The sequence below is a fragment of the Papaver somniferum genome, chromosome 2 (assembly GCF_003573695.1).
Source record: "Papaver somniferum cultivar HN1 chromosome 2, ASM357369v1, whole genome shotgun sequence".
Classification (NCBI taxonomy): Eukaryota; Viridiplantae; Streptophyta; class Magnoliopsida; order Ranunculales; family Papaveraceae; genus Papaver; species Papaver somniferum.
In genome coordinates, this window is record NC_039359.1 from 124710843 (window position 1) to 124782931 (window position 72089).

Consider the following 72089-nt stretch of genomic DNA (forward strand, 5'->3'; position numbering starts at 1 on the left):
AATTATTCAAGAACTATTCTCCCTCAAACCATAACAACAGCGGTATATCTCTCAATATCATAGAGTGGTTTCTCTCCTCTCTAAACTCCACCCCAAGAGGTGGAATGAAATTCCTCAAAACCTTAAAGAACTACATTGTGTATTCTTAACTCTCTATAGAAAACCACTGAATTCCATATTTTTCTATCACCATATAAGTCTCCTTATATAATTGTCACAAAACTTGGGTCCCAATTAAACTTACCCACTAAGTAAACTTAACCTTTCAGTAAATTATATCCCAAGTAAACTTAGCTTCTAAGTATTTAGATATACATGGGAAACCCTAAACTTAGCCAATAAGAAAAGTATCTTAAATCTGGAATATTCCGGAACTTTCCGGGACCCATGATAAATACACCGACAATATTATAATAGAAATACAGTTGTATGATTGACGTATTACAACATGGTTTTATTGTTTGTTTTATCAAGTTGCAAAATGATTCAACTTGTAATCATTTATAGCTAGTTTAGGGTTTATTATAACAAAAGTGATACCCCTTGAACACAAGTAGCATAATTGTGGTTATTGATTGTAGTGATATATCCTAGTAATCACAAGTGAAACGTGACTTTTGTTAACTATAAACGCAATGTATTTTAATTGCATTGATTATGCTAATTTCATGAATCTTAGTGCGTTTGGGGGAATTAAACATGATTAGAGCGCTTCACACATTAGGTTATGTTCTCCAGAATCGAGTTCGTATTTGCGTCGTTTTATGCAAGTTTGATGATTTGAGAAAATTTGTGGGATATTCTTGTGATCAAGGTGTTCTAGGGCTTCTGATAGAAAACGACTAAAATATCAATTTATAATTAGTAATACAAAAACATGTTTGTGAATGAAAATAAAATCCTTGACCAATATTTCTTATTTCTGATTTTTAACTTGTTTAATTTGCTTGTTTATTTTCTTTTTAGCTTTTAGTTTAGTTTTAGTTTCATAAAATCACAAAACCCCATTGGTTCATATAGGAAATCGAAAAATATAACAATCTCAGGCCTCTCTGTGGGAACAATATTTTCTTACCCTTGCTTCATAATATAACTTGAGTAGTGAGAAAGTAATATTAAAAATTTTGACGTGTAGACGACCACATTAATTATAGAACATGTATTTCTATTCAGAAGGGTGTAGGAGCTCATCTTGTCGCGAGACACCTGACCATCTTCTATTTATTCAATAAATAATCTCCCTTCCATAAAATAAACTAATAATAATAAGGTGTCGGAGCCCAACTTGTTTCTAGGCTATCAACCAATTTCCTGCAAACTCTTTTATCATTAACAATATTCAGTTATTATTAATTAAGAAAAAATAACAATAAAAATATTATTAATAATACAATCAAATCATTTGGAAAAAAAAGAAAAACTTAATATATAATTATACAATGAACACTAGGTATATATATTTCTCTAAAGAAACCACTTATTGTAATAAAGCACATATAAATACCTTGATTTAAACATGATGAACAAGAAGCATGCGTCATGTTAGATAACACCATATCAACAACAGTAGAGAAATCTTGATCATCTAGTGTTTAGATATATGAAGTATCGACTTACATTGCGTGGGTATAACTTTTAATGGGCTAGCCCTCCGTGATGTAACCTTAATCTTTTCATCCATATCTTGAGTCTCTGGAATAATAGCTTTCCCAAGTGACCAATCAAAAGATTGAACAAGTGACCCTAAGACAAGGTGAAGCATAATAGGACCTAGAGGGAGCCCTGGACAAATTCGCCGACCAGCTCCAAATGGTAAATACTCAAAATTTTGTCCATGATACTCAATGTTAGAGTTTAGGAACCTCTCTGGATTGAAGGATAAAGGATCCTCCCAAGTAGTAGGATCCCTTCCAATACCCCAAATATTAACCCATACCTGGGTTCCCTTAGGTATCAAATAACCCGTTACCTCAATATCTTTTATCACGTTGCGTGGTATTGATAAGGGAGCGGGAGGGTGTAACCTTAGTGTCTCTTGGATTACGGCATGTAGATATGGCAAGTTTTCCATATCACTTTCTTCCATCCTTCTTTCATGGCCTACAACTTGAGCAATCTCAGCTTTCAAATTATTCATGATTTCTATGTTACGAACAAGCTCTGACATCGCCCACTCCGTTGTCATGTTTGTTGCATCCGGAACCGTTATAAATAACTCCTGCATCAATAGTTCAATATAAATATTTAAATAAAATTCATTTTTCGAAAGACAGTGGGTAGGGCCATGAGGAGATTTTGAAGGGCTATTGGTAATATGTGATATATTTTACCGTGATTTCATATAGAGAATATTATAGACACTCGCACGATAAACATTACAAAGAAAGCGGCTTCAAATGCTAAGATAGTATAAACCATTGAAAATGTAGAATTAGACTCTAGAAACGTAAATCCAACCTTCTTGAAATGTTAAATTGACTTTAGAGTATCTCGAATGGTGTTCGAATATGCATCTTACTTGGTGACAAAATATCAACATATTTTATTGGTATGACCCACAAAAACTTTTGTATGAATTAGATCCTCTTCAATGGTGTTTGTATATGTATCTTAGGAGAAAATAAATATAAATTAGATTTTACTGTTGTGATCCATAAATAATATTTTTACAAAATTGTTAAAAATGTAAAAACCTCAAACTCATGATGTGGGTTTGGATGCGAGTAATCAAAAATAGATACCCTCATCTATATTTTCATTATTAACTATTCTTAATTTTCTTTTATCAAACTACCATTATAAAGAATTGTTTTGGTTAAGTATCCATAGGCCTGGAAAAGGTGTATCAGGCCTAACGGCTTCCAAGTTGTGGTAATCCACACTTATTCGAAGTCATGTTTCAAGGTTTCTTGGATAAAAAACTTGTAAAAAAAGTGAAACAGACAATCTGATTAGCACTCAACCCAAATTGAAATATCGCTAAAATTTTCAGGAAACTCAGTTTTGAATTGTACAGAGCGGAAATCCAATTGGTGTTTTGAGAAAACGTAAATAAATTTTTTCCGAAAATCAATCTTAAATTAAGTTACTGTATCATGTTATCGTTTTTAAAAATATATGGAGAACGTAAAAAACGAACAGTAATATAAGATAATTATTCATACTAAATAAGTTTAGTTAAAGATTCATCGAAAGATAAAAATGTGGGTCGACAAGAATTTTCGCACAAATGGGCTATGTAAAATATAAATTCGATTAAATATCAGGTCAAGTACGAGAAAATGGGATAAATGCATAAATACTTTTTAATGTTTAATGTGTTTTGCATATACTAATCGATCATCCAAAATACTGCATAAATATGTAATTTTAAATTCCATTTTAATTAATAACTCATATATTAAATATGATTTTGACAACAACTGATTTCATCAATAACATTCTCGATCATTGTTGATTTATTCACATCGTCACTTAGTTATTATGGTAGATTTTGATTGTAACAGAGTACAAAATGACGATTGTTATTTTTTACTTGATTATAGTTTTCTAAATTTAACTCACGAATTTGTTCGGAATTCCGAAAAATAGCGAATAAGTCATGTAGTCTAGAAAAAAACGCATTTCTAGGTCGAGATTGCAATGAACGATGATATTACCCAAAAAATACACGATTCACAAATAATCGTGGCTAATTCTATAAAAAACTTCGAACTTGCTAATAATCAGTTGCTAATTTTATAAAAAAAACAACCTTAATACAGACAAGCTACAATATAATGAACCTAGTTGGGATTTCAGCAGTTAGGTCTATACTAAATTGTAGCCCAAAAAAATTAAACGGTTTTGACATATATTGTACAAGATCCAACAACTATATTAGCGTGGGCTTTATTACGGGTATTCATAACAAAACAACATATAGAAGTCGGAAGAAGTATAACGGAATCGAAACAAAAAAACAACACACTGAGACCGCACTCTTAGGTAAACTTTAATGTCATTTTAATTGGTGCTGAACGTTGTTCATATTGTCTATTTTGGATGGCCTATCCATTAAACTTGAACTTACATGGTTTATTTTAAATGTTGAGATGTTATGAAATTCCTCCACCATAAAACTTACTCTAACATTGTTATAAACGTTTTCTACTGGCTTTTCTTCAATAAGAAATTTTACCGTGCGTCTTTTAGAATCCTTTTTACATTATAACGCCGATTAGTTGTAATGAATTATAGTTAGTGTTAGGTAATTAGGTCGTGTATTTTTGATCATCATGACATGAAAAAGTTTGATTTTTATAAAAAATTTCTAATCGATCGAAAACATCAATTTATTGATTTTTATGAAAAAAGCCTTAAATGATTTGTACATCAAGTTTTTAAAGCATTCAATTCCATGTTTATTTGATGTTTTCATGATCCATATTTAGATCCATTTTTTAAGTCTAACCGGAATCGGTGGATATGTCATCAACCGATTTTTGTTGAAGGTCGTCATTTCGATGAACATTGAAAGTAATCGGTGGATATCACAAGGAAATCAACTGATGCACTCGATATTCTTCATTTGTATGGTCGATTGACCACAATCGGTTAATACAATCCTCCTCAAGTGCCGATTGTATAAAAAAAAAACTCGAAAATGATGATTTTTTACATAAAAATACGTCCACAATCGATGGATATAGTTTCCCATGTGCCGATTGTAAAAAAATAATTGTAAACTTTTCTTATAGAACTGGTTTACGTATATGTCTTAATCCAGCGATTGTAAATCTGGGCATTTTTTTTTGACTTTTTCGTTTGTAAATTCTTCGTCCGATGTCGGAAGGACCTCATTCTTTTTGCCTTGAACTCATATTTTCATTCTCTATGATATATAGATAAAAACTTATAGGTTTGGAAAAGTTCTAATTGGTCTTGGATCTATGGATTCCATCTTTGCATACAATACTCTTAAGTCAAGAAAAATTGAGCATTTCCTTTAACCATAATCGTACTATATGAATGTCCACATCGACCGATTTTGGGTTTGATGATTTTCAACCACGAAGAACATCAGGAACAATCGGTCGACGTGGTCAAGCACATCGACCGGTTATTACATAAATCGATCGGTGTATACATGATCATTGACCGATTATAGTTAAACACGGAAACCAAGATTCTTTGTGATTTTTAATTTTGAACGGATAAACCAGCCACAAGTATAATTAGGAGTAATGGGTTTCAATTGGCGATGTTTAGTTTGGATTTTTTTTAAAAAAAATATGGATGGTCAAACTTCCTTTAGATCGATAAATAAGTTAGAATCGACAGATGAAGCTAGGTTTTAATGTTACTTTAAAGCAGGTTTTTTATATGTTTTTTTTTCTTTTTAATGGAAAGAGTGATAAATTAACTAAGCAATATAGTACAGAAGATCTACAATTTCATTTTGAGGTAGGATCCATGGACACTCTTAGATGGACAAGGTCAGACAAGATTTGTGTCATTTTCTCCGTAAAACTCAAACAACAATGAATTTAAGTTTAATATTTTGATGATATGTTCTTCTTATAAGACTCTACATTCCTACAAAAAAAATGGACGCAATTCGAGATAGCAAACCTCACCATCTACCGATCTTAATTTCAACCGTTAACTTTGAACGGATAATATTCAAAGGGGTAGATGGTCGTTTTATACATCTCGAATTGGGTTTTGCAGAGTCTTAATATTCATTTTGTGCAGTTCAGTTGGTGTTGCTGCTGCTGTAGTTGGGAGAGAAAATGGTGACAGTAAGTTGAGAAGAAGAGCCAGAGAATGAATTTAGATCCTGTGAATGTTGGGTTTGAGTCTGTGGATGATTTTATGGGAATTGGCTAGAGTTTGATGTGGATGCTAAATGGTGTGTGGATTGAGCTTGTATGAATGTGTGAATGTATGCTTTACAGGGATTGCCTCTGAAATGAAGTTGAGAACAAAGAAATGAAGATGATGTTGTTGTTTGTAATGGTGGGTGGAGGATGCAGTTATATTGTGCATATGAATTAGTTGTCTGCAGTCATAAGCTTTAGGTGTTGACGCTGCCGCAGAATAGGAAATAGTGCAGTTATGCCGTGAAGCTGAAATTGTTGGCATGAGATGGATCATGGTTTGCTCGAGAATCACAATTGCAGCAGAAGAAAAGGAGATGGATTTGGCAGAATGGAGCAAGGAGGAAGCATAGATTATGCTGAAATTATGGAGTTAAGGTTTACAAGTGATGCTACCATTGAGTTGACGATGGAGACCAAGATGGAATGCAAGCAGTGGTGGTTGTTATATGAGGATAGATTCTGCAGCCGCAGGTTAAGCCGTTGTTGTTGCTATTGATATAGGGAATGGAGATTGTTGCTGGTTCAGGTGGAATGATTTAGCTCAAAAAACTACAGGGTATTAGTGAGCTGCGGCTGGAGTTGAAGCGAGTTTGGTTGTGCAGCTGCAATGAGAACAAGATGGAAGAAGTGTTGTGAAGGGAATGGATGAATGCAGATGTTGCTGGTAGCGAAGATGTAGAGTTCATTGCATGTTCAGATGTGGGTTGTGACTGAATGCTAGGATGGAGAAACAGGAAAAAAGCTGGTGGTGCTTGTGAGGTTCGAGCCGTAATGTTTATAGTATGTGGCGGAGCAGTTGTGGTTGGCATGAAGACTGTTGCTACCAGGGAATGTGTAAGCTGGTGATGCCGGCTTAACTGTATTGTTAATGGCCTAACTGAACAGCTGGGAATGATGAATTGGTGATGAGTGCAAGGGTTTTTATGCAGTTGAAACTACAGGCGAGCGTAAGGTTCGAAATGTGAGAAGCTACAACTTTGAGGTTCACATTGTGTTGTTGCAAAAGCTGGTTATGGAGATTGTGGAGTTGTTGGTTTGCAATCAGAGTGCATTGAGCTGCAGGTTTGAGTATGCTGTAATGATGCAGAATGAATGACTTTGAATAGATGAATTAAGAAGGCTGTATGAATGATTAAATGTTGTGTGTATTGATTGGTTGCAAGAACTGTGCAGGGAAGAAGAATATGGCCTGAATTTGGCCTGGAGATTGTTCTAAAAACAGAGGAAACTCTGCTGGATTTTCTACCTCAGCGAGTCAACTCGGTGATCCGATTCGATTCATGACTTAGGTGGACTTGGACCTGAGCTGTGGCTGCTAATGGGATGTGGAAGTGGTAAGGCCTTGGCCGATATTTAGAAGTCTGGTGCCGATTCACACACCAACAGGAGCTATATAAGCCTGTGCACATCTCTGGAAAAAAAACCATATCTTTTATCTACTTCTATTTTGGTTCTAGGGTTACAACATGATAGGTTTTATCTTCCTCCTTGTTATGAACTCCATGAATATGAGTACCTAGTTTTTATCATTGGTTAAGGAATAAGTTGGATTTCCAAACATGGGTTGTGTTCAATAAAGTAGTTTTGTCTCCATACTTTGTCATTTATGATTCATCGTTAATATTGTTATATGATTTGAATGCTTGTTTGGTCGAGTCTAGAATCGATTGAGTTGGTTTTCATCTGTATTGCTAGATTAGAGTTTATTATACGCTAAAGTGATAAATTTCTGATTGCAAGTAGAATATTGTGAATATTGCTTGTAGTGATGCTTCCTAGTAGTCACATGTGAATCATAACCTTTGTTAAATTGGATAAGTGCTTTTACACGTTCGATTGCTTTGATTGGCCTGATTTCATAGAACTTAATGCATTTAGGGAATTAAACTTAATTAGTGCTTTTACACGTTAGGTTGTTCTTTTAGATAGAACTCATACTCGCATCTTTTAATGTGTTTGTTGATGACAAGAGTAAATTAGCGGGATATTATTGCTATCAAGGTATCCTAGGGCCTTTGATAAAAGTTGAGATTAAATATCAATTCTAATTATTGTTTCAAATACATGTTTGTGAATGAAACCCAATCCTTGACCAATATCATAATCTTATTGATTTTGCTTTATTTATTTGTTTTTCTTTTATTTTATTTAGTATATAAAAATCAGAAAACCCCCCATTGTTATTTATAGGAAAACCGAAACAACTTGACAACCTAAGACCTCTCTGTGGGAACGATCCTTTCTTACCCTTGTTATATTATATATTTTGAGTTGTGAGAAAGTGTAATTTATTTTTGACGCATACGACAGCGATCAAGCCTCAAGAAGATAATGATGTCCGCGCGTCATGTCGAGAAATATCCGGGCGAATTACTCTATCACACGATGGTGCATGTCTATCGTGCTAAGTTGGAGAATCTGCGGTTTTGGTCATCCTCTGGACTACGTGAAGCTGTTGAACGCTCATCTACAACAACATCTACCCTGCTAGAAAGAACCAAGTTTGCCAGTAAATAAGAGCCTCATGATGTTCGTTACTCAACATATATCTTGCCAACATGCAATACAACCTTCATCCTTCCGCAAGCAGTTTCGCTGAAGCAGTAAGAGGAAAGCCACCGAGATACAACATCATGCGCGTCCAAAATTGCCAACTTCAACTCTAGTACCACATGCACGACTGCCACAATGATGAAACAACGTCCAAGATATTCCATATGTGGATCGACGGTAACTACATCAATGAGAGACGCTTTCAGAATTTGTCTCCTGTGGAAGAAGTAGTTGTGTTACCAAAGGAGATTGCACCTGGGACTTAAGATGGTGCCAAGTTTGTGCAAGTTGCCACCACGCCTCTCCCTGCCAGTCTTTTCTGATAACAGCTGCTGCCAAGAACCCTCGTCGATTGATACCATCCAGAGCTTCACCATATCAACAACCAATACGTACAAAAGACCCATCGGGCATACAAGATGGAGCCACGTAGACCACGCTTTGGGACTGAGGCTCAGCATGAAATTCCTTCGCCGTCAGTCAAGAACTTCTTCAACACAAGAGAGATGGTCAATCAAGAAGCATGTAATTCGCAAGGGGAAACCAAACTGAAGAAGAGGTCGCTTCAACACTCTCTCCAACAGAAGCCACTTCAATACTCTCCGGGACCTGCTCGCTCCAGAAGCTGCTTCAACGCTCTCCAGGTTCTGCTCGCTCCAGAAGCTGCTTCAACGCTCTCCGGGACCTGCTCGCTCCAGAAGCTTCTTCAACACTCTTTGTAGGACCCACATTCACATTTGAGCACACAAGGTTCATTTTTGAGCAAAGCAAGCACGCGGTGGGTCCCACGTTCGAGCGAAGCAGGCAGCAAGGTCGGTGTTTGGTCAAGGCATAAAGGCCGATGTTTGGTCAAGATAACAGGGTCGGTGTTTGGTCAAAGTAGCAAGGATGACACTCGAGCAAGCACATCAACCGTGCGGGAAAAGCAGGCACATGATAGGACCGACGTTTGAAACATGTACACGGTGGACCCGTGTTTGATCGAAGCATGCACAACTTCCCATGTTCGAAGCAAACATGCTCACATCGGGTCCCACGTTCGACCGAAGCAGGCACGCAGTGGACCCACGTTAAACCGAAGCAGGCACAACAAGCCCACGTTCGATCAAGCAGGCGCATGATGAGTCCCACGGTTGAGCGAAGTAGGCGGTCCCACATGCCTATCAAACAGGTGCAACATGGTGACGTTTGGTCGAAGCATATACATAGTGGGGTCCACATTCGTCCAGGGTTACATGCACGGCTTTCTATGGGAAGAGGATCATACAAGTTCTATTCCCTTCTTGGCTCAAATACCCGAAGGAGGAAACCGGTCTCACCAAGGTCGTGGTCACACCTGGCGTACTCACACGGACAATTTCCAACATGGCCGGCCAGAGTCCCTCCAGGTAAACTTCCTTTGTCTTTTCTTTTTACGTTGTATACGTCACCATCTCATGCCTACCCCACAATAATGCCACCATTATGTGCTAGGAAGGGGACTTAATGTTGATGATGGATTTTAGTTCAGGGCTAAAATTGTAAAAGAAAATTTAATACGCTGACATCTTGCAGAAGATAAAGCTATTTGATAAGTGATGAATACTTCTTCGCTTTATTGATTCACCTAGAATGGAGCATGTGGCAACAATCCCAATATTCTGTGAATTAAATACATAAATTCACCTAGAACGGAGCATGTGGCAATAATCCCAATATTCTGTGAATTTATAGTATTATTAATTAATGCATGATTAGCCTTGTATTTCCTGTGTTGTTCCCGCAGGACTCTCATTATTGGTGCGGCATGACGACTGAGTGTTGCTCTCAGCAGAGTAACACGAATCTCCAAGTGTCAATAATGAGGCATGCATGAAATACCCGTACACGATACATCTCTCGGTGTGTTATATTATCCCGATTGAGCATATTTAATTCCCTAAGGGAAATCTGGACTGTCCATGTCAGTCTCAGAAACGATCACGACCACGCAGGTTAGCCACATGATTTAACCAGCCTAGACGATCCCCAGCAGGAGCAGGCTACCACCTTGATGACCACCAGCGGACCAATTTATGCCCTGACCGATCGAATACATGGCATGCCCTCCAAATAACCACCAAACGCCAGCCCGTAGTTGGACGTCCAGACTGGTATGGAGCGGCTCGGAAGAAGCTCGCACGAGCAAGGGCCGCCAATGTCGGTCTCAAAATAGTCACGGCCGTCCAACTTCACCGGCACGATTGGACGGCGTAGATTATCCCATGACCGGTCGGACAAGCGTTGTCATGCACACCGGCGGGCCCCCTTTATACCTACCTGATCGGCCATCTCCTAGCCTAGCCATAGAGTAGCGTGTGTTTGCCCAAAGTATGGTCGGCGTGATGCTTAAGGGTCGTAGGAAATTCCACTAAAGTGTCTTAAATTGATCACAACCATCCAACTTCACCAGCATGTTTGGATGGCTTAGATCAAGCCTATGACCGTGGGACAGGTACCATCATGCTCACCGCCGGCCCAACGTGGACCTTGTATGATCGGTTTCCCCAAAGGAGAAACATGACTTGCTAAACCGATTGGCCAAAGTCATGTGCGCGCGACCCATATAAAACCCTAATTAGGGTTTACGGCATGTTACATGTATCGTTAATCAATCACGAGCGTCCATCTTCGCAAGATTGGGTGGAGGGTGTAGATATAGACTTAAAAGGTTTCAAGCATGTCAACATGATCATTGTGGGCCCATCTACACGTATGACTGATCGGCTTAGACCACCATGGTCGAACATCCCGAAACGCGCGCCCAAAGTAGGCATGTCGCGCGGTTTCTAATTCCTTTGAGGCAACGGATTTCTGTCGAAAACCGATATCAACCACTCACCTTTTCTGGTCAAACTGAGTTGCCTAGATCGCATGGACATGTACACCGGCAGGCCGTCTACACGCATGCCTGGTCGGCCCCGCCAAAACTTGTGCCCAAGCTCGGATTCGGTCAAGCATAGGAGTGATGCTTGCACACCTCCTCAAACCCTAGAAATCCTTCGAACGGTCGCAGATGAGGGTCTTATGCCATCTCGTCCGTCCAACTTTGCTAGCTTGTTCGGATAGCCTAGGTTCAGAGCTAGACGACCAATGAAGCATCCCTGTGATCACCGTCCTCCACTCTTCCACATGGAGTGATCGGCCATGAGATGGCTCGCCTATGCGGCCTCCAAACGATCACTCGAAGATGGCTGTACGTGATGATGTTTTAAGACGCTTAAATCCGCGACTTATTCGGTTAAGCCTTAAAACAGCGATGCTTCATACGTATTGATTATATTCGATGCATTACATGCATAGAATACACACGATATTTTATAAATATCGATTTCCTAAATAACTTAGTTATTTAACCTAGCACCGTATGCTACTTCCTATGGATCCCACGATCCACACATTCAAGACATCAAGCATGTCACAAACTGGGGGATACTTATTGGGGTATTGGTTTGGCGGTTTACAGCGTGCAGCGTGCAACGCGCCAACACAAGAACGTGTCAGGAGGCATGGACGGTTAGCGATGATGGGAGAAGTGGGCAGAGACTGATCGTATGACACTAAAACGACCCCACCATTCCATCACTCCACTACCTCCACTTCCCACGAGAGACGAGGGTTGCGCTCAATGACTTGTATAAATAGGTTCTCCTCCCTATTTCCAAGACAGACAGAAATCAAGTGTTGATACAACGTATTCAAACACCCAGAGCCGATTGCTTACATTATTGCAAGCCAGCTCGATATTCTGATACAAGTCATAAACAGCCAACACCTTCACAATCTCAACACCTTCTTCGCTTCCTTCCCTAAGATCAACCCCATCTCCTTCACTTGGTGACCGAAGCAAGTCTGGAACGGCCATTTCTTGGTTTAGGACATAATTGCATAGATTGATCTCTCGAATCAGAAAGCACTCCCGTGCAGTGCATTTGTTTAGGGTTTAGATTTGTTTCTCATCCACACACACCCAAATTTACCAAAAACCACAGAAACAGTTTTCACCCATAAACACTACTCCACTACATGTACGAGTACATGTAATATGGCTTCAGACTTATAATAGTTTTTCCGGTTTGTAAGACTGATAACAATGTCTTATATTTGAATCTACAGTAGTTATATATTTCTCTAAATCAATTCGAAACATTCCCGAATAACATCAATGATACATATCACAGTTCCAGGTTATTTTCGAATGATAAACTTGAATCATGATTTGGCTCCAAACAATAAATTATTCTCCACCGAAATTCGATCAGGTATGAACAAACGTTCATTAAGCTTAGTCATTAATTATATTTTGAGAAATTCGTAAACTAAATAATTTGTTCTCGACTCGGAATTATTGTCCATGCAAGCTAGTCTAATTAGTTACGCGAAAATTATCTCAAAGATAGGAAGGTGAATATAATAACTTGAGAAATAGGTGGTTTAGTCTGCACTTACCTTTTGTTTGACGAAGTTCTCCAAAATCTTCGGTTGATCTTCGCCTTCAAACGGTAAAACGCAATGATGACTGCCATGATTTCCTCTCTCAACTACACTTCTATATCCGAGACTTAACTAAATGTAGACTAGAAATCCAGATATAGGTTCGACAACTAAATTTGATAACAAGCTTGAGATAGCAACACTTGTGAGTTCGACCGAGCAATGCTCTAAGAATCTCCCCCTTTGTCAATTTTAGTGACAAAAATATCAATACATATGGATAAAAAAAAAATCTTTGAAAACTCCTTGAATCTATCATGGTTGATTTCTTCGGTTTTTTCAACTCCTTGAATTCTTCGCGACTTGAAGTTGCAATGATTACGAACGTGTTCAATTTTGCGTCGGCATTGTTGAAGATATGTTGTGATAACAGCTTTGAAAACAAATATTCTTAATTGTCGTTATACAAAAACATAGTATTATTATCTTCTCCAAATCTCAATTGTATCCCAACTTTGAAGTATTTATACGGTGATATGTTTCTCACCCCTTAATTAATAATTACATCTTTTGCATAATAGATGAAACCTATAAATTATTGATTCACTCCCCCTTACATAATGATCCGTAAACCATACGTATGTAGTGAGAAACTACTAAATAATTCTCCCCCTTTTTGTCAATAAAATTGGCAAAGGTACGAAAATCGTGGGATCATAATGAATACAATCAAAAGATACTTCAGGAGCAATGTGTTTACATATCAACTTTATTTTGATGATTTCACAAGGTAAGACATTACTTAGCGCTCATCTAGGACATTTAAGATACAATCCATTAAATTCCACAGTCATACTCCCCACAAATATATATATATATATAGCAATTAAGCGCAAGTTCATTTAAGAACTCTTCCCCATTTGATGTCATTCCCAAGAAAATAACATGAGTGACCTTACTTTATGAAAAAGAAGGATTTTGTCGTACATTAACCGTCACATGGATTTGTATCCTGAATATCAACTTAAATTGATCTCAACGCCAGTTACGAAAAAAGAGACAACTTTAGTCGGTGTAACTCAACATAAGAAAACCTTACAGAGTGTGTCAAGCAGTAATAACATAAAAGTGTGATCACAAGTATATCGATACTGCGAGAAAAATTCTCAAAGAGTTTGATCTATTTTCAGTTTATAAAAAACATAATAGATTTAACTTCTGAGCATTATATGAAATATCAGCTCGATTCACGAAAAATGTAAAGGCACATATAATTCATAAGACTTTTGCAATAATTAAACCAATAATGATTGCATACTGCAAGTTAATCTTCCAAAAAACTCTAGAATTTAAATCAATAAATCTAAAAACATGTAAGAAGAAAAAACGTTGGAAGTAGCTTGTGTAAACACAATTTTTGTATACCAAACCCTAGTTATCCTTATCAAAAGAAAGAATAAATTCTCACAAGAAGTTTCCTAGAAAATAAGAGAAACAAAAGAAAAGTAACAAAAGGTTTATTCATATTCTTCATTATCGGAATAACCCATAGAAACTTGAATCTTATCTATTTCGTCCTTGATGACGGGAAAATTTGTAGCAATCTCACATAATTGTTTTTGCATACCTTTTACGTTGGAGTTGATATTGCCAATATCCTTGTGCATTCGTTGAAGAAGACTCAAGGTTGTTGGATCACAAGAAACGTCAAGAGTTGAAATAGATGCCCTTTTCTTTTGTTCTCATTCGGTCTCATATGTTTGAATGTACTTTCACGAACTAAAATAGGAGTTCCAGTAGAGTTATCAATCGAATCAATATAGAATTTTCCACAAATGCATTCAGCAAGACAAGGAAACCCTAATTTCTTGTTGGATAAGGTCATTTTTACCATTTGATGAATAATCCATCCACATATGTCAAGACCTTGAGTACCCATTTCAAGAAAATAAATCAACTCAGCAAAGTCATGACTACAACGAGCATCTTCTACCATGGAGGGACAAATGTTTGGAATTCCAAACTTTCTAAAGGCCTTAAAATCCATGCTAATCTCTTTGGTAGGTGTTGATGGTGGATTTTAGTTCAGCGCTAAAGTTGTAAAACCAGTATTTTATGTGCTGACATCCTGCAAAGGGTAAAGCCATTTGATAAGCGATGAACGCAGAAAACCTCTCGCTTTATTTATTTGAAGCAATTCGATAAACACACAAAATTCACCTAGAATGGTGCATGTAGCAACAATCCCAAATATTATCTGAATTTATAGCATCATTAATTAATGCACGATTTGCCTAGTATTTCCTATGTTGTTCCTTTCCGAACTCTCATTACTAGCATGACATGACGACTGAGTGTTCACTCTCAGCAGAGTAGCATGAATCTTCGTGCCAATATTGAGACATGCATGAAATACCCAATAGGCTACACCACTCTCTGACAGAGAGAGTCTCGCAACAACGCGCTTTAGTTAGCCCGATCGAGCATGCTTAATTTCCTTATGGGAAATCTAGACTGTCCAAATCAGTCTCAGAAACGAGTGGTCACGCAATTTAACAAGCCTAGCCAAATCCTAGCAAGAATAGGCGATTGTCGTGATGACTACCGGCGTGCCCACTTATGCCCTAGCCGGTCAGACATCACACGAACATCTCCTAGCAACGTCAAACGCCAACCCTAAGTAGGGTGGCCGTGCTGCTTTGTAGAGATTCAATCAAGCTTAGACTGTTCAAGGCAATCTTAAAGTCATCACGACCATCCAACTTCACCAGCCTGGTTGGACGGCTTAGATCGTCCCGCGGATGATCAGTGAAGCGCTAATGCACACATTGGCGGGCCCACTCTGTCCCTAACTGATCGGCTTGCTCATGACATGGCCATAGAGCCATGAACGTTTGACCAAAACACGATGGGCGTGAGGCTCTTCAAGGGTCACGGAAATCCCACTAGCGTCTTAAATTGATCTCAACCATCCAACTTAGCCAACATATTTGGATGGCTTAGATCGCGCCTAGGGTCATCAGAGAGGTGCACATATGTTCGTCATCAGCCCAACGTGGGCCCCACACGATCGACGTCTCCAAAGGAGAAGCATAGCTTGCAAAACCGATTGGCCAAAGTCATGCGTGCGTGACCGTTTTAAAACCCTAATTAGGTTTGCGGCGCTGCATAATTGTCGCAGTTCGATCGCGTCCATCCATCTTCGCCATCCTAAACGGAGGGTGTAGATATAGACTTAAGAGGTACCAAGAGTATCAACGTGGTCTCTATGGGCCCACTTATGCGTGTGACTGATCGGCCTAGGCCAACCATGATCGAGCGCCTCGAAACGCACGCCCAAAGAAGGCATGTCACGCGGTTCCCAAATCCTTTACGGAAAAGGGTTTCTATCGCAAATCGATCACGGCCACTCATCTTTGCCAGTCGACTTGAGTGGCCTAGATCAAGCCTTCATGGGGCAGAGAGGTATAGACGTGCACAACAACAGACTGCCTTCATGCATGACCGATCGGTCCCACCAAAACCGGCGCCCAAGCTTGAATTCGGTCAAGCCAAAGAGGGATGCTTGCGAACCTCCTAAAACCCTAAAATTCCATCAACTGTCGCAAATAAGTGCCGTAAACCATCTCGTCCGTCCAACTTTGCTATCTTGGTCGGACAGCCTAGGTTAAAGGCTAGATGTCCAATGAAGCATCTCGATGATCACCGTCCGCCACTCTTCCACAGGGAGTGATCGACCAGGGGATGGCTCGCCCATGCAGCCTCCAAACGATCACTCGAAGATGGTTGGACGTGATGCTATTTTAAGACGCTTGATCCGCGACTTATTCAGTTAAGCTTTAAAACAGCGATGCTTTATACGTAAATGCATTACATGCATCGAGCATACACGATATTTCATGAATACCAATTTCTTAAATAACTTAGTTATTTAACTTAGCACCGTATGCTACTTCCTGCGGCGGGTCCCACGATCCACTCATTCGAGACATCAATCATGTCACAAACTGGGGGATGCTTACTGGAGTATTGGTCTGGCGGTTTACAGCGTGCGGCGTGCAATGCGCCCATTTACAAGAACGTGTCAGGAGGCATGGACGGTTAAAGTGATGAAGGAAGTGGGACAAGACGTGATCGTGTAACCACCTACACGATCCCACTACTCCATCACTCAACTTCCTCCACTTCCTACGAGATGAGGGTTTGCGCTCAATGACTTGTATAAATAGGTCCTTCTCCTATTTTCAAACGACACAGACGGAGAAAAATCAAGTATTGTCATAGTATTCAGAAAACACCCAGAACTGATAGCTTACATTGTGCAAGCCAGTTCATCATTCTGATACGAGTCGTAAACAACCAACACCTTCACAATCTCAACACCTTCTTCGCTTCCCTCCCTAAGATTAACCCCATCTCCTTCACTTTGTGACCGAAGCAAGTCTGGAATGACCATTTCTTGGTTTAGGCCAGAATTGTATAGATTGATATCTCGAATCAAAAGCACTCCCGTGCAATGCATTTGTTTAGGGTTTAGAATCGTTTCTCATCCACACACACCCAAATTTACCAAAACCAGCAGAAACAGTTTTCACCCATAAACAGTATGAAACTTCCCATCTTTCCAACCAAGAATTTTTCCGCAAAGTTTGAGAGAGATAGTTTCACAAGATGGTTTTTCTCCCTTTGAGTTATGAATACGAAGATTACCCATAGGAAGTGAAAACACTGGGGTTCCAAAATACACCACCAACTTTTTCGTAGGCAATCTGTATGGACAAACTCAACACAACTCCGAGAGTTAAAACTCAATCAAGGAAAGTGTCTAGAGTTCTACCTCTCTCTCTCTTTTTGTTAGAAAGTTACAATAACTGAATCCGTGAACCTAACTACAAAGAGAGTTCTTTGATTGTACCAAAGACCAATATCCAAGGATCAATCAAGTCTTATCCAACAAACAAGGTTGGACTTAGATATTGTGATTCATCAACGCACGACCTGTGATATTTCAATTATAAAGATAAACAATATAATGCGGAAAAAGAAATAATACAGGCACCGGAAATTTTGTTAACGAAGAAACCGTAAATGCAGAAAAATCCAGGGACCTAGTCCAGATTGAACACCAAACTATATTAAGCCGCTACAAACACTAGCCTACTACCAATTAACTTCGGTCTGGAATGTAGTTGAGCCCGAACTCAGTCTTCCAATAATTCAGGTACAATCACGCTTACGCCTATTGAATCCCAGCAGGACTCCGCGCAATTGATTCCCTTAGACGGTCTCACACCAACTAAGAAACTTTATTAGCTCACTTAATCTATCCGTACAAACACATAAGGAGTTATATAAAGTACTAAAAGCAGACGATTTGGTACCGGAATCAGTAAAAAGAGACGAAAAACAATCAACTATGTGAGCATTCATACCATCATCGTCATGAAACCAATTTCCATTAGAATCTTTAAGCATGCTAATTTTTTTTATATTCCTTCGAACCAAGGTAGTAGTATGAAAGAATCTTTTATGAATATTACCTTATTTAAGGCATTGGTTTCTAGATTTTTGTTTTGATAAAAGCTCTTCTAAATGCAAAATTTAAGATATTCACATAAATGATAGAAAATTCTACCTTTATTATGCAAAGAATGGTCTAGATAAAAAACATTTGAAGCTCGGGCCAGGTCATATTTCACATTGGTGATTTGAGTCTGTAAATGACCAAAGGTTTACTTACTCTATTTTTTAGAAGCTTTTTCAGTTTGATGTAAATTACGATGAAAAGAATGATCAACAAGCATAAAAGGTTTATAATGGAAATTATCCTTGATAGCAAATTCAAATATTTTATCATCAGTCCAAATAACTTCCATGCGATAAGGCCTAGGTTTAAATCTAGTCTTAGGAGAAAGATCAAGCAAAATAGTAAAATGGTCAGAATTAAAGTAAGATACATTGTGTACCTGATCCTTGGGAAATTGATGAGCATTAGATAGCATACGTCTAATATTTCTTTGATTACAGTGCCAACGTGCCTATTTTTCAAGGTATGCTTGGGACCATCATCTCCAAGATCCATAAGACCACAATAATTCATTAGATTAGTCAACTCAGCAAGTTTATCTTCAAAAGGAGTGCAACCACTTTTCCTTTCATGAACATGAGAGATATAATTCAAGTCCCCCAGAACAATCCAATAAACATGACCGAGATCAACTTTAGTCTTTTAAAAATGCGTGGAGTCTAACAACCACACCCAGCAATTCGTTTGGAAATATGAGAGGACTTACTCCAATATATAGTTTCTAGAGAATCAACTAGACTGTCAAACTCTATCTAGAGAAAAGTATATCAAATAGTTTATATCTCTAACTCTTAATTCAATATGCAATCAGCAAATAGAAATCTGCGAGCCCAATTGAATATAAGAGGAGTAATTTGAACGGTACCAAAGACCAATGTTCAAGTGTCAATCAATTTAAATCAACAACCAAAGGTTGTATTATCTAATTGATTGATCTTAACGCACAACCCGTGATATTTCAATTATATAAAAAAATATAATGCGGAAAAGAAATAACACAGACACCAGAATTTTGTTAACAAGGAAAACAACAAATGCAGAAAAACCCCGGGACCTAGTCCAGTTTGAACACCACACTGTATTAAGCCGCTACAGACACTAGCCTATTACCAATGAACTTTGGACTGGACTGTAGTTGAACCCTAATCAATATCACACTGATTCAAGGTACAGTTGCATTCCTTACGTCTCTGATACCAGCAGGATACTACACACTTGATTCCCTTAGATGATCTCACCACAACCAAGAGTTTCTACGACCCAAAGTCGAAGACTTGATAAACAAATCTATCTCACACAGAAAAGTCTATATATTGAATAAATATGTCTCCCACAGAAATACCCAAGAGTTTTTGTTCCGTCTTTTGATAAATCAAGGTGAACAGGAACCAGTTGATAACCCGAACTTATATTCCCGAAGAACAACCTAGTATTTTTAATCACCTAACAATAATCTAAATCGTATGATGGCGAAACTAGATATTGTGGAATCACAAACGATGAGACGAAGGTGTTTGTGATTACTTTTTATCTTGCCTATCGGAGATTAAATCTCGAGCAAATATTAGAGAAGATAGTACTTAAACGATAGAATTGGGAAAGGTCAGAACACGCAACTACAAAGAAAATAGTTGGGTCTGGCTTCACAATACAAATGAAGTCTTTGAAGTTGTTAACCTACAGGGTCTCGAAGAAACCTAGGGTTAAAGGAGAACCGAATCTAGTTTATGCAACTAGTAACACACATGAGGTGTGGGGATTAGGTTTCCCAGTTGCTAGAGTTATCCTTTATATAGTTTTCAAATCAGGGTTTGGAATCCAAGTTACCTTGGTAACAAAGCATTCAATATTCACCATTAGATGAAAAACCTAATTCAACCAAGCTAATATCTTTCAACCGTTAGATCGAACTTAGCTTGTTACACACAAATGAAATGTACCCTCATTTAGGTTTATGTAACCGTACCCAAATGTGTACACCATGTTGGCTCGACAATAGCTAACCGAAGTTAGCCATATGATTACTCTCATATCAACCTTATTCATCTTAACCACAACTAGTTTAGATGACTCAAACGAAACTAGTTAAAGAGTCGTTCAATTGCTTTATTCTCATAGATGTATACAAGAAAACAACTAAAGCAAAATCGGTTTGATTCACTCAAATCAAAACATGAACATTCTAGACACGGTTTGCAAAGATTGCATTCCTTATTTTATAAATGTTTAAGTTCATGTACACAACCGATTTTAGAAAGTAACCAACTCAACTCAAATATGTATATAGAAAACTATATCGTAATACGACTTATGTCTCCATATAGGAGCTAGAGTAGAAATAGACTTTCCAAGTGATAGATAAGTTTCAGTCTCCACATACCTTTTGTCGATGAAGTTCCACAAGCTTCTCTTAGTAGTTCTTCTTCTTTAAATGATGAACGTCGTGAAGTCTAAGCTCAACTACACAATCTATGTCCTAGTCCAAGACAACTATAAATAGGCTAGAAATCAAGACTTATAGTTTTTTTCATTAATATTGAAAAACATGCTTGAGATAGCAACGCATGCGAGTTCGACCGAGCAGTGCTCTAACAATCTCCCCATTTATCAATTATAGTGACAAAACTATCAATACATATGGATTACAAAATGAATAAAACTTTGTAGCTTCTCATCCAAATGCTTGATCTCCTTGGCATCTTCAACATGACTTGAAATATTCGTCACTTCCAAGTACTCCATGATTCTAAATGTGTTCAACTCAGCATCATAGTTGTTGAAGATCCGTAGCGATAACAATGAGAAAACAAATGCTCTCGATCATTGTTATACAATGTCGTAATATTATCACACAACATCAAAGTTCAATTGTATCACAACTTTGACAACAATACTATGGTGATATGTATCACTCCCCCTTAGTCAATACTTCATCTCGACATGAAAACCACCCCCCTTACATAATGATCTGTAAACCATATTTATTTGTAGTATGAAACTACACATTAATTCTCCCCCTTTTTGTCAATATAAATTGGCAAAGGTACGAAAACTAGTGGGATCCTCATGAAATTTTCATAGAGATACTTCATGACCAAAAGATAATAACATACCAACTTATTTAGATGTAATCATAAATCCGAAGCTAAATGCATTCATCAAGGAGTTTATAAAGATACAAGATAACCCCTATAATATTCCATAGACGCACTACCCACAAAGATTTGGCAATAAAGCACAAGTTAAAAAAGAACTCTCCCCCATAAAATGTCATTCCCGAAAGAACAACAAAGGCGACCTTGCTTTTAAAATAAAATAAGGATTTCTTTGGACATAACCAAATCACATGAAAACATGGATTTGAATCCAAAAATCTCAATTGAATCAACCATAAAAATGATCAATTCAATTGGCCATGATCGACATAAGAGAACTTACGGAGCAACACAGTATATGCACAAAAATGTCGATCGGAGATCGACCAAATAATGCGGAATACACAAGGATTCATTCTATTTTTCATCACTATTTGCACAATGACATATAATAGACTTAATCCTTGTAAACAAAAGTGCATCCTTTCTTCCACCAAAATTTGCATAATGACATAAAGGGCTTTAACTTTTGTTTGTCAAAAGTTCATTCTATCTTTTATCAATACATTCATACGGACATAATAGAGATAACTTTTGAACAAGTATGGGAAAGTCACAGGTTCACGGACTTAAACAACATATCCCATAACAATTTGGAATATATAAAATCATAAAGACTAAAATTACAAAAATCATCTTCAAAAAAAAACTTAGAATTTAGATAAACAAATCTAAAAACATTGAAGATGAACACTTGGAAATAGCTATGTGTACTCACAATAATGGCTATTCCAAACCCTAATAATAGATAAGTTTATATAGCTATACGACTTACTCTCATTAGAAGATATCATAGAATAGACTTCTGAGTAATAGATAAGTTTTAGTCTCCACATACTTTTTGTTGATGAAGTTCCTCCAAACTCCTCAGTAGATCTTCTTCTTCTTCAATTGGTGAACGTCGTGAAGTTTAAATCTCAACTACACATTCTATCCTAATCTGAGACATAGCTATAAGTAGACTAGAAATCAAGTATATAGTTTTGATCAACTAAACTTGACAAACAAGCTTGGGATAGCAACGCATGCGAGTTTAACCAAGCAGTTCTCTAACACCTTTAGCTCCTCCAAAACACGCTCGCAACAGGTGGATTGGGGACTTCCATAAACTACTTAGAGTGTCCAAGGATCTTGGATTCGAGATGTGACAAATTCATGTAAAGCACAACGAGATTCAGAAGTTGTTTGGATATTTACTTCAGATGAATTCCAAAGCAAACACAATCAACCTGAAAAACCTTCTAGTGAAACACTAATAGAATCAATATAGTTGAGTTGGCTAAGCACTTTCTAAGCTTGAAAATCCAAAAGACAAGGTTTCAAAATAACAAAAATATCAGGTTTATGAGTCTCGATAAGATTTCTTCTAACATTAACAAAAAAGTCCTAGATGCTCCTCGATTCCAAACTATAATTTTCATTCCTGTCATGAGAAAAGAGGGTTTAGAAGCAACAAACGTTTCCCTAAGTGACTCACTGAGAGTGGTTAGGGTGGTATGAATTGACCCATGTTCACCAAAGGGGTAAATGTCGTTCTGAAAATACGTTGATTTATCACATCCAAATCCCATTTCGCCAATAAGTCTACCCAAACCTCCAGGTACCGCTTGGGTCTTTTACTAGGGCATGCGTCTCCACCATTGGTGGAAGGTTAACTTCGAGAACCTTCTCTTCTGACATGTCCTTTAACCGGTCAAGTCTTAGTCCGCAAAATATAGCAGATAAACTATGACATCTTGAATATGCATAATCATGATGAAGCTAACAAATATTATAATGGAAAACGATCCTCCAACTTCCTACTCCAAGCATTCTCCCTTCTAATTTGTCATCTACTATCACTGACGGTGAACACAGAACCACTTCTAAATGTCTTTACATGCAGATGGAACGGATACTCAAAACAAATTTGGATGATGAAAGACCTTATGGAACGCAGAGCTCAAGAAAAACTTTTAACCAAATAGTGGACAACTTAACAATGTTGATAGTTCAGAAAAGAGATCATGGAAACCAATGGCACCAACTCATGGAAGAGATAGAAGAACTTCACCAAAAATATCTACGTTTAATTCTCGATCTCATTCACAACCACAAGCCACCACCAGGTTTCGAGATTCTGATGCAAAAACATCGACAAAATTTTGACCCCAAAAGGCATCTACCTTTCAACTTGCTCTTAACTCCACAGATTCGTTCACGGAGTGCTGGAAGACTTTTGAAGCTGATCTAAAACCTTTTTATTTAAAATAAAAGAGGCTAACACTAAAATAAGGGGTAATCAGACTCAGTGTAGTTAAAATCATTCATCAAAGCCGATTACTCATCATATGATCGATAAGATTTATGATTCCAATCCCTTTACGATTATTAACGATTAAGGCGGTTGATTTTGCCGAGTTAGACCGATTTTTAAGCAAAATGAGTTGGCGATTTTTCCGAGTTGACCTTGCATAAACCAAAATCAGAAGAAAAAAATAATTAAAAAAATTAAACCCCTCAGGTAGGACTTATCAACTGTAAAAACCACTAAATTCATGATTGTTTGTGGGTGAAAACAGAAACAGTCTCGAGAGCTTAGTCCTAACCACAACACCAATTCCGAAAAGAAGAGAAAGAGAAAATAGAAAAATAAAGAAAAGTGTCTCCTTCTATTGTATTTCCTTTCCTTATTTATAGATATTCCCAAAACTTTTCTTTTTCATGACATCATGTCACATGTCTCCGAAACCTCTTTATTTACCCTAATTGTCATTCCCCCTATTATGATATCTAATCTTCCCTTTAATTCCTTCCTTATCTTATTCAATCTATGGACTCCTCCATAGGGCTTGAGATTCAGTCCACAAGTCCCCATTTTACTTATTGGGGTTGACCTATTTTAGGGACCTCTTGGCCCTACTAAAGGGTAGTTATTTTCATTTTTTTTTTTTTTTTTTGAAAAGGAAAAGGGAAAAAATATTTACAGAATACACAAGGGATCATGAGAATCCCAAAAACCCAATGGAAACAAATCTTAATGGACCTATTACATAGAAACTATAATGTCCCATTGAAACAGAATTTGGTTTACTGTAAAATCCTTGAAGATATTTTTCGAAGAGCTCTACAGGAAAATATTCTGAATTATTAACATCTTGATATAATCAAAAGATTTAGCTCTTACTCCATGAATTCTTGAGTTTTTCTCTTTCTAGATCTCCCAAAAAATGGCATATGAGGTAATCTTCCATACAATTGCTTTCCTCTTACTGACTTTAAAAAGTTTCCAGCTATCTTGCAAAGCTTTGAAGACCTCCGGCATAATCCACCAGTAATGTAGAAAGTAATAAATCCCATATTGTTTTTCCCATCTGCAGTGAATGAAAAGATGGTTTAGGTCTTCATCCTCTTCATTACAAAGAACACACGTAGTTGATTGAATATATACTCCTCTTCTGCTTAGCATAAACCTTGTGGGTAAAGACTTATGCAGAGAAGCCCATGTCATGAAAACTACTTTAGGTGGGATAAGCTTGTTCTCCAGAAGACCTGTAAAATTGTAAGAATCTGTATTATCTATAATCTTCTCATACATTGCCCTGGTTGTGAAATCACCTCCCAAATTATCTTTGACACCTTATGTTAAAATGGTATTCCTCAAACCATGTATTAATTCCAGGAAATCAATCCTCTCAACTGGATCGAGAGCTCTAGAGTAATGCATAATCATATTATCACCTAGGATATCAGTAACCATCACATTCTTCTGAGTGCTTAACTTAAACAGCCTTGGATATTTATCTTTTAAATCCCTCTTCTCTACCCACCAATCATGCCAAAACTGAATCTTCCGTCGTATCATACTTGAATATTAACAACCTCCAATAAATCATGTTTATCCTTCGAAATTACCTGCCACATACTCTTGCCAACATCTTCATTAGTATTAATTGGAAGTAAACATATAGCATCCGATTTGGACTTTTCAACCATGATTTTCCTCTACTAGGCATCTTTTTCTTTAGCATACCTTCACTTCCATTTAGATAAAAATAACCTGTTAACATGCCTCAAACTTCTTATGCCTAGCCCTCCAAGCTTATTCGGCTTACAAACTTTTCATCCTACCCAACTCATCTTTTTCCGCTTTCATATTCCCCCATATGAATTTTCTCAATATACTGTTTAACTTCTTTTCTACTGTAACTGGTAACTCCATAAATGACATGAAATAAGTATCTAAACTCTCCAAAGAACTTCGTATCAAAGCAATCCTCCCTGCTTTGTTTAAAAATTTTCGTTTCCACGGAGCCAACTTCTTGTTCATCCTTTCAATAACTACATCACATATCACGATATTTCTTTTGTTAACTCCAATTGGCATCCCAAATATGTAATTGGGAGAGCCTCAACTTTACATCCCAACTCAGCAACTAAATTGTTAATTACAGTATCTGCCCCGATGCTTATCATCCAACTCTTTTCCAAATTTAACTTAAGACCAGTGAAAACTTCGAAAACCATCAATAACACATGAAATCTGCTAACCTCACTCCTAGCAGCGTTCATCAGGATTATAGCGTCGTCTAAAAACTGGAGATAAGAAACAATAGTATCATTTTCAACCACTTGAAAACCACCTATCCTCTGTTTGTCTACAATATCATTCAATATAATAGACAACACTTCCACCACTAAAAGAAACAAAACGACGACAAAGGATCACCCTATCTGATTCCTTTTGAAGGTTTAATCATATCAGATGCAACCCCATTTATCAGCACAGAGAATTGAGCTTCAGTAACATACCACCTTATCCATTTTATCCATCTATCTCCAAATCCATTCTTCCGGAATATAGAAAAAAGAGAATTACAATTCACGTTATCGAATTCCTTCTCCATATCTATCTTACACAAAACTCCTGATTTCTTTTGTTTGAATATGCTATTAATGCATTCGTTAGCTATCAAAATCCCATATAGAATCTGCTTACCGTGGATGAAAGCACCTTGAGCATTAGATAGTATATAAGGCATAACAACCTTCATTCTTTCTGCCAATAGTTTGGAAACTATCTTGTAGAGGATGCTTATCAAGCTCAAAGGCTTGAAATCCTTTGGAGTAGCCGAGTCTTCCTTTTTGGGTATGAGCCTTATGAAATCCATATAGCCTCCAGTTGGCTTTTCCAGTAGAGTGAAAATAATTTATAGCTATCATTAATTCCCTTTTCACAATATTCCAACAATATTTATAAAACTCAAGTGTAAAGCCATCAGGCCCTGGTGCCTTGTTGACTCCACACTTCTTTATTGTTGCATGCACCTCCTCCTCAAACTCCCTTTCAAGACAAGTACATTGATGTGTATTAATTTTCTTGAAGTTTAAATTCTCAAAGCTTGGAGAAATATTGTCTGAAGCCGTGAAAAGTTCCGAGTAATACCGTTGAATTTCTTGCTTTATCACATCTTGGTTAAAAACATATGATCCTCCAATTACCACTTTAGAAATAATGTTTCCTTTCCTTTTAGAATTAGTTATCCTATTAAAGTACCTTGTATTTTTATCACCATTCTTAGAACCTTTAACTTTTGCTCTTTGATAGGTCATCCTTGCCCTTGTAAGTTTCAGATGATTAAGCCTTAACAAATCTTCAGTTCTTTCAGTCATTTGCAAGTCTGTAAGAGAAGTATTTTCTTCGTATAGATTCAGCATCTTGATGTTTTTCTTGTTAATTCCTCTTCCTTTCTCCTATCATCGCCAAATGTAATGTTACTATAAGATTTAAGAAAAAACTTAAGGTTTTGAAGTTTTCTAAAGAAAATATAGCTCGGTGAGCCTGTATACTGCATAGAATTCCACAACAACTCCACATTATTGTAGATATCCTGATGATTTATCCAGTGATGCTCTACTTTTAAGTAAGACTTGTACCTGAGTTCTTGGGTTAAATCCAGCAGCAATGGATTGTGATCCGAAATAGTTCTGACCAACACTGTCTGAATAGCAGCACTAAATGTAGTGTCGAAACAAGAAAAATATAAGAATCTGTCCAATCTGCAAAGCAAATGATTGTCGTGCATATTACTCCAGGTAAAAGCACCCCCATTAAGCGGAATATCAATCATTCCTGATCAACTATAAAAACATTGAGAAACTGCATATTTCTAGTGTCACCTCCCACTATGTTTCTCTCATCATCTGATCTAACAGCATCCAAATCACCCACCACACACCAAGCAGCATCATACAAGTTTCGAGCTTCTGCTAAATCCTTCTAGAAATCCTCCCGAATATTATAGTCACAAGTGAAAATGAAAATTCGTTTGGAAATTTGAGAGGACTTACTCCAATACACTTTCTAGAGAATCAACTAGACAGTCAGACTCAATATAGATTAAAGTATATCAAAGAGTTTAATATCTCTAACTTTTAATTCAATCCGCAATCAGCAAATAGAAATCTGCGAGCCTGATTGAATATAAGAGGAATTACTTGAACGGTAACAAAGACCAATGTTCAAGTGTCAATAAAAAATCAACAACCAAAGGATGGATATTCTAATTGATTGATCTTAACGCACAATCTGTGATATTTCAATTATATAACAAAATATAACGAGGAAAAGAAATAATAAAAACACCAGAATTTTGTTAACGAGGAAACCGAAAATGCAGAAAACCCCCGGGACCTAGTCCAGATTGAGCACCACACTGTATTAAGCCGCTACAGACACTAGCCTACTGCCAATTAACTTCAGACTGGAATGTAGTTGAACCCTAATAAATCTCACACTAATTCAAGGTACAGTTGCGCTCCTTACGTCTCTGATCCCAGCAGGATACTACGCACTTGATTCCCTTAGCTGATCTCACCCAAAACTAAGAGTTGCTACGACCCAAAGTTGAAGACTTGATAGACAAATCTGTCCCACACAGAAAATTCTATAGGATTGAATAAATCTGTCCCCACAGAAATACCCAAGAGTTTTTGTTCTGTCTTTTGATAAATCAAGGTGAACATGAACCAATTGATAAACCATACTTATATTCCCAAAGGACAGTCTAGTATTATCAATCACCTCACAATAAACTTAATCGACTAGCGAAACAAGTTATTGTGGAATCACAAACGATGAGACGAAGTTTGTTTGTGATTACTTTTCTATCTTGCCTGTCGGAGATATAAAATCTCGGGCCAATTATTTCAATTGCACCCAACACGATAGAAACAGCAAGATCAGATCACACAACTACAAAGATAATAGTTGGGACTGGCTTCGCAATCCCAATGAAGTCTTCAAGTCATTAACCTACAGGGTCTCAAGGAGAAACCTAAGGTTAAAGGATAATCGAATCTAGTTATGCAACTAGTAACACACAGGAGGTGTGGGGATTAGTTTTCCCAGTTGCTAGAGTTCTCCTTTATATAGTTTTCAAATCAGGGTTTGGAATCCAAGTTACCTTGGTAACAAAGCATTCAATATTCACCGTCAGATGAAAAACCTGATTCAACCAAGCTAATATCTTTCAACCGTTAGATCGAACTTATCTTGTTACACACAAATGAAATGTACCCTCATTTAGGTTTATGTAGCCGTACCTAAACGTGCACACCATGTTGGTTCACTAATAGTTAACCGAGGTTAGCCGTATGATTACTCTCATATCAACCTTATTCATCTCAACCATAACTAGTTCAAATGACTCAAATGAAACTAGTTAAAGAGTTGTTAAATTGTTTAGAAAACACAATTGAAATCAAATCGGTTTTATTCACTTGAATCAATCATGAACATTATAGCCACGGTTTGCAAAGATTGCATTCCTTATGATTTAAATGTTTGAGTTCATGGACTTGAACGATTTGACAAAGTAACCAGCTTAAGTATGTGTACGTGTATGCATACTTAAACTACCAGATTTGAGTTTGTAAAGTTTCCAAACTCAGCAGAAATTTTCGGTTCAAAAACTTCCGCCAGTATGCGTACGAGTACGCATACTTAAGGTGACTAGTTAAGAGTTTTTCCAAAACCAAACTCAGCAGAAATTCTCGGTTCGAGAACTTCCGCCGGTATGCGTACGAGTACGCATACTTAACCTGTCTCCTTCACCAATTCCGTATACACACGTATGCACACTCTTGGCTTCCGGTTTATGGACTTATACACTAATGTGTGAACACACTATATATGCTTATATCCAAAGATGGTTACATCATGAACTCTTTATTTCAATCATTGAAACATTCTTCTATAATGTCAATAGTCGTTTTCACACACTATTAGCATCAAAGCAATTTTCAAGATATTGAAATAATCATTATTGAAACCTTCCAAGTCTTACACCAAATGATTATATCACACAAACTATGTAAGATGTTACTCGGCAATTTTCTCATGATATAAGATGAACTTGGTCGAAGTGAAAGCTTACCTGCACATATTTCGAGAAATATGTAAGCGAGATATACTCAGCTCGAAATCTCAAATGTGTATAGAGAAAACTATATCGTAACACGACTTATGTCTCAATATAGGAGATAGTAGAAATAGACTTTCCAAGTGATAGATAAGTTCAAGTCTCCACATACCTTTTGTCGAAGAAGTTCCACAAGCTCCCCTTAGTAGTTCTTCGTCTTCAAGAGATGAACGTCGAGAGATTTAAGCTCAACTACACTATCTATGTCCTAGTCCGAGACATCTACAAATAGGCTAGAAATCGACACTTATAGTTTTGAACACTAACATTGACAAACATGATTGAGATAGCAACGCATGTGAGTTTGACCGAGCAATTCTCTAACAACAACGCATGCAGAAAAACCCCGGGACCTAGTCCAGATTGAACACCATATTGTATTACGCCGCTACAGATACTAGCCTACTACCAATTTACTTCAGACTGGACTGTAGTTGAACCCTAATCAATCTCACACTGATTCAAGGTACATTTACGCTCCTTACGTCTCTGATCCCAACAGGATATTACGCACTTGATTCCCTTAGTTGATCTCACCCGCAACTAAGAGTTGCTACGACCCAAAGTCGAAGACTTGATAGACAAATCTGTCTCACATAGAAAAGTCTATAGGATTGAATAAATCTGTCCCCATGGAAATACCCAAGAGTTTTTGTTCCGTCTTTTGATAAATCAAGGTGAACATGAACCAATTGATAAACTTGACTTATATTCCCGAAGAACAGCCTAGTATTATCAATCACCTCACAATAAACTTAATCTAATAGCGAAACAAGTTATTGTGGAATCACAAACGATGAGACGAAGTTTGTTTGTGATTACTTTTCTATCTTGCCTATTGGAGATATAAAATCTCGAGCCAATTATTTCAATTGCACTCAACACGATAGAAACAACAAGATCATATCACACAACTACAAAGATAATAGTTGGGTCTGGCTTCACAATCCTAATGAAGTCTTTAACCTACAGGGTCTCTAGAAGAAACCTAAGGTTACAGGATAATCGACTCTAGTTATTCAACTAATAACACACAGGAGGTGTGGGGATTAGTCCCAGTTGCTAGAGTTCTCATTTATATAGTTTTCAAATCAGGGTTTGGAATCCAAGTTACCTTGGTAACAAAGCATTCAATATCCACCGTTAGATGAAAAACCTGATTCAACCAAGCTAATATCTTTCAACCGTTAGATCGAACTTAGCTTGTTACACACAAATGAAATGTACCCTCATTTAGGTTTATGTAGCCGTACCTAAACGTGTACACCATGTTGGTTCACTAATAGTTAACCGAGGTTAGCCATATGATTACTCTCATATCAACCTTTTTCATCTCAACCATAACTAGTTCAAATAACTCAAATGAAACTAGTTAAAGAGTTGTTCAATTGTTTAGAAAACACAATTGAAATCAAATCGGTTTGATTCACTTGAATCAATCATGAACATTATATCCACGGTTTACAAAGATTGCATTCCTTATGATTTAAATCTTTAAGTTCATGGACTTGACCGATTTGACAAAGTAACCAGCTTAAGTATGCGTACGGGTATGCGTACTTAAGCAACCGGATTTGAGTTTGTAAAGTTTCCCAACTCAACAGGAATTTTCAGTTCAAAAACTTCCGCCAGTATGCATATGGGTACGCATACTTAAGGTGACTAGTTAAGAGTTTTGCCAAAACCAAACTCAGCAGAAATTCTCGGTTCGAGAACTTCCGCCAGTATGCGTACGGGTATGCATACTTAACCTGTCTCCTTCACCAATTCTGTATACACACATATGCACACTCTTGGCTTCCAGTTTATGGACTTATACACTAATGTGCGAACACACTATATATGCTTATATCCAAAGATGGTTACATCATCAACTTTTTATTTCAATCATTGAAACGTTCTTCTATAATGTAAATAGCCGTTTTCACACACTATTAGCATCAAAGCAATTTTCAAGATATTGAAATAATCATTATTGAAACCTTCCAAGTCTTACACCAAATGATTGTATCACACAAACCATGTAAGATGTTACTCGGCAATTTTCTCATGATATAAGATGAACTTGGTCGAAGTGAAGCTTACCAACACATATTTCGAGAAATATGTAAGCGATATATACTCAGCTCGAAATCTCAAATGTGTGTAGAGAAAACTATATCGTAACACGACTTATGTCTCAATATAGGAGATAGTAGAAATATACTTTCCAAGTGATAGATAAGTTCAAGTCTCCACATACCTTTTGTCGAAGAAGTTCCACAAGCTCCCCTTAGTAGTTCTTCGTCTTCAAGAGATGAACGTCGAGAGATTTAAGCTCAACTACACTATCTATGTCCTAGTCCGAGACATCTACAAATAGGCTAGAAATCGACACTTATAGTTTTGACCACTAACATTGACAAACATGATTGAGATAGCAACGCATGTGAGTTTGACCGAGCAATTCTCTAACAACAAGGCAAATACACATTCGAGATCATAAAAGAAAAACCTGTAGTTTTGCATATGAGAAGAATCGAGATAGAGTTGTACCCTTTCCTGACATCTAGTAATTCAAAAACGGAAGTATCCCAAATGGTTATAAGACCACCATTATTTTTATTAACTCCTTTAGAAGTTAAGAAATCCCAACCATAATCTGAATCAAACCAAAGTTGTCTTACAAACCATGTAGACATATTAACAATTTTTGTTCCTTGAATTGTGCAAATAACACATTTGTGAAGAGCGATCAAATCTCTGACTGCAATTTTCTTATCGAAAGCATTCAGTCCCCTTATGTTCCAATCAATAAATTTAGTTCCCATCAGATACCAACTTTTCTCGTGAAGAAATTTCCTCGCCTTCATCCTCCGCTTCCTCAGACTTACTTGACTCATCACAACTGTCTGTAACATTCTTTCCAGCAGCAATAGCTTTATATCTGTCTCTATATTTGACTATAATTTCTTGAATCACTGCTTTAGCTTCAATCTCATCTCTTGTAGTAAGGCCAACCATTTTACAACATAATTCAAACACATGTTTAAAAGTAGAGAAAATAACTTCATTTGAAGCTATGTTAGCATTCTTGATTTCACTCAATTTAATAATGATTTGATCCTCCATCACCGAAAATAAATTTCCAGCATCTGGCGTTTTAATTATAGCAATATCCAACATATTCTCACAAGGAGGAACCAAAACTTTATCAGGTGTGTGTTCTGCATCCAAAACATCCAAAAAAACTTTCTCAACTAAAGTAACAGACTCTCCACCTACACGTCTATCACCTTCAGAAAAAATAGTTTCATGGAATACTAAATCAGTTGTGTTAATAACAATACTGGGAACTTCACCTACACTTCCAACAAAATTCTGCACACCAACTACCTCAGCTGCCAAGATAGAGTCAATAAACTCCAGTTTAAATAATGTGATATTTGCATCTCCACTTCCTCCATCATCTAAATGCTGAAATTTATTGAATGTTGGTGTATTAAAACTATTTTGAGAAATAGGTACTACACCTGCTCCTCCCAAATTATTAATTCTAGAATTAACTACATATGTCTCCTTAAGTTGAATTAGATCTCGTTTTCCAGCATCTATCAACAATCGAGACCCAGATAGATCATGTTCACCCTCCTGAACAACTCTTCCTGAATGTGAACCTTGATCAAGAATCAAAAATGCCACCGTGTTTTTTGGCTTGTAAGCCAAGACACATCTTGTCTCTGCTACTCGATTTTCCTGTCTCAACTCACCAGTGACCGATTTCGAAACTTGAACCGATTGAGACCCAAGAATTGCTGGAGTATATGTTTTTGAATTTGAAAATTTATGTTTATATTCAAACTCGTTTAACAGCCTACTGTACTCCTCTAATGTAGCCTTATTCTTAGAGGTAAAATTGAACTCCCATTCAATTTATACGACCCATTTTAGGTTACCATCTTCAACTAAGAGAAATGTCGAGATTGACGAGAAGTTTCCTTTGACTGGTATTCTGAAAAATTTCAAGTTTTCCTTTTTCAGAGAGTTAGGATCAACTTCAGTGAGTCCACCCAATGAATCCCCAATTGATCAGAATACACTGTAACTCCAGGAACGCTGTGGAATGCCTCTAATTTTTAATATTTTCCAACTTTTGACATTGCTTGAATTGGAATGATAAAATCTTGTTTAATGATAGGATTATCCACACCCCTGATAGATACAATTTTATCAGAAAATGTGGAAAACTGAGATAATGTAACCACTGCATTATCAACAATGATCTTCTTGGACTCCAAAGATCAAGCCACTAATCCTTGGCTAAATCTAAGTAGGCAGATCGCTCAACAATGATCTTCCAACTTTATCATCCCCCTATGGTTCTTATCATGCATCTTCTTAATTGGTAGACGGTGCTGGAAATTATTTATGGATGGTGTTGACTGAGTTACCCTCCTAGTTAAATTATTCTCCTTCAAAATCTTGAGAATTTCTATACAAAGAACAGACCAGTAGTATCCTCCATCACCACGCGGTACACATAGAGCATATGATCTAGGTTCATCTCCCTTTCGAACCCTAGATATTATGAAATAACTTCCTGCATCATTCTCCCTTACTTCACACAAATAAGAAGCTTCACCCTCCCTTCTCGAACGCTTCCTTCTTTTACATTGATAATCCATTGCCTCCTGTAAAACATCTACTAACCAAAACGCCGAATCTATTGAGAAGTGAATCCACGACTGAAAACCTCTCATTTCTCTTTCCTCCAATCTGATTCCTCTTGTTTACCATAGTTTCCATTGAAGCCAGGAAAATTTTTCTGTCAAGATAGAGCATATTTTGCTCTTTATCTCTCCATTGGAAATACGTATTTTTTCTGTCAAGATATTGACAATGATCAATACCTAGATTCAATAGAACAATGTTATACACTTAATTACATGATAGTGTTAAAATTTTAATTTTAATTAGGTATAGTATGACTCATGAGTATAGTAGTATATAGTTTCGAGTATTAGGCCGAACTTTGACGATTTTCAAGTCCGAACTCATTGTTCCTCGCTCTAAGGTCCCCAACCAAGTAGGACCGAGAAGCGATTTCGGCTACTTTGGTGGTTGGAGGGGCTAAAAATCACGATTTCTCGTCTGGGGACCGGGGCACAGTGAAACTGACTTTGCGGATGAGGCACGCAGTTAAAATAGCCCAAAAGAAGTCAACCATAAGCAGCACTAAAATGAACTTATTCAAGAGTGATGAGTTCATGGCACCACCACCATGTTCCCCTTGCCACATCGTTTTTAGTGGCGTACTTGTACATGCAAATATTCCTCGTAGTGTGAAAAGAAACTCTCAACAACTGTTGGAAGAAGAATTTCGGGAAGTATTAAAAATGGAATTATAAGGAAAGACAGCTTTCTGACAGAACATAAACAACCCATTTGTTACATTACATAAATCCAAAACAGAAGAAACTTTCATGTTTCTTCACTTTTTCCTCTCGAAATTAAACATCCATATTTTTGCTTGATTACTCGATAAAGAGATTGAATTATCTTTTAGAATTCATGGGTTTTTCTTAAAATTTGTTATAAGATCTGTGTGAATTTTGTTTTTCAAAGATTGACATTTTCTTTAGATTCTAAAAATGGCAACAGAGACTGAAACTCCTCAGCTACCTACTTCAATGATCACATCTGATAGCAGAGGAAAACATCGAGTTGTTGCTGAATTGAAACGCCTTGAGCAAGAAACTAGATTCCTAGAGGTCAGTGAGTTCTTCCCTAATTCCCTATCTTTTTGTTTTTTGTTTATTTTATTTTTGTAAATGTTAGGGTTATAATTTAGATTCTTATTAGGGTCCATAGTTGAAATTTTGGGTAGAAGAATCAAGAATGGGGTTCTATTTATGTGAGGCTGAGAGAATTTGATGTCCACTTCTGGGCAGTTTTTTTGTGTAGATGTTTGTTCATGTGGTCCATTGGTGGATTCCTAATTGTGAAGAGTTTCTGTAGATAATTGATGGGCAAGAGTACCCTCATTTTAGGTCACAAGTATGAATTGCTTAAACTGAGCCTTTGCGACGCTTAATTGGCAATAGGAATTAGCATGCCGAGGAGTTTTGAAATCAGGTTGTGCATCAATACCCTATGACTGATTTTACCACTCTCTGTGAAAGAGGCATTTGCGTAATTATATGGCTGGTTGTTGTTGGCTTATGAGTCTTACTAGTTCATTTTGAATGAAAGGAGACTTAAGTTTTGTCCTGCATATTCGTTTCTTTTATTTTACCTTCAAGCATTGTATCATCCATCACTGAATCAGAGTCTGTTGCTTGCGAGTCTGTAGAAGCTAAGAAACCAAGTTAGAAACTAGAATAATGTTATCTTCGTGTTAACTGGCGTACTTCAAGACTTTAGGTCTGCTGTGCTTAGGATAATGGATCATTCTGGGTGGTAACATTTCTTTTTGTGAATTTGAATTGTAATTCCAGAAAGAGCTTGAAGAACTCGAAAGAACAAATAAAGTTTCCGACGTGTTACCAGAGTAAGTGTCATAATTCAATTAAGGGTGTTTGACAACAGTTATCTGTTTTACTGCATTTGTCATTTTAATACCACATTGTGTGTGTTTGATATGAACCAGATTGCTGCGCAACGTAGGAACTAGACCTGATGCACTACTCCCAGTGTATGAATTTTTCGCCCTTTATAGCGTTTCATGCTTAGTATAGTATGTCTACATTCTCTGTCTTGCTAATAAAAGGTTCTTTATGTGACAGAACAAAAAGCCCCATAGATCCAACCTGGGATAGGTGGTTTGAAGGACCTCGGAAACAACAAGGTTGCATATGCTGTTTTTTCAGATGAATTCATTGCTACATTCTTCTCACAAATTCTTTTACACAGTAAGATTGTTAGTACCATACGATGAGCCAGTATGATTTCATAGAGTCTGGTCCTTTCATTTGTGAATATAACGTACCGCGCCAGTCTTGTGACTGGCTGACTCACTGCCCTTCTCAAAACTAAACTGTTATATTCTGTCTTGAGGTTATTATTGCAAAGATTAGAAGAAAGAATTATATGATATACTTCTTCCGACTTCGTAACTGTATGTGGAAAACAAGAAACAATCTCGTCTCATAAATGTTCTGAAGAACCTTCAGATCTGAAGATATGTCATTGCTCTCTAGCTTGTTTACCTGCTGTTCTCGGCCGGAAACTCCAACTATACATTATGGGGTGCCTTTTTCACCCATGTAAGTGCACAGAGAAACCCAGGATGCTGGATTGCTCAGATATATTGCTTATCAACTGATTCTTCTGTTGTTTCGTGAGGATTATGAAAAATAAATTGTGGTTTTGGAGTTTTTTCATATGATATTATCACCTGTGTGCCTCTGCTTCCAAACAAGAGGAGCAACCAACATCCAAACTGCAAAAACAACATGGTGTGACAACTGATTAGTGCATATTGTCTAGTTTGTCTAATTTTTCATATAGGATTATTCTGTTTCTAAAAAAGAACAACAAGCAGTTGAGTAGATTCATAGTCCACCAGGAAACCAACCAAGACCCAAAAGTATGGCTACCATTTTGACTTACTGTAAACACAAGCTGCGAGCCATTCGTTCACGATCCTGACCCATGCACTTGTCCAGCCTACATCTATTGTCCACCTGCAAGGGAAGTGAAAATATTTACTCAGGTGAAAGTTTATCGCAACTCCTGCATATGTCATGATTCCTGATATGTCTTTCTAAGATGAGTACTTTTCCTGTCTGAAGTTCAAAATGAAATGCGAATTCAGAAAAATGTCCTTTCACTAGTGTGCATAATACAGCTAGAAAGGAAACATATGTCTTGTTTTACTCAGGGATTATAGTCTTGATTCTACATAGATATGTAATCTTACTTTTGCATGGTGTGATGGGAATTCCAACCAATCAATAGCATGGAGAAGTACATAGCTCCAACGGAAAACACAAAATGGAAAAATCCATATCCGTACGGAACGTCATTTTCATCTTGTTTCTCATCCTTCCTGAACTGCAGAAGTTGTTGTCATGTGTTTGCAGTATAGAGGAATTTCATTAGTGTGCCGAAATTATTGAATAAGGGACATACCTGAAAGGATTTGGAATCTATCCCGGTTGAAAATGTCGCTATAACCATTGCAATTACCGCAATAACGAAGCTCTGCCAAAAGGGTCCTCATTAGAAATCGATTAGCATGTACAAAATAATCTTATAAGCGTGCAATTGAGTAAAAGCTTTTGAGAGAGCCGTAAGAGAGTTATACAGCTTCCTGTTTGAAATAAACACACCCAAATTTGTTTTCAATAATCACTGAGAAGGAAAACTTGGAAGTAGCAGACTAAAGCATTACAATGATGGATAGCCAGTCTGCCTTTGCTGCAGCTTCTGTCTTTCTGTTGCACCTATCGGTTGCTGGTTCACTGCAAACAAAAGGATAAGAATGTTTGAGTAACACGAACGTGGAAGCTGCCTTTATTGGAGTTGGAGGAATCAACCCAGATTTTAACCATAGTTTGCAGTGAGCCTTGGAAATAATAGGAGGGATCTGAGTAGTTAAGCCCCTTTTCACCATCTTATAAATATCCAGACTACTAGTGCAAGATTTTACCTTCTGATGGCGCACCAACAGATGAATACCACATAAAGACCCATCAATCCTGGAGTCAAGAATCCACCATTAATCTGTTCAAAAGAAAAGAATATCAATTGTCAACATTCATGAAACTAAAAAGGGTAATGCAAGCACCAATGCACCATAATTGGGCAGCTCCCTGTGATTGGCACCTACGTGCAAGATGTAGGAGCCTATCAAGAAGAGCAACATTATTATGTTTCACCCTTTTAATTTTCTATCCATCCTTCTCAACTACATCAATGACAAACATGACGGCAAACTGTACTTACTTTTGGATGGACAGAAACACAAGTCATGAGTTGGAGAAGAACTAATGTCCAGGTGATGAAGAAGATGTTGATAAAACAGTCCGGCTGAGGTGCATACCATACATACATCAAAATGATCCCGCACAGGCAAGAAATATATGAGGTAAATGAAATCAACGCTACTTGGATTCGGCTGCAGTGCAAATCTTCAAGTCGATTAGCTCCAGGTATAAGAGTAAAAGTTTTTGGTGCTTTTTGCCAAAATTGTTCAAGAAGAAGGATCTTACCATTTCTTTGCATACTTTTCTGATTGACAACAATCGTTCAACCATGTAATGAAACTGATTACACTTATCAGCTGAATCAAAAGAAACACCCTGAAAATAAATTAGAAAGGAAATGAATTAGAAACTCAACAATAATAGATGAAGAAGCTACATTATGAACTAAGTAAGAATCAGTATGTACCCTGCACCGAAATGTGCTATATCCCCTGCAGTGCCAAAGGTACATAGAGTTAAAATCCTCAACATGAAAAAGCGGCTAATTGAAGGGAAATTATAAAAAACTAGAGGTTTGGAAACTGACTAACCATAGAGTTGAATAAGGGTACTTGGGAGAAAGAAAGGGAGAACAAGCAAACCAATGCAGAGGAAGATTTTAGCAGACCACCATCCAGAGTGCCATGAATCTCTTCGAACATGTAACTTTGATGTTCCAGCCGTTGTTAGAAACATAATGAAATAGAATGTCTAGCGCATTTAAGTTAAGACAAACAAAAGCAATCTTGTGTGTTTTGTTATGGACATTGATTCAGGCACTGGAAATCTACTCGGTAGGGCGGACCAAACAAATGCAATCCAAAGTTTGTAACTGCAGCAACAATGATATACCAAGCAGTCAAATTAAAAGGATACGAAGCAACCGAGGCTCACCCGTAGCACTCCTTCAGTTCCCAAACAATATTTACCTCCTTTGCATCCTTTGAATCCTACAAAACATGAAATTAATGAATTCCAACGCGAAAGAAATTTCAACGTATGCTGTCAAACTCTCTGTTGCCGCTTACAATCTGCTATAGCCTATATGTAATAAGTTTGCTGATAACACATGAAACCAAAAAGGAAAAAATAATGAATGAATTGCGTACTTTCCATCTCTGTTAGTGCACCGTGACCATAGTCCCGAACGCCCCAAGCCAACAAATTGATGATAAGAAATATAAAACCGTAAACGTATCTAGCCATCCATGGATTGGCCCCGATACAGAATTGATTAAACCATGAATCCTCTGTAAACTTGATGCATCTTTCGGTACAACAAACCATATTTCTTCTGTTTTCCCTTTAGTACCTCACAACAGTCATAAATAGGCCAGGGAGGAACAAGAAACCAACAATTTTACATTTCATTCATGAGCATCATCGACCTGCCAAAGAAGATACAAGTACATGACCAATTTAAGAAAAGGATGTGATTGACTAGAAACACATGAATATCTGTATAAAATGATTCAGTTAGCAGGACTGGGTGACTCGGACTAGGTTGAACTTAGATACTGAAATCTGTACGTAAATTGGGAACATAAATATGACTTTCCTCAGCTTAATTGAGTTTGATTTACTCAGTGGAAATGATACTGAGAACACGAAGTTAGAGCTGCATATAATGCGCTATATCCCACTCCATTGCATTTTTGTCAGACCCCATGTACATTTTCTTACCTAGTGCCTATCCGACACCATGATCACTAGAGTTATTGGTGTTTCCTCTTTTTCTGATGTCTCTGGAGTGCTTTCCTTAGATGCATCCAGTTACTAAGTAGCTCTCTGTGAATTATTTCTTTCTATTCAGCTTTCCTTTACAAGAAATCATATGCGTGCTCTTGATAATCACTACAAGTACTAGTAATAAAAGGGTTGATCTTAAATTGAGTACCGGTTTTACAGAGGGTTCAAAAACCCCTAATTCAATGTTGAAGCCATAATTATCAATTTCGTACCGACAAAATTATGTTTAGTCGACACAAAAAAAATAAAAAAAATAAAATGGAAAAATGCCACACAACTATTAATGGTGTTCATTCTTCCAATATGTCAGCTCAAGTATAAAGCGCAGCTAGATTAAATATGCAAGAAAAATGTACTATGTCAAGAAAAAAAAATCAAGATATATAGATCAATACAACCAACTACTGAATTCAGAGGGAAACAAACCTGCTATATGAAAATATAGTTCTTATAAGCTTCATCAACTAGGTAGCTCTGGATCTAAGCAATGGAACAAAACTTGGTGTTGAAGTTAGTTTTCTTTATTTTCTTGAAGATCTTTTGGCTCTATGTTTGTTAATGGAAGAAGAAGATGTGAGAAGAATTGAGAGAAAGAGATATTTAGTTTGAGTGTGTTGGTGTATTCCTATTCCTTTTTCCTTTTGTTTTTCCAGTTTCTTCCTTGCTTTATATTTACCTGTTTGATTATGTTTTCTTTTTTAGTTGCACTTTTTTGTGCTTTTTCAGGTTGTTGGTGGTTTTCACGTTTCCTTTTTCCCGCCGTTAGTTAGCTTTCGGTTTCTACACTAATAATGACAAAAACAAAAGGAAGGAAGAGTTTTACAAGCATTTGCTCTAAAAAGTAAGCATGCTGTAGGTAGATAATTATGATTTATGCATACGAAGACAAGACATAAACTTAACGGAATCCAGCAATCAAACAACTTAAAAGAGGGTCCCTGGGACACTCCCTCGGCAAAAAGCATGAATCGATTATCAAAATCAACTTTTGTAGACATTGCTAATTGCTTTAGACTAACAAACCTTTGGTAAGTATGACCGGTCCAAACAGTTAAATGGAGCTGCAGTTGCGCATTACTGAAGTTGTAGCCTGGCAGATGGAGCTGCACAATCCGATGATGTAGCGCCAACATGGCTGAGACAAGAAAGGTTACTTAGCACATGCAACAACTATGCGATAGTGTTGTATATCCTTATTCAGAGTTGGCCCAGCTCAAGGAAGAAATAAAGGATGAGTTGCAAGTCATGGGATGACTTTAGCATCGTTCCAAGCATTAGCCAAGGCTTGGACAATATATATGCAACAATGGCGGGACCAAACGCGCCATTGGTGATTATTGCTCGCCAAAAGAGATGCAAGTGATGGATATGAAGCATGAAGTTGAACAAAGCAAGTCAAGACTCAGTTGGCATGATATTTGGGTTGGCATCCAAATAAGCTAAGTGCATGATCGGAATGAATAAAGCGCAACCATTACCGGACACTTGGCGTAAGCCAAGAGTGAGTGAAGCACAATCATTGTCAAACATTGGCACGGGCCAGAGTTCAGTGCAACATAATGATTGTCGGATTTGCGTTCAAGCTGTCAGTTGCGAGTGTGTGTGCATCACACGCATGCCAAAGTGAAAGAGCAAGTTAGAGACGGTTATAAAGTGGCTTTATAACCGAGTTTGGCATAGCCTAACCGTTTGAGACAAGTGTGGTGCCGTTCTACACGCCAACACTAAAGTTAGCAGTTAAAAAGTAAGTCAGGCGGTTAGGGAACTGCTTATGGACAAATGGTTGTCCATAGGGCGTCCAACAGAGTTCATACGGATTGGCCTTGGTTCTTGGCATTATTAATAGCCAGAGAACCTTTGCAGATGGGAGTTGTTCAATAGTTCAAGTGTTGAGGAACCACATTGCAGTAGAGAGTGAATTCTGTGTTAGGCTTAGAGAATAAGCTTGTAAGTCCATTGGTTGGACAAGTTTTGTATCTTCCCCTTAAGCTAATAAAAGAGAGTTCGTTGGCTTATGCGTTTTTCCATAGCATTTTGTTGATTCGATAATACTCCCCAATTATGTGAACTATAAACATGGCAGGAACCTCTTTGTAGTATGGGCTACATTGCTGGTAGAGAAATCTAAGTTAAGTCTTTTGTTGCATAACTGAGTGAAGTTGGCTGTTTGCATAGGTGCCAACATATAAGGCTGAAAATACGAGTGGGTGGTAAGAGATCATCGAACCACTGTATTGACGCGTTACAGTTGCGCAAAAATTTGGCAGGGACATTTGCAGGTGTGACAGGTCGGGTATCAGAGCACATATTGCTCTGTTTTGACTTTGTTTTGGAAGATTTTCTCTGTTTTTCTCGAGTTTAGTTGCAGTGACTTTACGAAGATTAAAGTCCCAGAACCTAAGGCGTTTTCTGGTGCAAGAGTTGCGAAGGAATTGGAGAATTTCATGTGGGACATGGACCGATACTTCAAGGATGCCAGAACCCCGGAAGAACAAAAGGTTACTCTCTTTAGCATGTACCAGGAGGGTGATGCGAAGTTGTGGTCGAGAACTAGAATTGATGATGACCTTACTGCTGGTCGTCCAAGCATCATGACATGGGATGTCATGAAATAAGAATTGTAGGGTCAATTCTTACCAAGCAATGTGGTTTGGCTAGCCAAAGAGAACTTGTGTAAGTTGCGACATACCGGTACACCACGGGAATACGTGAAAGAGTTTTCTTCTATGATGCTAGATATTCGCAACATGTCTGAGGAAGATAAGTTGTTTAATTTTACATATGGTTTGCAACAAGGGGCTCAGGCCGAAGTAAGAAGGCAGGGTGCCAAAGACCTACCTTCGGTCATTACAATCATGGAAAGCCTTGTAATTTTAGGTCAGTTAATACCTCAACTAATGCTAATAGGAAGGGCAAGGATAAGAAAGGACGAAAGAAGAAGGATGATGGAAGTAGGAAAATTTCCGAGGCTAAAGAAAAAGAACTATCAAAGGGATGATAGTCAGGCCGTGAAGAAAAAAACGGTGGTTGTTTCCTATGCAAGGGTCCTCACCTTGCGCGTGATTGTCCTAAGAGAGAAAAAATTGTCCGCAATAGTCATTGAGGGCGGTGGCGAGAAAGAAGAAACTGATGGAGTGGAGCATGTTAATCCTATTGAACTATCCAACATAGTAGCATAAAAGGAAGCAACACAGCATGGGCTGAGTGACACTGGCCTAGTTTATGTGAAAGTTGACATTCACAATCATCGACTCTGGGGAATGGCAGATACAGGTGCTTCGCACACTGTTATGATCTTGTCGATGGAAAAGTACTTGGGTTTGGAAGTATATCAGGATGATCACTGCATGAAGAAAGTGAATGATATAGCTAAGCCAATCAAGGGGATGGCTGTGAATGTTGAAGTGGGAGAATGGCGTGGCCAAGTCAGTGTAATGGTGATGCATCTCAATGAGTTTGAGATGATCCTTGGTAACAACTTTTTCAAGCAAGAGCGGCAACAATGATGCCTCACCTTGGCGGGATTTTCATACAAAGTCCAAGTGAACCTTGTTTCTTGAAAGGTGTAAGGAAAGTTAGTCCGGTTGATATGAAGTGTGACAAAGGAAAGGCAAGTGAGTTTGCCCCTGTCCGCTCGTTCGAAGAAAGCTTAGCTGAGATTCATGCGGAATTTGGATATCCTATGGATCTTAGTATCCCTTGTTTGCCGTGACTGATGGAAGTATGAAGCAGGGGACTTGCATAGCTATTTGCAAGTGCATGAACCTGCAAGGTTGCTGAAGTATGGAGACTTTGGCATGTGTTGTTAGTTGTTTCTGTTTGAAGTTTAAGTTGGGTGTTGCTGATCTTATGGTCTTAGAAGATATCACACTTTTGATGGTTTATTTGCTTTGGTCAGTTGTTTGCTTTCAGTCAGGACGAGTGTTGGCCAATGGTGTAAATGGGAAGTGAAAAAGCGGGGGTCTACCACCCAATATTTCGCTTAGAAATCTGTATGGACTAACTCCGAAATACTTTACTACAGAATCAACTAGACAATCAGACTCAATCTAGATAAAAGTATCTCAAGGAGTTATTATCTCTCTCTTGTTTTGATTTACTCGAGCTAACAGAAATCAGCGAGTCTTTAATCAAACACAGGGAATAACTTAGACGGTACCAAAGACCAATATCCAGGTGTTAATCAATGAAATCAACAACAACAAGGTCGGATCTCTAATTGATTAAAGTTCAACGCACAACCTGTATTATTTCAAATTATAAAGATAAAAAAATATAATGCGAAAATTGAAATAACACAAACACCAGAAGTTTTGTTAACGAGGAAACCGTAAATGCAGAAAAACCCCGGGACCTAGTCCAAATTGAATACACACTGTATTAAGCCGCTACAGACACTAGCATAATCCAAGCTAACTTCAGACTGGACTATAGTTGAACCCCAATCAGTCTCCCACTAATTCAAGGTACAGTTGTACTCCTACGCCTCTGATCCCAGCAGGATACTGCGCACTTGATTCCCTTAGCTGATCTCACCCACAACCAAGAGTTGCTGCAACCCAAAATGGCAGACTTGATAATAAACAAATCTGTTTCCCACAGAAAAGTCTATCAAAGGATAAATCTGTCTCCCACAGAAGAACCCTAGGTTTTTGTTCCGTCTTATGATATGAAATCAAGGTGAACAGGAACCAATTGATAATCCGGTCTTATATTCCTGAAGAACAGCCTAGATTAATCAATCACCTCACAACAGTCTTACTTGTATAAACAAGAGGACGTCGAGGAATCACAAACAGTGAGACGAAGATGTTTGTGACTTCTTTATCTTGCCTATCGGATAACTCTCACGATCTTAAGCCAATCAATAAGATTGTACTTGTATGATAGAAGATGCAAGATCAAATCACAAAACTACGATAAAAGTAGTATCGTCCTGGCTTCACAATCCCAATGAAGTCTTTAAGTCGTTAACCTGGTTTTAGAGAAGAAAACCAAAGGTTAAAGGAGAATCGACTCTAGAGAGCGCACTAGTATCACACAGACGTGTGGGGATTAGTTTTCCCCAATGCTAGATGTCTCCTTTATATAGTCTTCAAATCAGGGTTTTGCCTTAGATACAAAGCAATCAATATTCACTGTTAGATGAAAATATGATTTAGATTCAAGCTAATATTTCTCAACCGTTAGATCGAAAACTTAGGTTGTCACACACACTTGAGATATACGTTTACTGGGTTTGTGAAAACCGTGCCCAAACGTGTACGTGTATGTTGGTTTAACATAGTAACCAAAAGGTTAACCAAATGAGCATTTCATATTAACCTTGTTCTTCTTCACCATAACTAGTTCAATTGACTCAAATGAACTAGTTAGAGAGTTGTTCAATTGCTATGAGATCTTATGTAACTACATAAGACACAATTTAAACAAAGATGATTCGATTCGATTGAATCGACTCATGAACTTTATAGCCACGGTTTGCATACTGCATTCCTTAGTAATTTAAGTTTCATGTTCAGAGCACATCTTTAGATCATAGCCCACTCAAGTACGCAAACAAGTTCGCGGACTTAAGGCAACCGGCAGAGTTTACCAAACTCAGCAGAAAATCTCGGCAAAGAGACTTCCGCCAGTTCGCGGACTAGGTTCGCGGACTAAACACGCAAACGAGTTTTTGGAAAATCCCAGCAGAAATTCTCGGTAAGAGAACTACCGTCAGTTCGCGGACTGAGTTCGCAAACTGAGTTCGCGGACTTGGCAAAGCCCATTCCTCCGGATTCTCTCAATCAACAAAGTTCGCAAACTTCGGATTAAGGAATAGGATTTATGCACATATGTGTTACCACACAATGTTTATATCCATCATTGGTTATATTGACCTAAACTCTCATTCCAACCATTGAAATATTCTTAGAGGACGTTATATAGTTGTTACACTATTTCTCGTTAAAGCGATTTTCAAAATGATTGAAACATTATGACTTTCGTCATTAGGTGAAGATAAACCCGATCAAAGCTCTACCAACACATGATTTCGAGATATAGATAGGCGAGATATACTCGGCTCGAAATATCAAATGTGTATGATCCAGTCTATACAGCATATGACTTTTGTCTCATAAGAAGTAGGAGATAGAAGAGATAGACTTTTGAGTGATAGATAAGTTCAAGTCTCCACATACCTTTTTGTTGATGAAGTTCCAAGGTTACTTGAGTAGATCTTTGTCGTTGTATGATGAATCTCCATGAAGGCCTTGAGCTCAAATTCATTTTTCTATCCTAGTCCGAGACTTAGCTATGTAGACTAGAAATGAAGACTCATAGTTTTGATCACTAATATTGATAAACATGCTTGATATAGAAACGCATGCGAGGTCGACCGAGCTATGCTCTAACAATCTCCCCCTTTGTCAATTTTAGTGACAAAACTATTAATACATATGGAATACAAAAAAGATAAACTTTAGTGGCTCATATTCCATAGTCTAATCTTCAACGTTCCCTGAAATCTTCGTCCTTCCAAGTACTCCAATGATACCAAAGGTTGTAAGTTTAGCATCACCGTTGTTGAAGATCCGTAGCTATAACAATGAGAGAAATCGAGATTCTCGATCATCATTATACATTGACATAGTATTATTATGTAACATCAAAGTCCAATTGCATCACGACTTTAACAATAATACTACGGTGATATGTATCACTCCCCCTTAGTCAATACTCCATCTCACATGGAAACCACTCTCCCTTACACAATGATCCGAAAACCATATGTATATGTAGTAGAACTACACATTTAATTCTCCCCCTTTTTGTCAATAAAATTGGCAAAGGTACAAGAACGGGATCCTAATGAAATTTCCGAGAAGAGACGTTTCATAGACTAAAAGAAAAAATACATACCAACTTAATTTAGATGCAATCATAAAGCCGAAACTAAATGCATTCATGAAGGAGTTTTAAGATACAAGATAACCCCTATAAAATTCCACAGCCGCACACCCCGCAAGGTATTACAATTAAGCACAAGTTCAAAAGAACTCTCCCCCATTTGATGTCATTCCCGAAAGAACAACAAGAGAGACCTTAATTTCGAAAGAAAAGAAGGATTTTTAATTGGACACCAAAAACCATATGAATGATTTTCTATATCCAAAACTCAATCAAAATAATCACAAGAAAACCTATGACTAATTTAATTGGAATACGCAACTAAATCAAAACCACAAAAGTGATCAATTTAATTGATTGTGCTCAACATAAGTAGACTTACGGAGCTACGACTAAGGTAATCATATGGAGATGACTAACTTAATCGTTCACATACTCAACATAAGGAAAACCTTACGTAATATACGACTACATTAACCAATAAAACATGATTAGTATAGTCGTTCATATACTCAACACAAGGACTTGTGGAATATATGAATACTCAACTAGACTAATTACAAGAGAGACTATAATTAATCTAATTGGAAAACACAACCAAACTAATAACAGAAGTAATCAATTTAACTGTCAAATGTTTTGCTCGACAAAAGAAGACTTTCGGAGCAAATAACTAAATAACCAACCAAGATGATTAATTTAGTTCAAAGATGCTTGACATAAAGTACCTTACGGAACAACCAACAAAGTTAATCACAAAATAATCAACTTAGTTGTATCATTCTCGACATAAGACACATTATGGAGCCTCACGGTAATAAAAAAAGAATGGATCAATGAAGATCAATACCATGGAATACATACAAGGATCTATTATATCTTTCCATCACTATATGCATAATGACATAATAGACTTTATCCTTGTCACACAAAATATTTTACCCTATTTTCCATCAAATACATGACTGCATAAGCATAACTTTTTTAATTTTCAAAAGTCCATTCGTCCTTTTATCAATACTAATATAATTTATGAACGACTTTACTTTTGACAAAATATGGGACCTTCAAGTTCACGGACGCAAACAATTCATATCCCATAAAAATATTGCAATACTTCAAAATCAAACAGATTAATACTGCAATAACATCATCCTACAAATATTTTTAAATTTAAAACCAATAAACCTAAAAAATAACAGAAGAAGATGAAAACAAAAATAGTTATGTGTAGTCACAATCATCGCTATTGAAAGCACTATACTTCCAAATAATCCAAAAAGAAGACATACTAGGCAACAATCCCTTTGAGAAATTCTTTATCATTCCCGAACTCCTTGTTATCGACATCCATCGGGACATAAGGTTCACGGAGATAAGTGTCAATACCCACGAGCTGTCTTGGCTGAAGAGGTCGAATTAGGGTCCTCTGAATTTCCAAAGATTTAGACACGAAAGTCTTTATTTCACAAATCTCCCTTCTTACTTAAACTTCTGAGAGTTAGAAGGAACAACCGTGGGTTTTCTTGTATTCCTTCTTTTTCTTTTCAGGGACTTAGAAACAAGAGATTTATCTTTTTCCTTGATTGATGGCTTCACAATCATGTTGACATCCTTTCCATCTGATGACATGGTGCTTTGAGAACAGTTATGAACAACTGGACTTGTGTGATGGAATCACTTAACTCAACAAGTAGTCTTATAAAGGATGTCGAAAGGAAAAAGGAATGTAGGGTTCGAAACCTATTGACATGTTCGCATACAACCAACTCTAAAACCCTATAAAGAGTAGAATTGTCGAAAATAACCCTTTCTTTTATTTGATAGACAAAAAATAACAAATCTAAGAAAAGAAGGAAAAACTTTTCTGAAGCCTGGTTCAACACTCAATCTTGTCTCTTTTCGACCAGGCACATGAGACAAGATTTTCCTAACAACACAATCAAGTTGTGTTGCGATGAACAATGATTTGTCCATCTTTTTCCTCATGGGAGGAATCCTCTGATCTCTGTCTATCAAAACGATTTGACCATATTTTCTTTTCAAATGGCCTTATTCTATCCATGGAAACCAACTTCTTAGACGAAGATAAGATCCTACATACCTCGGCGGTCTTCTGAGCAAGTTTCAGCTTCCTTGCTAATCGATCTGCTCTTCGTTGAAGTTTGCTTGCGTGCCTTATTTGGTGCTTGTATTTGTAACACCTTGATAGTTCATGTCCCTTCATCGAACAAAACGAGCACGTCAATCTTGGATAGCATTCAGGCATCTGAGATGTGCAAACAGCTAGACATACAGTTGATCCTGAAACATCACTGATAGGGTTTCCAGTTACCGGATTCAGCGAATCTTCCAGCTTGATTGGGTTTCCTTCTTCTCTGAACCCATTGAGGTTGATATATGTATTGCTACAAGTATCAAAATCAATGTTTTCACAAAGAAGCCCTACACTTGATTTTCTATCTTCATCAGAATCATAGGTTTCAGACATTTCATCAAGTGTTACAGCTAGACCTTTGTTCCCAGTGTATTTTCTACGATTTGGGAATTCGTTAGCAAAATGGCCAAAACCTTTACACTTAAAGCACTGAGGCATGTCCTCGTCATCAGCCTCGTCAGCGTCCCTGTTTTTAGGAGGTACGCGACCGTGATGTTTGTATGATGACTTAGGTTTGTCTCTTGAAAACCATTTACTTCTCTTCATCAGAAGATATCTAAACTGTCTTGTGATGAAGGAGACTGATTTGTCAAGATCTTCATCCGAAAAATCATCCTCAGACTGATCATCCTCAGAGAAATGAACACTTTTACCTTTGACAAGTAATTTAGTGTTCTTCTGTGCTTTAAAGGCAACATCCTTAGCGACTTTGGATGTATGCTCATGGTCAAAGACCTTTAGCTTTCCAACCAAGGTGTTTATGGAAATATTATCGTCGAGGTTATTCCCCTCAACGATGGCATGCTTCTTAGAATCGTATCTAGATGGCAACGATCTGAGAATTTTCATCACAATATCCTTTTCAAGAATAGTCTTACCTAATGCAAAAGATGCATTAACAATTTCAGACACTTTGTGATTAAACTCATTAAATGACTCTTCATCTGCCATACAAAGGTTTTCCCAATTGGAATTAAGGTTTTGAATCCTAGCTTCTTTTTCACTAGAGTTACCTTCAAATACGCTTTCTAAGATATCCCAAGCATCTTTAGACCTAGTGCAATAAGACATATGGTGTTGAAGACTTGGGGAAATGGCATGTATGATAGCATTTAACCCTTCAGAATTCTGCTTTGGAGCAAGAATCTCGGCAGCATTATATTCACCAATATTCTTGGGAACATTTACGTCTCCATCTGCAACAACAGGCGCATCATAGCCATTAACAACATATACCCATGATTGAAAATCACGCGACTGGATGAAGGCTCGCATAGAAAATTCCACCATAAGTAATTAGAGCCATCTAAGACTGGTGATACGTTAGTAGAAATAACACCTCTGTCCATAGAGTCAGATCGCTACAAACACAGACTGATGAGGTCTTAGTGCATTTGCCTGCTCTGATACCAATTGAAAAAGCGGGGGTCTAACAACACCACCCAATATTTCGCTTAGTAATCTGTATGGACTAACTATGAAATACTTTGCTAGAGAATCAACTAGACAATCAGACTCAAGCTAGATAAAAGTATCTCAAGGAGTTATTATCTCTCTCTTATTTTGATTTACTCGAGCTAATAGAAATCGGCGAGTCTTTAATCAAACACAAGGAATAACTTGTACGGTACCAAAGTCCAATATCCAAGTGTTAATCAATGAAATCAGCAAAAACAAGGTCGGATCTCTAATTGATTAAACTTCAATGCACAACCTGTATTATTTCAAATTATAAAGATAAAACAATATAATGTGGAAATTTAAATAACACAAACACCAAAAGTTTTGTTAATGAGGAAACCACAAATGCAGAAAAACCCCGGGACCTAGTCCATATTGAATACACACTGTATTAAGCCGCTACAGACACTAACCTACTCCAAGCAAACTTCGGACTGGACTATAGTTGAACCCCAATCAGTCTCCCACTAATTCAAGGTACAGTTGTACTCCTACGCCTCTGATCCCAGCAGGATACTGCGCACTTGATTCCCTTAGCTGATCTCACCCACAACCAAGAGTTGTTGCAACCCAAAATCGCAGACTTGATAATAAAAAAATCCGTCTCACACAGAAAAGTCTATCAAAGGATAAATTTGTCTCCCACAGAAGAACCCTAGGTTTTTGTTCCGTCTTATGATATGAAATCAAGGTGAACAGGAACCAACTGATAATCCGGTCTTATATTCCCGAAGAACATCCTAGATTAATAAATCAGCTCACAACAGTCTTACTTGTATAAACAAGAGGACGTCGAGGAATCACAAACAGTGAGACGAAAATGTTTGTAACTTCTTTATCTTGCCTATCAGAGAACTCTCACGATCTCAAGCCAATCAATAAGACTGTATTCGTACGATAGAAGATGCAAGATCAGATCACACAACTACGATAAAAGTAGTATCAGTCTGGCTTCACAATCCCAATGAAGTCTTTAAGTCGTTAACCTGGTTTTAGAGAAGCAAACCAAAGGTTAGAGGAGAATTGACTCTAGAGAGCGCACTAGTATCACACAGACGTGTGGGGATTAGTTTTCCCCAATGCTAGATGTCTCCTTTATATAGTCTTCAAATCAGGGTTTTGCCTTAGATACAAAGTAATCAATATTCAGCGTTAGATGAAAATATGATTTAGATTCAAGCTAATATTTCTCAACCGTTAGATCGAAAACTTAGGTTGTCACACACACTTGAGATATACGTTTATTGGGTTTGTGAAAACCGTGCCCAAACGTGTATGTGTATGTTGGTTTAACATAGTAACCCAAAAGGTTAACCATATGAGCATTTCATATTAACCTTGTTCTTCTTCACCATAACTAGTTCAACTGACTCAAATGAACTAGTTAAAGAGTTGTTCAATTACTATGAGATCTTATGTAACTACACAAGTCACAATTGAAACAAAGATGATTCGATTCGATTGAATCGGCTCATGAACTTTATAGCCACGGTTTGCATACTGCATTCCTTAGTAATTTAAGTTTCATGTTCAGAGTACATCTTTAGATCATAACCCACTCAAGTACACAAACAAGTTCGTGGAATTAAGGAAACCGACAGAGTCTTCCATACTCAGCAGAAAATCTCGGCAATGAGACTTCCGCCAGTTCACGGACTAGGTTCTCGGACTAAACAAGAAAACGAGTTTTTGGAAAATCCCAGCAGAAATTCTCGGTAAGAGAACTTCCGTCAGTTCGCGGACTGAGTTCGCAAACTGAGTTCGCGGACTTAGCAAAGCCAATTCCTCCGATTTCTCTCAATCAACAAAGTTCGCAAACTTCGGATTAAGGAATAGGACTTATGCACATATGTGTTACCACACAATGCTTATATCCATCATTGGTTATATTGACCTAAACTCTCATTTCAACCATTGAAACATTCTTAAAGGACGTTATATAGTTGTTACACTATTTCTCGTCAAAGCGATTTTCAAAGTTATTGAAACATTATGACTTTCTTCATTAGGTGAAGATAAACCCGATCAAATCGAAACGCTTTACCAACACATGATTTCGAGATATAGATAGGCGAGATATACTCGGCTCGAAATATCAAATGTGTATGATCCAGTCTATATAGCATACGACTTTTGTTTCATAAGAAGTAGGACATATAAGAGATAGACTTTTGAGTGATAGATAAGTTCAAGTCTCCACATACCTTTTTGTTGATGAAGTTCCACGGTTCCTTGAGTAGATCTTCTTCGTTGTATGATGTATCGCCATGAAGTCCTTGAGCTCAACTACACTTTTCTATCCTAGTCCAAGACTTAGATATGTAGACTAGAAATCAAGACTCATAGTTTTGATCACTAACATTGACAAACATGCTTGATATAGCAACGCATGCGAGGTCGACCGAGCTATGCTCTAATAGGAAGGAGTCCCTATGTTTCTTATGTAAGGCTAGTGTAATGAATGAAGGTGGTGTTTAAGCAAAAACCTTGTCTATTTTTGCTTAATGTAAAGCTAGTTCATTGGGGAAGCACTACAAGTATACTTAGCCAAAATATACAATAATAAACGTTGAAAGCAAGGCCAAGCAAGAATTGAAGTTGGTGGCATAGACGAGTTTGCTGTTGTGAGAGTTACATAGAAGTGCGACAGTATTTGGCAGCGATAGCATGGAGTAACGCGACAAGAATGAAGATGTAAGTCCATCCAGCATATGGGTTAAGAGTAACTCATAGTTAGGAAGAATATGATGTTGTTTTTCCTTTACATTAAAGCGTAGCAATTTGAGAGAACAAGTGAGTCCCTGTTAGTTTCAAAGGCGCGTGAAGAGAAACCTGGTCTAAAGAGACGGTGGGATGTCCCGGGTATCCTAAGTAATGGCTAATGTCATGCATTTCAGTTGAATTTGCACAAGAGTGTTGCAAGGTGATTGAAGAACACTTAGTCTACAGTAAGGCATGTTGAATTGCAAGAGTGCAATGTCGGTCGTATTAAAGGCAGTAAACTAAGTTATGCATATCAGGGTGATATGTTGGATGTTTGGCGTGTACACTTAGGCACGGAATGGCTTGAAGGAAAATTTGCGTGCTGATTCTAGAGGCATGCAACAGATTGCAAATATCATTTGGGTGTAAAGATGTGAATGAAGTGGAGATTGACGCATAATCGACGATGCGACAGTGAAGCTGGAATTCATAGGCTTAATCTCAAGCAAAACAAACTAAGTGGCGGCATAAAGTACTAGGAAGAGAACTTTTGGCAAGGTGTAAGTCCAAACAAAGTTGCTAATTTCTGAGAGTGGCTTAGATGTGTACAAGGACAAGGGAAGTTCAGTAGAGGCTGAACTGATGTTGCGTTCAACGAGGATGTTGACTAGATTGGGTGGGGGAGGTATATGACCAGTCCAAACAGTTAAGCGCAACAGTTGCGCATTACTGAAGTTGTAGCCTTGCAGATGGAGCTGCAAAATCCGACGAAGTAGCGCCAACATGGCTGAGACAAGAAAGGCTACTTAGCATATGCAAAAACTATGCGACAGTGTTGCATATCCTTATTCAGAGTTGTCCCATCTCAAGTAAGGAATAAAGGATGGGTTGCAAGTCAAGGGATGACTTTGGCATCGTTCCAATCATTGGCCAAGGCTTGGATAATGCATATGAAATAATGGAGGGGCCAAACGCGCATTGGTGATTATTGCTCGCCAGAAGAGATGCAAGAGATGCATATGAAGCGTGAAGTTGAACTAAGCAAGTCAAGACTCAGCTAGCATGATATTTGGGTGTTGGCATCCAAATAAGCTAAGTGCATCATCGGAATGAATAAAGCGCAACCATTGCCAGATACTTGGCAGAAGTGCAAGTTGAATGAAGCACAACCACCGTCGGATACTTGGCTTAGTCTAAGAGTGAGTGAAGCACAATCATTGTCGAACATTGGCACGATCCAGGGTTCATTGCAACATAATGATTGTCGGATTTGCGTTCAAGCTGTCAGTTGCGAGTGAGTGTGCATCACACTTATGCCAAACTGAAAGAGCAAGTTAGAGACGGTTATAAAGTGGCTTTATAACCGAGTTTGGCATAGAGTAACCGTTTGAGACAAGTGTGCGTCATTCTACACGCCATCACTAAAGTTAGCAGTTAAAAAGTAAGTCAGGCGGTTAGGGGAACTGCCTATGGACAGATGGTTGTTCATAGGGCGTGTGACAGAGTTGCATACGAATTGGCCATGGTTCTTGGCATTATAAATATCCATAGAACCCTTGCAGATGGGAGTTGTTCAATAGTTCAAGTGTTGCGGAACCAAATTGCAGTAGAGAGTGAATTCTGTGTTAGGCTTAGAGAATAAGCTTGTAAGTCCATTGGTTGGACGAGTTTTGTATCTTCCCCTTAAGCTAATAAAATAGAGTTTGTTGGCTTATGCGTTTTTCCTTAGTATCTTGTTGATTCGATAATACTACCCAATTTTGTGAAGCATAACATGGCAGGAACCTCTTTGTAGTATGGGCTACATTGCTGGTAGAGAAAATCTAAGTTAAGTCTTTTGTTGCATAACTCAGTGAAGTTGGTTGTTTGCATATGTGCAAACTTATAAGGTTGAAAATACAAGTGGGTGATAAGAGATCACTGAACCACTGTATTGTCGGGTTACAGTTGCGCAAAAATTTGTCAGGGACTTTGCAGGTGTGACAGTAAGCATATATAAAGCGATGGTATTTATTAAAGCTTCTCTTAAATATAGCCATACATTTATTAAGCATAACCAATTTGAAATAAGTGCTTAAGCTAACCAAACAAATCTTTATAATCATTTCACATACCCCACAAAATTATACATGATTATTATATATAGCCCAAAATAATCATTAAATTTCTAAATCAACAATGAAATTCTACGGCGCCGGTTACTAGTACCAAACAAATATTGACCCTTGTTCACATGGGATCTGGTAAGGCCTCATGAAATTCAGTAACCCATGTAACTTGTAACAGTTACATCTTTTAGTTCATGCAGCTTCGACATTATACAAACACTTGAAACCATAAGCATCTCTGCCATTTGGTTATGCAATCCTACAGCCAGGCCAACTGGTGATCAGTAGTAACATTTACTTCGGGGTAAAGAAGCATTAAACCGATGCAAAATAATAATAATGATACAACCACATCGTTTTTTCTTTTTTCTTTAAAAAAAAAAAAAGAAAGATAAAAACTTAATATAATTACCACAAAAGTATTAGGTACGTCTTTTCTAAAGAAATGACTTATTGTATAGTAGCATACATATTAATACGAAGAGTACAAATACAAGAATGACCGAAAACATGATGAACAAAGAGCATCATGTTAGACAACAACAAATTAGTTACGGTAGTGCATGCAGTTTTGATCATCTAGTGTTCATATATAAATGATATCGACTAGTATTGCATGGGTATAACTTTCAAAGGGTTAGCTCTCCTCACGGTAAGCCTAATCTTTTCATCCATGTCTAGAGTCTCTCGAGTAATACCTTTCTCAAGTGACCAATCGAAAGATTGAACAAGTGACCCCAACACAAGGTGAAGCATTATATGACCTAAAGGGAGCCCCGGACAAATTCGCCGACCAGCTCCAAATGGTATATACTCAAAATTTTGTCCTCGATACTCAATGTTAGAGTTCAGGAATCGCTCCGGCGTGAAGATAAAGGATCCTCCCAAGTAGTAGGATCCCTTCCAATTCCCCAAGTATTGACCCATACTTGAGTTCCCTTCGGTATCAAATACCCCATTACCTCAATATCGTTTATTACGCTACGTGGTATTAGTAAGGCAGCCGGTGCGTGTAACCTTAGTGTCTCCTGGATTACCGCATGGAGATATGGCAAATTTTCCATGTCAGTTTCCTCCATCCTTTTCATGGCCTACAACTTGTGCAATCTCAGCTTGTAGCTTATTCATAGTTTCTGGTTTACGAAGAAGCTCTGACATTGCCCACTCCGTTGTTATGTTTGTTGCGTCCGGTGCCGCTATAAATAACTCCTGCATCAGTAGTTCATACCTCATAATCTAATTAAAATTTTATACAAATCTAAAATTGCGGATTGGCACTAATTAAATAAGTTTTATAAAAATAATTCAAGTCTTGCTCCAATCTATGAGGAGATGGTTTAGGATATTCAACTCTTCTTGAAATCATGAACAGTACAAGTTTAGTAACACTGATTTTGTAGCTTGTACTGTTAACCTTTTCTGGACACGATTTAGATATGGTGATATGTTTAGGTACTTTTTTATGTCACGGGATGCAATATATGTACAGCGTTTTGCATGGGACAAACTGAGAAACCCATGCATACAGGATTTCCCATTTACTTTAGGAAGAAAGGATGATTTTTCGCAAAGAACTAGCACAATCAGAATAAAAGATGAATATGGGAGCTCACCAGCAGAAATGTTTCGAGATATAACTCAGATATTTTTGAAGGTTCATCTTTCCCGTTGCCTTCAAAATCCAGCAACACCTCAAGTAAATCTTTTTCCTGAAAGTGTTGTGGATTCACTCCCCTTTGGCGACGCTCCTCTATAAAGGTCCGGATAATTTTCCTTGCAATTTTTTCTTTATATTCGGTCTTCCTTTTAAACCTTGCAGGTCGAACGGACGTACAATAGGGAAAAAATCTGAAACATTAGGTAATGCCATAACTTCAATGATATCAGCAGTTGTGTTAAAAAAAACATTTGTAACAATAAATTCTGGATGCGCGAGATCGTCTTGGAAACGACGAGATCACCAACCATGTTGAAAATAGCAGCATAGACATATTTTGCGACTTCGATGCTCTTCCCAGGGTTATGTTTTGCTTCATCAGATACCCACTTATCAACTGATCCAAACATTTTCGACGTAGATGTGTGGTATCATTTAAGCGCTTTTTGGTGAAAAGTTCAGTTGCATACAGTCGTCTCATCATCTTCCACTGAGGGCCGTAGTCGCTAAGTCCGATGGTGCCATTGTGTGACCATCGTCTCTTATCATCGTCTCGTTTCGGTGGCGGTCGCAAAAATGTTGATCATGGTTTTTAAAAGCTCCTGGCGGCCTGAGCAGAAGCTATAACAAGAGTGTTTACTGACCCTAACTTTAGCCAGATTAAAGGACCATACTTGCGCTGTAGGAGAATTATGTTGTTGGGGTGGTGATGGACCGATTTGGAGGATGTTGCCAATTATTGGCCAACCTCGTGGTCCGGGAGGTAAACGCCTAGTTGATTTGGATTGACGGATTCGGTTGTGAAGGAAGAAGAGGAAAAGAACAGCAGCTCCAGCTGCAAGGCTAAAGGGTGCAAAAAGAGACCTTCCTAAATTGGAATTATGAGTTTCCATTGATTACTGTATATCTATTATGAGCTTAGGTTGAGAATCTTGAGATAGCTTAGCTGAAGTTGCCCCTCCCTTGGATTACATATATATAAGTCTCGATCTGGAGTCTGAACATGAGGGTAAACCGGTAAAGTGCTCGTCCAGAAGTACTGGTCACACACGGAACAAGTCCACTCTCTGTAGCCTGTACAGGAATCAAGATACAGAAACTAAAAGAAAAACAATGATTTTACCTACTGCGTAGAATGGGTGAAATATCCCGGGAGGAAAATCAAAAGCAGATTTTTAACGACTATATCAAGGATCTTTTATCCTTACCATCTACTACTGTATATGAATTTGATGTTTAAGTCATCCCAAATGATACATGAAAATCAAATCTGGTTCTAAATATAAAAGGTCAAAGATTGGAAAGATCAATAGCAGGAGTGTATAGCACATTGATAATTGGGGCAACACAAACCACGATCTGATAAGTTAATTGTTTTACTTTGAGGGGACCACATGACGATCACACTAAAGTCTGAGGGTTCAAATTATGAATTCACCTTCAAATGTCTACTCTTCAAAACTAATGTGGAAATTTAAGATATTGACCATAAAGTTCCTACCGAACAAAATTAGTTTTGCGCTTTATCTTTGGAACACTTGAATGCTTTCGATTTGTCTATACATATTTCACAAAAATACAGATGAATGGTTGTAAACCGAGGAGGAAACCTATTAGCTTACTGGTTTTAGTCTTCCCAATGAATTTGAAAATGAAGATAGATTGCTTAGTTATGTCTGACTCTCGCACATGTATAGCACATTCATGCCTCCAGCTAGTGGTTTCAGAAAAATTGGTTGACCAATACTTATACGGAGGTGTTTGCATCTGCAATTAAGGAGGTTCGCAGTTTAAGAAGTGGAGGACAGTTGAATACTAGAGGTGACTTGTTTGTGTGTCCAGATAAATATATATATAATAAGGATGATGGATCTAATTTTATAGGGATAATTAGTGTTTATTACTCTCGTTATGACCAACATTAGGTTTTGGTCTAACATTTGTCCAACGTTAGGGCTTGGTTCCTTGACCAGACGTTGACTGGTGTTGACTTTGTTAAGTGATAACGTGTCTAATTTTTTAATTTTTAAATGTGTAAATACTAATTCAGTTGTGACTTTAGTAACAATGACCTGTCAAGTCCCTAACGTTCTATAACAGCAGCAGTTCATTCTTCTCCTTCTATAGAAACCCATCAAACCCTAACCATCAATTCATCTCAATTTCTTCATTCGCTTGCTAATAAAAGTAAATTCAACACAAATCCATTTCAACTCCGTCTTCAAAGATTCTTTTTCCCAACTCTATCTTTGTCTCAATTCAAATATCAGACCCCATAAGAAAAAGCCTAACTTCTAACATGTTTCAAGTTATCACGAGCATCACCAATTAACAAGTCGAACTATTCTTCTGATCAACAACTACAGATTCGTCTTCCAATTTTTGTTCAAAACCCCATCGCTTGAGTTGGAATTTCGATTGGGATTTAGGGTTTCGATTGCTTCAGAATAGAATTGATTCAACATGGGTTTAATTATGGGTTTGAGTAGGAATTTTGGTTGGGATTTTATTACGGTTTCAATTGGATTTGATGAAAGAAAAAGAAGTGATTAGTTCTTACTGCAGATTTACAATCTAATTTGGGTTTCAAAAGGGTACAGTGGACATTCACAAAGAGACTAGAACAAAAGTTAAGTTGCTGAATTTGCATATTTTAGATTTAAACATAATTTCTTCATGATTTCATCTGTTTAAGTTGTTTTTTTTTCTTAATTTCATCTATTTTAGATTTACAATTTGTCCGTTTCTGTCAGTCTAATTTCATTGTGTTGTTGGTATTGACATCGGTGAACAGATGAGAAGAGATTGAAGAATATAACTCTAACAAGAATAAGAATATATAGGAATATTGGGCATGATTCAGAAATGGGTTTGTGTTATATTCAAGAAAATTTGCGTGCTGATGCTAGAGGCATGCAACAGATTGCAAATAGCATTTGGGTGCAAAGATGTGAATGAAGTGGAGATTGAAGCATAATCGACGATGCGACAGTGAAGCTGGAATTCATAGGCTTAATCGCAACGCAAACAAACTAAGTGGCGGCGTAAAGTACTAGGCAGAGAAGCTTTGGCAAGGTTATAAGGCCAAACAAAGTTGCTGATTTCTGAGAGCGGCTCAGATGTGTACAAGGACAAGGGAAGTTTAGTATAGGTTGAACTGATGTTGCATTCAACGAGGACGTTGAATAGATTGGGCGGGGGAGGTCTATGACCGATCCAAACAGTTAAGCGCGACAATTGCGCATTACTGAAGTTGTATCCTGGCGGATGAAGCTGCACAATCCGACGACGTAGCGCCAACATGGCTGAGACAAGAAAGGCTACTTAGCACATGCAACAACTATGTGATAGTGTTGCATATCCTTATTCAGAGTTGTCCCATCTCAAGGAAGGAATAAAGGATGGGTTGCAAGTCAAGGGATGACTTTGGCATCGTTCCAATCATTGGCCAAGGCTTGGACAATGCATATGCAACAATGGCGGGGCCAAACGCGCCATTGGTGATTATTGCTCGCCAAAAGAGATGCAAGTGATGCATATGAAGTGTGAAGTTGAACTAAGCAAGTCAAGACTCAGCTAGCATGATATTTGGGTGTTGGCATCCAAATAAGCTAAGTGCATCATCGGAATGAATAAAGCGCAACCATTGCCAGATACTTGGCAGAAGTGCAAGTTGAATGAAGCACAACCACCGTCGGACACTTGGATTAGGCCAAGAGTGAGTGAAGCAAAATCATTGTCGAACATTGGCACGGTCCAGGGTTCATTGCAACATAATGATTGTCGGATTTGCGTTCAAGATGTCAGTTGCGAGTGAGTGTGCATCACACTTATGCCAAATTGAAAGAGAAAGTTAGAGACGGTTATAAAGTGGCTTTATAACCGAGTTTGGCATAGCCTAACCGTTTGAGACAAGTGTGCGTCATTCTACACGCCAGCACTAAAGTTAGCAGTTAAAAAGTAAGATAGGCGGTTAGGGGAACTTCCTATGGACAGATGGTTGTTCATAGGGCGTGTAACAGAGTTGCATACGAATTGGCCATGGTTCTTGGCATTATAAATATCCATAGAACCCTTGCAGATGGGAGTTGTTCAATAGTTCAAGTGTTGAGGAACCACGTTGCAGTAGAGAGTGAATTCTGTGTTAGTCTTAGAGAATAAGCTTGTAAGTCCATTTTGGACGAGTTTTGTATCTTCCCCTTAAGCTAATAAAATAGAGTTTGTTGGCTTATGCGTTTTTCCTTAGTATCTTGTTGATTCGATAATACTACCCAATTTTGTGAAGCATAACATGGCAGGAACCTCTTTGTAGTATGGGCTACATTGCTGGTAGAGAAAATCTAAGTTAAGTCTTTTGTTGCATAACTCAGTGAAGTTGGTTGTTTGCATATGTGCAAACTTATAAGGTTGAAAATACAAGTGGGTGATAAGAGATCACTGAACCACTGTATTGTCGGGTTACAGTTGCGCAAAAATTTGTCAGGGACTTTGCAGGTGTGACAGTAAGCATATATAAAGCGATGGTATTTATTTAAGCTTCTCTTAAATATAGCCACACATTTATTAAGCATAACCAATTTGAAATAAGTGCTTAAGCTAACCAAACAGATTTTTATAATCATTTCACATACCCCACAAAATTATACATGATTATTATATATAAAGCTAACCAAACAAATCTTTATAATCATTTCACATACCCCACAAAATTATACATGATTATTATATATAGCCCAAAATAATCATTAAATTTCTAAATCAACAATGAAATTCTACGGCGCCGGTTACTAGTACCAAACAAATATTGACCCTTGTTCACATGGGATCTGGTAAGGCCTCATGAAATTCAGTAACCCATGTAACTTGTAACAGTTACATCTTTTAGTTCATGCAGCTTCGACATTATACAAACACTTGAAACCATAAGCATCTCTGCCATTTGGTTATGCAATCCTACAGCCAGGCCAACTGGTGATCAGTAGTAACATTTACTTCGGGGTAAAGAAGCATTAAACCGATGCAAAATAATAATAATGATACAACCACATCGTTTTTTCTTTTTTCTTTTAAAAAAAAAAAAGAAAGATAAAAACTTAATATAATTACCACAAAAGTATTAGGTACGTCTTTTCTAAAGAAATGACTTATTGTATAGTAGCATACATATTAATACGAAGAGTACAAATACAAGAATGACCGAAAACATGATGAACAAAGAGCATCATGTTAGACAACAACAAATTAGTTACGGTAGTGCATGCAGTTTTGATCATCTAGTGTTCATATATAAATGATATCGACTAGTATTGCATGGGTATAACTTTCAAAGGGTTAGCTCTCCTCACGGTAAGCCTAATCTTTTCATCCATGTCTAGAGTCTCTCGAGTAATACCTTTCTCAAGTGACCAATCGAAAGATTGAACAAGTGACCCCAACACAAGGTGAAGCATTATATGACCTAAAGGGAGCCCCGGACAAATTCGCCGACCAGCTCCAAATGGTATATACTCAAAATTTTGTCCTCGATACTCAATGTTAGAGTTCAGGAATCGCTCCGGCGTGAAGGATAAAGGATCCTCCCAAGTAGTAGGATCCCTTCCAATTCCCCAAGTATTGACCCATACTTGAGTTCCCTTCGGTATCAAATACCCCATTACCTCAATATCGTTTATTACGCTACGTGGTATTAGTAAGGCAGCCGGTGCGTGTAACCTTAGTGTCTCCTGGATTACCGCATGGAGATATGGCAAATTTTCCATGTCAGTTTCCTCCATCCTTCTTTCATGGCCTACAACTTGTGCAATCTCAGCTTGTAGCTTATTCATAGTTTCTGGTTTACGAAGAAGCTCTGACATTGCCCACTCCGTTGTTATGTTTGTTGCGTCCGGTGCCGCTATAAATAACTCCTGCATCAGTAGTTCATACCTCATAATCTAATTAAAATATTTATACAAATCTAAAATTGCGGATTGGCACTAATTAAATAAGTTTTATAAAAATAATTCAAGTCTTGCTCCAATCTATGAGGAGATGGTTTAGGATATTCAACTCTTCTTGAAATCATGAACAGTACAAGTTTAGTAACACTGATTTTGTAGCTTGTACTGTTAACCTTTTCTGGACACGATTTTAGTATATGGTGATATGTTTAGGTACTTTTTTATGTCACGGGATGCAATATATGTACAGCGTTTTGCATGGGACAAACTGAGAAACCCATGCATACAGGATATTTCCCATTTACTTTAGGAAGAAAGGATGATTTTTCGCAAAGAACTAGCACAATCAGAATAAAAGATGAATATGGGAGCTCACCAGCAGAAATGTTTCGAGATATAACTCAGATATTTTTGAAGGTTCATCTTTCCCGTTGCCTTCAAAATCCAGCAACACCTCAAGTAAATCTTTTTCCTGAAAGTGTTGTGGATTCACTCCCCTTTGGCGACGCTCCTCTATAAAGGTCCGGATAATTTTCCTTGCAATTTTTTCTTTATATTCGGTCTTCCTTTTTAAACCTTGCAGGTCGAACGGACGTACAATAGGGAAAAAATCTGAAACATTAGGTAATGCCATAACTTCAATGATATCAGCAGTTGTGTTAAAAAAAACATTTGTAACAATAAATTCTGGATGCGCGAGATCGTCTTTGGAAACGACGAGATCACCAACCATGTTGAAAATAGCAGCATAGACATATTTTGCGACTTCGATGCTCTTCCCAGGGTTATGTTTTGCTTCATCAGATACCCACTTTATCAACTGATCCAAACATTTTCGACGTAGATGTGTGGTATCATTTAAGCGCTTTTTGGTGAAAAGTTCAGTTGCATACAGTCGTCTCATCATCTTCCACTGAGGGCCGTAGTCGCTAAGTCCGATGGTGCCATTGTGTGACCCATCGTCTCTTATCATCGTCTCGTTTCGGTGGCGGTCGCAAAAATGTTGATCATGGTTTTTAAACATCTCCTTGGCGGCCTGAGCAGAAGCTATAACAAGAGTGTTTACTGACCCTAACTTTAGCCAGATTAAAGGACCATACTTGCGCTGTAGGAGAATTATGTTTTTGTGTGGTGATGGACCGATTTGGAGGATGTTGCCAATTATTGGCCAACCTCGTGGTCCGGGAGGTAAACGCCTAGTTGATTTGGATTGACGGATTCGGTTGTGAAGGAAGAAGAGGAAAAGAACAGCAGCTCCAGCTGCAAGGCTAAAGGGTGCAAAAAGAGACCTTCCTAAATTGGAATTATGAGTTTCCATTGATTACTGTATATCTATTATGAGCTTAGGTTGAGAATCTTGAGATAGCTTAGCTGAAGTTGCCCTCCCTTGGATTACATATATATATAGTCTCGATCTGGAGTCTGAACATGAGGGTAAACCGGTAAAGTGCTCGTCCAGAAGTACTGGTCACACACGGAACAAGTCCACTCTCTGTAGCCTGTACAGGAATCAAGATACAGAAACTAAAAGAAAAACAATGATTTTACCTACTGCGTAGAATCGGGTGAAATATCCCGGGAGGAAAATCAAAAGCAGATTTTTAACGACTATATCAAGGATCTTTTATCCTTACCATCTACTACTGTATATGAATTTGATGTTTAAGTCATCCCAAATGATACATGAAAATCAAATCTGGTTCTAATATATAAAAGGTCAAAGATTGGAAATATCAATAGCAGGAGTGTATAGCACATTGATAATTGGGCAACACAAACCACGATCTGATAAGTTAATTGTTTTACTTTGAGGGGACCACATGACGATCACACTAAAGTCTGAGGGTTCAAATTATGAATTCACCTTCAAATGTCTACTCTTCAAAACTAATGTGGAAATTTAAGATATTGACCATAAAGTTCCTACCGAACAAAATTAGTTTTGCGCTTTATCTTTGGAACACTTGAATGCTTTCGATTTGTCTATACATATTTCACAAAAATACAGATCAATGGTTGTAAACCGAGGAGGAAACCTATTAGCTTACTGGTTTTAGTCTTCCCAATGAATTTGAAAATGAAGATAGATTGCTTAGTTATGTCTGACTCTCGCACATGTATAGCACATTCATGCCTCCAGCTAGTGGTTTCAGAAAAATTGGTTGACCAATACTTATACGGAGGTGTTTGCATCTGCAATTAAGGAGGTTCGCAGTTTAAGAAGTGGAGGACAGTTGAATACTAGAGGTGACTTGTTTGTGTGTCCAGATAAATATATATATAATAAGGATGATGGATCTAATTTTATAGGGATAATTAGTGTTTAGTATTCTCGTTATGACCAACATTAGGTTTTGGTCTAATATTTGTCCAACGTTAGGGCTTGGTTCCTTGACCATACGTTGACTGGTGTTGACTTTGTTAAGTGATAACGTGTCTAATTTTTTAATTTTTAAATGTGTAAATACTAATTCAGTTGTGACTTTAGTAACAATGACCTGTCAAGTCCCTAACGTTCTATAACAGCAGCAGTTCATTCTTCTCCTTCTATAGAAACCCATCAAACCCTAACCATCAATTCATCTCAATTTCTTCATTCGCTTGCTAATAAAAGTAAATTCAACACAAATCCATTTCAACTCCGTCTTCAAAGATTCTTTTTCCCAACTCTATCTTTGTCTCAATTCAAATATCAGACCCCATAAGAAAAAGCCTAACTTCTAACCTGTTTCAAGTTATCACGAGCATCACCAATTAACAAGTCGAACTATTCTTCTGATCAACAACTACAGATTCGTCTTCCAATTTTTGTTCAAAACCCCATCGCTTGAGTTGGAATTTCGATTGGGATTTAGGGTTTTGATTGCTTCAGAATAGAATTGATTCAACATGGGTTTAATTATGGGTTTGAGTAGGAATTTTGGTTGGGATTTTATTAGGGTTTCAATTGGTTTTTATGAAAGAAAAAGTGATTAGTTCTTACTGCAGATTTACAATCTAATTTGGGTTTCAAAAGGGTACAGTGGACATTCACAGAGAGACTAGAACAAAAGTTAAGTTGCTAAATTTGCATATTATAGATTTAAACATAATTTCTTCATGATTTCATTTGTTTAAGTTGTTTTTTTTCTTAATTTCATCTATTTTAGATTTACAATTTGTCCGTTTCTGTCAGTCTAATTTCATTGTGTTGTTGGTATTGACATCGGTGAACAGATGAGAAGAGATTGAAGAATATAACTCTAACAAGAATAAGAATATATAGGAAGATTGGGCATGATTCAGAAATGGGTTTGTGTTATATTCAAGAAAATTTGCATGCTGATGCTAGAGGCATGCAACAGATTGCAAATAGCATTTGGGTGCAAAGATGTGAATGAAGTGGATATTGAAGCATAATCGACGATACGACAGTGAAGCTGGAATTCATAAGATTAATCGCAAGGCAAACAAACTAAGTGGCGGCGTAAAGTACTAGGCAGAGAAGCTTTGGCAAGGTTTAAGGCCAAACAAAGTTGCTGATTTCTGAGAGCGGCTCAGATGTGTACAAGGACAAGGGAAGTTTAGTATAGGTTGAACTGATGTTGCATTCAACGAGGACGTTGAATAGATTGGGCGGGGGAGGTCTATGACCAATCCAAACAGTTAAGCGCAGCAGTTGCGCATTACTGAAGTTGTAGCCTGGCAGATGAAGCTGCACAATCCGACGATGTATCCCAACATGGCTGAGACAAGAAAGGCTACTTAGAACATAAAACAACTATGTGATAGTGTTGCATATCCTTATTCATAGTTTTCCAATCTCAAGGAAGGAATAAAGTATGGGTTTCAAGTCAAGGGATGACTTTGGCATCGTTCCAATCATTGGCCAAGGCTTGGACAATGCATATGCAACGATGGCGGGGCCAAACGCGCCATTGGTGATTATTGCTCGCCAAAAGAGATGCAAGTGATGCATATGAAGCGTGAAGTTGAACTAAGCAAGTCAAGACTCAGCTAGCATGATATTTGGGTGTTGGCATCCAAATAAGCTAAGTGCATGATCGGAATGAATAAAGCGCAACCATTGCCAGATACTTGGCAGAATTGCAAGTTGAATGAAGCACAACCACCGTCGGACACTTGGCTTAATCCAAGAGTGAGTGAAGCACAATCATTGTCGAACATTGGCACGGTCCAGGGTTCATTGCAACATAATGATTGTCGGATTTGCGTTCAAGATGTCAGTCGCGAGTGAGTGTGCATCACACTTATGCCAAACTGATAGAGCAAGTTAGAGACGGTTATAAAGTGGCTTTATAACCGAGTTTGGCATAGCCTAACCGTTTGAGACAAGTGTGCGTCATTTTACACGCCAGCACTAAAGTTAGCAGTTAAAAAGTAAGTCAGGCGGTTAGGGGAACTTCCTATCGACAGATGGTTGTTCATAGGGCGTGTAACAGAGTTTCATACGAATTGGCCATGGTTCTTGGAATTATAAATATCCATAGAACCCTTGAAGATGGGATTTGTTCAATAGTTCAAGTGTTGAGGAACCACATTGCAGTAGAGAGTGAATTTTGTGTTAGGCTTAGAGAATAAGCTTGTAAGTCCATCGGTTGGACGAGTTTTGTATCTTCCCCTTAAGCTAATAAAATAGAGTTTGTTGGCTTATGCGTTTTTCCTTAGTATCTTGTTGATTCGATAATACTAGCCAATTTTGTGAAGCATAACATGGCAAGAACCTCTTTGTAGTATGGGCTACATTGCTGGTAGAGAAAATCTAAGTTAAGTCTTTTGTTTCATAACTCAGTGAAGTTGGTTGTTTGCATATGTGTAAACTTATAAGGCTGAAAATACAAGTGGGTGATAAGAGATCACTGAACCACTGTATTTTCGGGTTACAGTTGCGCAAAAATTTGTCAGGGACTTTGCAGGTGTGAAAGTAAGCATATATAAAGCGATGGTATTTATTTAAGCTTCTCTTAAATATAGACACACATTTATTAAGCATAACCAATTTGAAATAAGTGCTTAAGCTAACCAAACAGATTTTTATAATCATTTCACATACCCCACAAAATTATACATGATTATTATATATAGCCCAAAATAATCATTAAATTCCTAAATCAACAATTAAATTCTACGGCGCCGGTTACTAGTACCAAACAATTTACCTTTGTTCACATGGGATTTGGTAAGGCCTCATGAAATTTAGTAACCCATGTAACTTGTAACAGTAACCCCCCCCCCCCCCCCCCCCCCTCCACCAGAATTTTGGATCTTGAGTTGCAACAAAAGGAATCTCGGTTTCAACCATCTTGTCTTCCTCTATGTCATACATCATTGTTCAAAGTATTACTATCAAGCGGATTTCTGGTTTTGATCGATGATAGTGGGATTAGGCAAAATGGTAACCTAAAAAAATTCTTGTCTTCTGATGGTGATGGTGATGGTAATGGTGTAAACAGTTAAATAAATCGGAACAGCTATGATGTGGTCGAGCCACATCATACAAGTAAATGACCCATCTTCTTTTTTTTGCCACGTTTGGAATCTATTTAGTTTTATGCTTTTCAGGGAGTTTTAGAGGGGGCTAGTTTTTAGGGAAACGAAGTTTTATGCTTTTTTAAATGAAAAAGTAGGAAACTTTTTAGTTACCAATTTTTTATTACATGTAAATAAATAAAATGGGGCTACATACTTATTTGATGTGGCATGTGTTAGAGCATTGTTCGGTCGAACTCTCAAGCGTTGCTATCTCAAGCTTGTTTTTCAAGTTTAGGTGATCAAAACTATACATATTGATTTCTAGTCTACTTATAGCTATGTCTCGGATTAGGATAGAATGTGTAGTTGAGCTTTAGACTTCACGACGTTCATCGATTGAAGACGCAGATCTACTGAGGAGAGCTTGGAGGAACTTCATCAACAAAAGGTATGTGGAGACTAAAACATATCTATCACTCAGTTGTCTATTCTATTCTATCTCATATTGAGACTAAGTCGTATAGATATATAGACTTTTACATTACACACGTTTGATATTTCGAACTGAGTTTAACTCGCTTATATCTTTCTCGAAATATGTGTTGGAAAGCTTTTTGCTTTAGCTACATTCATCATTATTCTTGACGAGTTTAGTTGGAAACAATTTATTTGTTGGAAGTCAAAAGATGATCATGTGAAAATTGCCTTAAAACATCTTACATGAATTGTGTGAGACAGTCGTTTGATGTAGACTCATAATGTTTCGTATTGATCATTCGATCACTTGAAAATTACTTATAAGCTAATAGTTTGTGTGAGACAGCTACGGTCGTCTTCTAAGGATGTTTCAATAATTGAAATGGGAGGTTAGAATAATTAACCATTGTCTGGATATTGAACAATATGCATACCAGTATGCAAACTGTTGTAGTATGATTCAGGTCCAGAAACCAAGTTTGCATACCAGTATGCAAATGGTTTTAACTGTTAAAGTCTGGGAACCAAGTATGCATACCACTATGCGAACGGTTGTACCTGAGTTTGGTCTGGAACGATAGTATGCATACCAGTTTGCGAACTGTCAGACAGGACCAAAGTCCGAAACTTAAGTTTGCGTACCCGTTTGCAAACTGAGTTGGTTTAAGTTCTAAAATCGGTTAAGTATGATTCCATACTCATGAAAAAATACATTTATATATTAAGGAATACAATTTTTGCAAACCAAGGCTAAATGTTCATGAATTGATTCTCATGAATCAAACCCGATTTTGTTTCAATTGTGTCTTGTATAGTTCTATGAGAATATAAATAATTGAACAACTCTATGAGTAACACAATTAGATTCATTTAATTATCATTTGATCTAGAAGTGTTAGATGAATGTGGTTAATACAAAAGTGTTCATATGGCTAACTTCGGTTAACTGTTATTGAGCCAACTCAATATACACGTTTAGGTACGGTTACCCATGTCTAAATGAATCATTTGTGTGTAACAAGCTAAGACCATCTAATGGTGAAAAGATATTGCTTTGGTTTTAAATTAGGTTTTCATCTAACATTGAATATCGATTGCTTTGTTTTAAAGCTATCAAACCCTGATTTGAAGACTATACAAGGGAGACCTCTAGCAACTGGAAAACTTAATCTCCACACATCCTTTGTGATACTAGTTGCGACTAAAGTCGATTCTCCTTTAACCTAGGTTTTCCTAAAACCATTATAGGTTAAGGACTTAAAGACTTCATTGGGATTCAGAAGCTAGACCCAATTATTTTCTATGTAGTTGCATGTTCTGATCTTACTTGTTCTATCTTATTGAGTAATATCTTCTCTAAGATTGGCTAGAGATTTATCTCCGATAGGTAAGATATAAAAAGTAATCATAATTCTCTTCGTCGCATTCTTTGTGATTCCACAATAACTTGTTCTACTATCATATAGTTAAGTTATTGTGAGGTGATTGATATTACTAGGTTGTTCTTCGGGAATATAAGAACGGATTATCAATTGGTTCCTATTCACCTTGATTTAACAAAGACGAAACAAAACTTCATAGGTATTTCTGTGGGAGACAAATTTTTCTATCAGAATAGACTTTTCTGTGGGTGACAGATTTGTTTATAAGTCTTCGACTTTGGGTCGTAGCAACTCTTAGTTGTGGGTGAGATCAGATAAGGGAATCAAGTGCCCAGAGTCCTACTGGGATTCAGAGGCGTAAGGAACGTGAATGTATCTTAATCGGTGTGAGACTTGGTTAGGGCTCAACTACATTCCAGTCCGAAGTTAACTTGTAGTAGGCTAGTGTCTGTAGCGACTTAATACAGTGTGATGTTCAAAGCTGGACTAGGTCCCGGGTTTTTCTACATTTGCGGTTTCCTCGTTAAAAAAACTTATGGTGTCTGTGTTATTTCTATTCTGCATTATATTTGTTTATATAATTGAAATATCACAGGTTGTTAGTTCAATCAATTGGTAAATCCAACTTTTGGTTGTTGATTGAAATTGATTGACACTTGAACATTGGTCTTTGGTACCATTCAAGTTGTTTCTCATAATAATCAGGCTCACAGATTCCTATCTGTTTGATTTGCTGATTACACTGAAAAACAGAAATATAACTCTTGGATATATTTCCTTGATTGAGTCTGACTGTCTAGTTGATTCTCTTGGAATTATATTGGAGTTAGTCCATACAGATTGTAGAACGAAATATTGGGTGTAGTTGTTAGACCCCCGCTTTTCAATTGGTATCAGAGCAGGAAAACATGCTAAGACCTCATAAGTCTGTGTTTTTAGCAATCTGACTCTGTGGACGGAAGTGCCATCTCTATAAAAGTACCGCCAGTCTTCGATGGCTCGAACTACTTATGGTGGAAAATTATTACGCGTGCCTTTCTTCAAGCACGTGATTTTCAATCATGGGTT

General features: G+C 37.6%; 4 protein-coding genes across 5 annotated transcripts; 1 reads left to right on the plus strand and 3 right to left on the minus strand.

The window, feature by feature from the left end:
• Positions 1-1585: 1585 nt before the first annotated feature.
• On the minus strand, positions 1586-25586 carry LOC113351885 (geraniol 8-hydroxylase-like). Its single transcript, XM_026595794.1, has 2 exons — positions 25506-25586; positions 1586-2218 (listed from the first exon to the last, which is right to left on the minus strand). The coding sequence occupies exons 1-2, from the start codon at positions 25584-25586 to the stop codon at positions 1586-1588; spliced, it is 714 nt and encodes a 237-aa protein (XP_026451579.1).
• Positions 25587-35403: 9817 nt separating this feature from the next.
• Positions 35404-37145, plus strand: LOC113349035 (guanine nucleotide-binding protein subunit gamma 1-like). The gene is made up of 4 exons (XM_026592958.1): positions 35404-35823; positions 36550-36602; positions 36702-36746; positions 36838-37145. The coding sequence occupies exons 1-4, from the start codon at positions 35704-35706 to the stop codon at positions 36923-36925; spliced, it is 306 nt and encodes a 101-aa protein (XP_026448743.1). The 5' UTR covers positions 35404-35703; the 3' UTR covers positions 36926-37145.
• Positions 37146-37247: 102 nt separating this feature from the next.
• LOC113349034 (probable serine incorporator) lies at positions 37248-41416 on the minus strand. 2 transcript variants are annotated; one of them, XM_026592957.1, is made up of 13 exons: positions 41197-41416; positions 40131-40409; positions 39898-39971; positions 39573-39732; positions 39449-39473; positions 39268-39357; positions 39002-39173; positions 38706-38779; positions 38448-38517; positions 38186-38257; positions 37974-38107; positions 37664-37737; positions 37248-37493 (listed from the first exon to the last, which is right to left on the minus strand). In XM_026592957.1, exons 2-13 carry the CDS (start codon positions 40306-40308, stop codon positions 37432-37434), a joined length of 1185 nt encoding a protein of 394 aa, XP_026448742.1. In that variant the 5' UTR covers positions 40309-40409; positions 41197-41416; the 3' UTR covers positions 37248-37431. The 2 variants fall into 2 exon arrangements, 1 of the variants encoding a protein (XP_026448742.1); XR_003359904.1 differs by lacking the exon at positions 37248-37493 and having other exon boundaries at positions 37717-37737; positions 37974-38102.
• A 21410-nt stretch (positions 41417-62826) lies between these two features.
• On the minus strand, positions 62827-65351 carry LOC113353900 (cytochrome P450 76A1-like). Its single transcript, XM_026597371.1, has 2 exons — positions 64067-65351; positions 62827-63657 (listed from the first exon to the last, which is right to left on the minus strand). The coding sequence occupies exons 1-2, from the start codon at positions 65006-65008 to the stop codon at positions 63052-63054; spliced, it is 1548 nt and encodes a 515-aa protein (XP_026453156.1). The 5' UTR covers positions 65009-65351; the 3' UTR covers positions 62827-63051.
• Between the last annotated feature and the right edge of the window lie 6738 nt (positions 65352-72089).

Bases quoted from the DNA above. Each gene is read 5' to 3' on its own strand.
- LOC113353900 (XM_026597371.1), bottom strand. From the start codon at position 65,008: ATGGAAACTCATAATTCCAATTTAGGAAGGTCTCTTTTTGCACCCTTT. The intron at 63,658-64,066 runs GTGAGCTCCCAT...CTACTGATGCAG, and splicing joins ATCTCGAAACATTTCTGCTG to GAGTTATTTATAGCGGCACC.
- LOC113349034 (XM_026592957.1), bottom strand. From the start codon at position 40,308: ATGGTTTGTTGTACCGAAAGATGCATCAAGTTTACAGAGGATTCATGG. The intron at 38,108-38,185 runs GTATGTCCCTTA...CAACTTCTGCAG, and splicing joins TAGATTCCAAATCCTTTCAG to TTCAGGAAGGATGAGAAACA. The intron at 37,738-37,973 runs GTAAGATTACAT...CTTCCCTTGCAG, and splicing joins TCCCATCACACCATGCAAAA to GTGGACAATAGATGTAGGCT.
- LOC113349035 (XM_026592958.1), top strand. From the start codon at position 35,704: ATGGCAACAGAGACTGAAACTCCTCAGCTACCTACTTCAATGATCACA. The intron at 35,824-36,549 runs GTCAGTGAGTTC...TTGTAATTCCAG, and splicing joins AAGAAACTAGATTCCTAGAG to AAAGAGCTTGAAGAACTCGA. The intron at 36,603-36,701 runs GTAAGTGTCATA...GATATGAACCAG, and splicing joins GTTTCCGACGTGTTACCAGA to ATTGCTGCGCAACGTAGGAA.
- LOC113351885 (XM_026595794.1), bottom strand. From the start codon at position 25,586: ATGGTTGAAAAGTCCAAATCGGATGCTATATGTTTACTTCCAATTAAT. The intron at 2,219-25,505 runs GTAATTTCGAAG...CTATTGATGCAG, and splicing joins TTGGCAAGAGTATGTGGCAG to GAGTTATTTATAACGGTTCC.